This window comes from Patiria miniata, unplaced genomic scaffold, assembly GCF_015706575.1.
Source record: "Patiria miniata isolate m_02_andy unplaced genomic scaffold, ASM1570657v1 HiC_scaffold_4, whole genome shotgun sequence".
Taxonomy (NCBI): Eukaryota; Metazoa; Echinodermata; class Asteroidea; order Valvatida; family Asterinidae; genus Patiria; species Patiria miniata.
The window spans coordinates 7,531,301-7,592,248 of record NW_024037071.1 but is presented as its reverse complement, the minus strand read 5'-3'; the positions used below and the strand labels follow the sequence as shown (position 1 = coordinate 7,592,248).

The following is a 60,948-nucleotide window of genomic DNA, read 5'->3' as shown; positions in this document are numbered from 1 at the left end:
ATAGTACACAAATATTGAGTGGCTCAGAGTGAAATGGGAGATTTATTATCGCAAGGTAAAATCTGGACTTTTCCATTCCACGAGGCAAAGCCGAGTGAACTGGAAAAGTCCAGATTTGATTCATCTAGATGATAGTATACAAATATTGAGTGGCTCAGAGTGAAATGGGAGATTTATTATCGCAAGGTAAACCTGGACTTTTCCATTCCACGAGGCGAAGCCGAGTGAACTGGAAAAGTCCAGATTTGATTCATCTAGATGATAGTATACAAATATTGAGTGGCTCAGAGTGAAATGGGAGATTTATTATAGCAAGGTAAAATCTAGACTTTTCCATTTCACGAGGCGAAGCCGAGTGAACTGGAAAAGTCCAGATTTTACCGAGCGATAATATTCTTCCCATTTCACAATTAAAAGCCACTCAATATTTGTTTTATATAACTAACATATAGATCCTTGTCATTGACATATTTGAACTTTTATTTCAATACAAAATTGGTGAAAAATGTACTTCTCTCTTTCAAACCATCCCCTCACGGAAATGTTTGAACCCAACTCTCTAGCGCTGGCTCTTTAGAACAATACACGCTATGCGCAATGCTGAACGTGCACACCAGCGTGCATTTGCACACAAATACTGCGTCATGGAACAAGAATGATCTTAACTGTTGAATAGTATTTCCCATTCCCCATGGGCGAATGGGACTTTTTGAGCCTCGGTGTGCACGGGAGCAATAACGATTGCCACGTGATGTGAGTTCCACCAATCAAATGGCAAGGATCTGTATGTGAGTTACATAATGACCTCTACCACCATGGTACCTTGACCGCGCTTGTCAGGGGCTGTCTGTATTTATAAGGGGAATCAAATTCAAATCCAAACTTTAACCAAGACCATGATTGGACCAGTCAAAGGACTTGTGATAAACTCAACAGACCTAAGACAAAATCATGTCACCGGGTTACCGGGTATGTGTGCGCTTTCCTGTGGGAGCCAGGTGGGGACACCAGCCAATCAGCCCCACCTGGCTGTTCATTATGTCTTAGGTCAATTAAACCTCTGCAGGCTAGGCTACTTTAAAACTTGACTAAGTATCGGTATATAAGGGTAATGAAAGTGCTGAATGTGCATTCTGTAAACTAGAGTCTCTATGTCTGTAAATTATATCTAGACTGGAAATATATGTTAAATTTATTAGTTCTTGTACTCCTGAACTTTGCCAAAACCTTGTCATTGTGTTTGCCAGTTTATGTTTACTATTTAATATTGATGATGAGAACAATTGAATACAGTGAACCAAAGACATTATCGGTAAGTGTGTGTGCTTGGCTTATTCACCCATTCGTTCTGCACATTATTCACTGTAGAGTTTATACATACCAGCCATATCAGAGGGCAATGCCTTTGTTTTGCTGGGATATGGACGAGCGAACCTTGTGTTAATTCGTTCTTACTAATTAAAATCACCAAAGATGCTCTCTACACATAAGGTCTGGTGCATTGTATACGCTGCCATAATGTGCACTGAACAATATGTGATACTCTCCTGTTCTGTATCAATTTGTGTGATACAATGTATATGATTCACAAAAAGTGCCTTCATTAACACTGCATTCATCAAAAAAGTATTATTAACCCTAACTCTCTAGGGGGTGTGCAAAATTATATCGAAATTGGAGGATTCAGGACTGTTAAGGTTAAAGATGTACTGTCCATGCATTTTGTTTTGTTTTGGTTTAACTTTTTTAGTGTCACCTAAAAAAAAACAGATTTTCTTTTTCCAAATTGGTACTTTTTCTGCAATATACCGGTACCAGTAGGTTGGTTGTACCAACACCCTTTACAATTTACAATGTAGGGAATTGGGAATGAATCCATTCACAGGTGGAACTACCATATGGTGTGCAAAAGCAACCCAGAATTAAAGCATTTTAAAGGGAATGTACATCATTGGCTTTTGCTGTAATTTTCAGAAATGAACTCTTTGAGGGGTTAGTATAATAGATCAAACATTGTTACACTGACATGTTTGAAGTTTTGTGTTCGAAAATGCTGGAAAAACCAAGAAAAACAAAAATGTTCAAGTAGTCTGGTTCCTTGACTCCACTAAAGATAAAATGGATCAATTTATAGATGCCGGAAAATTGTAAGATTAGGGAACCAGTCTAGCTGGCCTGCACCCGTTCATGAACATGTAACCAATAGCAAACAAACTTTGGACTGAAAAAAGTGTAAAGTTGGAGCAGTAGTTGAAAAATAGTTAGCTTTTCCAACGGTGGTCGGCCGACCACCGTTGGAAATGTATACAAAAATACAATTTTCTTGAAAATGACTTCACACCAGGTGCCATAATTTTACAGGATGCTTTAGACTGTCATTTACCAATATCCTAGTAAGGTATTTTGTAAAAACTGGGTAGTTTGATTTTTCGATGTTTGCAAATGTTGTATATTCCCTTTAAGAGGGGTGCAGATGCCCAAAATAAAACCAGGAAGTTATAACTTTGTTAAGAAAAAAATAATACCATGGACAGTGCATTTTTAACATTGTGTATTGAAAATTAATCCAAACTCATTTTGAGTCTGGCCATTTTTATTTTTATAGTCTTTCCATTCATGTACCGTACTGATTTACTTTGAGACACCAAAGATGTAATCTTATATTGACATGTATGTAAAGGTATTGTTGACTGCACTTAAGTATTATTTAAAATCACATTCCATTTAAGGTGCCAATTAGTTATATACAATTTATTAGCTTCTTGTAAAAAGTGGTCTCCGGTAAATTCTCTGTGACCTGCTTAGTCAAACCGAGGAATAATCCAAGTTGAACTTAAGTCTGAAACTGTTTCAGTCATTGTTTCACAACGTTGTGTGTGTTCAGCAGGATGCTCTTAAAAATGACCATTTTTAAGAATGAAAGTACTAAATAGTCACGTGCCACATTAATTTTAATGTCTACTTAATTTCTTATTTTGCCAAATATAAAAGTGAAATCAGCTTCATGCATCAGTGCCTGATCAGTATGCTTAAATAATATGATTTTCAACTCGCGCCTGTTTTATAATAGACCAGGTCACATTGTTGTTAAAGTTACTTCTTTTCTTTCATGTGCAGGGATCACTGCTTGATCTGTGTTGATTTTGAAATAAAACCTTATTTGTGGAAATGTACAGTATGCTCAACCTGTTGTTTTTCAGGTAGAAGTGATGAGCCCTGCCCATGAAATATTCTAGTTTATATTTGACATTCAGATCCTTGTCATTTGATTGGTGGAACTCACATCACGTGACATTCATTATTGCTCCCATTCATGCCGGGGCTCAAAAAGTCCCATTCGCCCATGGATAATGGGATTTACTTTCTGGTTCGTTAGTGTGACGACATCGCAATTCAACCATGCGTACTTCACACGGTGAAGCATGGCACAAATGGAACTGGAAGTTAACGCAATTCGAGCATTTATCCAATGGGCGCTAGAAATCATTGTCGCATGCACGTGTATAAAGTTTTTACTGACAAACTGGATGCATCTATTAGGATCATCCTTGTTCATGGTGAGGTACCGTATGTGTGTGTAAATGCATGCTGGTGTGCGCGTTGAGCATTGCACACATTGCGTATTGTTCCCAAAAGCCAGTAGACACAGAGTTGGGTTCAAACATTTCGTGAAGGGGTGGTTTGGAAGAGAGAGATACATTTCCCCCCAATTACCAGTATATATTGAAATAGAAGTTCATTTTAACTGTAAATCAAATGACAAGGATCTGTCAGTTATAAAACAAATAGGCCTATTGAGTGGCTTTAAAATTAAATTAAAATTGGAGGAATATTAACGCTCGGTAAAATCTGGACTCTTCCATTTTACTTGGGTTCGCCTTGTGAAATAAAAAAGTCCAGATTTTACCTTGCATTTAATTAATATTCCTCCCAATCTACTCTGAGCCACTCAATATTTGTGTAGCAGCACCACTGGTTATACCACTGGTTGGCAAAGTCCCCCTTGCGTCAAATTTCAATTAAGCTGGTTTTCACTGACAATTGGGTTTTCTCTGTCTTCTTACCCATTTTTAAAAAAAAAAGCTTTGGTCCAATAAATTATGTTAAACAATTTTACTCCTCAAAATGAGTGTTGACATTGAAGTGGAATCAGAAAGTTAATAGTGTGTTTTATACAACACCTGAATAAATCCCGGTCATCTGATTGGTGGATCGTTGATCACATGTCTAGAATTATTCGTACCAATGCACGGCGCGCGCGTGGCGCGCAGCGCACAGTGCAATGGAAGTACTATTGCACTGTGATTAGAAGTACCATTGCACTGTCACTGCACATGTTGCCGAAGATGGCGCTGTGGTGTTTAAATTGGCAATAAAAGTTCTGGACTTCTTGAACTGTTTAAGTTCTAAACTTATGGAAAAGTTTTAAATTGAGATAAATTGAATATGATAGTTCTCAACCTGTTGAACAGTTTGCATAAATTAAATATGATAACTCTGAACTTGTCAAACTTGTAAACAATTTTTAACTTGAATAAATTGGCTATTAAAAGTCAACCAATCAGATGACGAGGATTTATTCAGGTGTTATATAAAACAAATAACGAATGTTTCACGTTCGTGCAATAGAAAGAATAATTTCACGAGGTGACAGATGAAATGTTCCATTCCACGAGGCGAAGCCTCGTGGAATGGAACATTTCATCTGTCACCTCATGAAATTATTCTTACCATTGTACTCACAAACATTCATTATTTGTATAACATTTCAATTTGTGGTCGGCAGTCGGGACTTAATAAATTGACAACTCCTTCGTATTTGTGCAAACTTTGCCCAAGGACCACATGCTTTACTTTTCCCTAGCGTTTTATCATTTAAAAAAATGTAATGTTGAGAAACATAACTTTGAATGATTTTGCATGTTTAATCAGTCGATTTCAAAGCAATGTTTCAAAACAGTGTTTGCGACAAGATAATTATAGAAAACAGAAGTGTAAAACACCAGTAAAAATCCCTACTTTGGAAAAAAAAAAGAAGTTTGAAAACAAAAAAGGTAAGAATCTATAAATTGCAATTTAATCTGTAAAAGCAATTTAAATTTGCATGCTGATATGCTAAGTTACTTATTTAAAAAGTTCTAATCTGATTATAAAATTGTAGCCGACAGTAGTTATTTGATACAATTAGAATTGTAGAGATGTATGGTGCTAGGTAAAACAGAAAATCTGAACCAGTTTGTGCGAGTGGGGAGTGCACTAAATCTTTAGTTAAAAGGAGTTTAGTTTGGTCCTGAGTTACAGTTTGCAGTTTTGGGGGATAGTTTGTTAATTTCAACAATTTTATTCACCTGTTTAACTTCCAGACTAATTATTTGTCTTGCAGTTTTTGTGATCCGTTCAATTTTCTTCTGCTGATTTACAATTAAATTATTGAACCATACAATGCAACTAAAACAAATGATTGACTGAACAACACTCTGGTAAAAATAGATGCCAAATTGAATCGTGGACATTAAATGAACTAATAACTCCCTGAGAAAGTGGAGCCTCTGTTTGGCATTGGCACACATTCTCTGGGTGTTTTTTTTTCTTTTTAAACATTTTCCCGCGTGTCCATTTCTTATACTAACAGGTCCAGCATTGTGTTGTTTTTTTACGAAAGTCAAAAATAAGTTCTTTTGTTTTGGACACGTTAAGCACAAAAGAATTGTCATCGCACCATTGAAAAAATAGTTATATTTCAGTCCTGTAATCAGACTCATCGTTACGAAGGATCCAGCCAGCTGAGGTATCATCAGAGTAATTCACAACAGAACAAGTTCTCGTGTTGCGACGATAGTCACTGGCGTAGCGGCACAACACAACCTTATGGCACTCCGCTACTCGTGTAGATCAGGTCGGGGAGTGAACTGCCAATGATGGTCTCCCTTAGAGGTATGCATGTTTGTGCCGTCATTAGTACCTCTAGGGGCGACCATTATTACAATAATGGTACCCCCTAGAGGTATGCATGTTTGTGTCATCAATGTTACAACAATGGTGGCCCATATTTACACTTGGCAGTCTGCTGATATTTAAATAGACTCGTGTAAATCCTCACTTTTCCTTCTTGTCACCTGACAGGTCAACTGAAGTTTGTAGCTAAATCTCAAATGGACGTTTATCAACTATGCATTCACCGCATATGACCACGATGGTTCACTGCCTACAACACAGCTGCAACAGCAAGAACATGTGGGCTGTCAGTTCAGGGAGCTTGATGTTGCCCTTAAAGGTGAGGATGTGATCATTAGAAATTTGACTTCATCGTCTGGTCTGGCATCTTATTCCCGCACCCCCCCCCCCCCCCCCACGATGATTATAACACAGTCTATCCGACACTGCAATAGATCAAAAACCAAACTTTTGAAAGGGGTGGGGGGTGGTCAAGAAAGATAGTGGTGAAACAGGGTTTGTTAAGAGTGCTGACTGACCGGAAATTGCTAATTTGATAAGCAGGGGGGGGAGGGGTACGTCTGGACCTTAGTTGACGCCACAGAGGGAGCAGGCATGTTCCCAAGAGCCAGTAGCTACAGAGTTGGGTTCAAACATTTCGTATAGGGGTTGTTGAAAGAGAGAGATACATTTCCCACCAATTTTGTATTGAAATAAAAGTTCATATAAAATCAAAAGGATCTGTCAGTTTTAAACAAATATTGAGTGACTTTAAGTTCCCCTTGCATCAAATCGCAATTAAGCTGGTCTTCACTGAGAATTGGCTTTTCTGTGTCTACTTAGCATTGGCACAAACTTGGCTAGGGAAAACAGTGTCCACTTTTCAGGGTGAAACTCAGAAATAGCACGGACATATTTTTATTTGGCTAGGTTCACTAGTTTTCCATATTTAAAACTTGCAACCAGATTATTGCTGTTACTGTTTTGACTGGAAATTCAGCTTTTGAGGCAAGCTGTTTGATGGTATGTGCACTGACAAGGTATAGAGCCAAATTACCAATGCCAAACTGAAACATTTTCAGAATCACCACATATAGAAATATTCATCTTTTGTAACTAGCACAGTTACCATGAGATATGGGGACATCTTGTTTTGAAGGGAAGTGTTTGTCTTTCTTTTCCCATTTCAGATTGACGATGAGGCTGATCAGGTTGTCGACGTGGAATTTGACAAACTGGAGATGAAACTTGGAGAGGAGCCAACTTGATCTTGAAGACTGATGAGGATTTGTGGAGAACACATTTAAAACTGGACTTCCCTCTTTTGGGCAGAACGTTTTCAAATCAATCACAAGTCAAATCACAAGTCAAGTCATGAATAACAGAGGAGGAACAACGTTTGTTTGATTTAATTTGACTTGAGATTGAGACTGGATGACTTGTGATTGGCTTGTGATGACGTGTGGTGACAGATTAACTCAAGGTACAAGCTTAATGGCACTAAACTGTACAATGACACCACCAAAGATCAGGCCTGTGCCAATGAGAACAAAGAAAGCTCTTTTACAATGTAAAATGCAACATAGTCGTGAGTTAAATGTGTCATTTGAGCCTTATTTGTTTGGCCATAAGAGGTCATTTGAATGCAAACTTGCAAATTCACACATTCATTATTGAAACAATTGCCAATGAAACATCAACTGCGCCAATCAAATGTCATTACTCATGGTCAAATGTCATGGGTAATCATAGACTGGTTCCTCCATTGTCCTTCGGACTTCAAATGTAGGGACAGGTAGCTAGCAATGAATCCCGAATACATTAGGATGTTTTCCACCTAATGTATGCAAATTCTATGCAGGACTGGTCTCTCTGATTCCCGCCCCTGAATACAAAATCACAATGATAATTGGAGCGTGGAACCAGCCTATTGCGAAATGGAAACATCACTTACGTGCAATTTGTGTGGTGATGAGCTTCAACTTTCACTGAATTCGAAAGAATCTCTGGCAACTAAGAGAGGGGCACTATTTTTCAGTATTTGAAACCTATCATGCCTATGCAGTTGAAATGCTTGAAAGTTGGCTACGTGGAGACACTGGCAATTTTTGCCTACACGTTATAGAGCGAGTTTTTTGATTATAGCCATGTGTTGAAATGTCATCCACGCTCAAGGCTGCCAACAAGGCTAATTTAAATGGGCACAATTCCGGTCCCCATATATTTAGTGGGCCGGGGACCAGTCTAGAATAATCAAACTCCAAATCGTGTTTGTTTCTTTCTTTCTTTGGTTTTGGGGTTTTTTTCTGATACCGATTTTTGGTTTGTGTCCTGCTGATGGGGTGTTGTTGCCTGTAAGAACTTCAACTTGATGTTTCATTTCGTTTAGTAGTTAAAATGTAGTTAAGACTTTTCTGTGAGCTCACACAATTTGCTTATATAATGAAATGTCATTTGTGTCAATTCTAATGTGCATAAAGAAAGACTTAACGCACTTAAGTGTTGAATCATTTTTATGTTACTGTAGAGTTTTAAGGTAAACATTTTATGGGAAATTTATCTCGAAGAGGTCTCAGGCAGGATTTTGACTGTCGATAGAGGATTTTACTTGAACTTAAATGTTGTAAGCATGCTTTCATCAAATAAGGACACTCTGTAGCACAGTTATTTAGACTTATTTTGTCTCTAAATATTCAAATAATTGATAAAAAAGAGTGAAGTCTCGAAAGGTCTGGGCTACAACACCTTGCTACTTTCAGTGATCACCTCGCTAAATTGTTTCCCAATATAACCACCTCGCTGTGAAGATTTGCAATAAAGGAACTACAGTACTAATCTAAACAAATTTCATTTTGGGTAATTTATGAGCGTTTTGCTTTGATCTCTACATATCAAGAACTCACAATTTGGATGTGTAGTTGGAATCATCGCGCATTTTTGTGAGCGCTGCATTCTTTTCAGTTTGCAGACTGCGTAATTTTCGTTTCAATCATCAATTTGAATTTGCACCACCTCGCTCAGTTTATTAGCCAGGGGAAACACTGCTACAAAGATGGTTTTCTGGTTTGAATTTAAATGCCTACTTTTGGTAGCATTGAGCTGTATACTCCCAAAATAACACAAAATGATCCAAAACATGCTTTAACTGATGAGAAATGAGCAGGGTAATTAAAGAAACCTTAGAATATAAGATGTGTACATTTTAGACTCAAAAGTTTACACGTTTGGATGTTCACACATTTGGGTAAACTTTTTGTAGGACCCAAAATGTGTGGATAATATCTATTCATCTATAAATGTGGGGTCCAATTTTTCTTGTCTGTGTTGCATCTGACATGTACGATTTTGTAAATTCTTGACGTACTCCTTAATGCCTTTTCCTCTAGCAAACTACCTACCCAACCGATGAGAATGTGATTTTTAATGGTAGTTCAGTGGCAAATTGTATTGTATTGTATTGTATTGTTTTATTTTCCATTTGTCGCAAATTAATATAATGCTAACATGCAACAGTTTATTTACTACAACAATAACTAAACTTAATAGAATGCTAATACATGTACAACACTTTGATCAATTAAACATAAATGGTGACACATGAGGGAACCAGGAAAAAGCCTAAGCTTATACAGAGCCTGGTCCCGTTTGTGAATAACTTATGAAATAAAAAATAATTAAAGCTATAAATTAAATCAGTGATGTCAATTAATTACTTGGCATAATAGTAGAAAAACTGAAGGAACTTGAAATATAGGCCTACTGATTTACAATATAACATTTCATTATGACGGAATGTGACATGCAAATGTGAATTATGGATGCACGTCTGATATAATACCAGAAATAAATCTTAATTGAAAAATTAAGACTGAACAGCTTTGTGCGCAGTAGGAATTAATCATTCATTATTCACAATGTAAAAGTATTTTCAAGTGAACTACAGGGGAGTTTTAAGTCTTTTCTAAAATGTATCTTTCTTATTTGGTGTACTGATACCAATGCAACCATATCTGGATAACTCAGATAATTACATTGTATTTCATTACTTATTTCCATGAATAAATACCTTTTAACGAAATAAACAGTTAAACTTAAAATGCTTGAATTTTGTGATTTTCTTTCAGTGATATATTTCCAGATTTTTTGTGTTTATGTTGAGGGGCCCTATTTTAGTATATGCCTGCGATATGCTACCCTGTCTCTTCAATGCGTTTATTCATCTTCATTGCATTATGAATGACGTCCCATTTTTACCTGACGGAGGAAATTTCTTGCGTCCAGAATTACAAAGATGCTTGGTTGTTTTTGAAGCCGCATGATCAAGTCTCTACCAATCAGAAGCTATCAACTCTCCAAGGTATTTATTTAATAATTCAATTGATAAATAATATTTTAACTATTAAATAATTCAATTATGTAATACTTAGGGGCACGTTCTGCAGTAACAGTTGTGAGCCTTCAAACAATAAATACCAGTAACTAAAAGATGCATAACTGTCTATTAACCAAAAACGTTGTGAATGATTGATTTTATGTCTCAATTGTCACTTGAGAGTAATACATTATTATATGAAAACCCGATATTCCAATTAAATATTGCCCAAAATGGGCAAAAACCCCGATATTCCAATATGGGCGTGTATTCTAATAAGGGCGTGTATTCCAATATGGGCAAACAGCTCAATATTGCCCAAAATGGGCCAAAACTGGGATATTCCAATATGGGCGTGTATTCCAATATGGGCAAACAGCTAAATATTGCCCAAAATGGGCCAAAACCCCAATATTCCAATATGGGCAAACAGCTCAATATTGCCCAAAATGGGCCAAAACTGGGATATTCCAATATGGGCGTGTATTCCAATATGGGCAAACAGCTCAATATTGCCCAAAATGGGCCAAAACTGGGATATTCTAATATGGGCGTGTATTCCAATATGGGCCAACAGCTAAATATTGCCCAAAATGGGCCAAAACCCTGTTATTCCAATATGGGCGTGTATTCCAATATGGGCAAAGAGCTCAATATTGCCCAAATGGGCCAAAACCACAATATTCCAATATGGGCATGTATTCCAATATGGGCAAACAGCTGAATATTGCCTAAAATGGGCCAAAACTGGGATATTCCAATATGGGTGTGTATTCCAATATGGACAAACAGCTCAATATTGCCCAAAATAGGCCAAAACTGGGATATTTTTATATGGGCGTGTATTCCAATATGGGCAAACAGCTGAATATTGCCTAAAATGGGCCGAAACTGGGATATTCCAATATGGACGTGTATTCCAATATAGGCAAACAGCTCTATTGCCCAAAATGGGCCAAAACCCCGATATTCCAATATGGGCGTGTATCCCATGGGACGTCGTTGCTAGGTAAAAGGGCGCCCTCTTTGGTAGTGCACAGAGCTCATACAATGGAAATTATGAAAACACTTTAAGTTCTTTTAAAAATAAACATTATTAAAAATTTAATAAATCACGCATAACAAAATATTAACAATTTAATCAATCATGCACAACAAAATAAGAAACTTATCAATAAATTTGACTTGAGATTCACGGAAATCAAATGATTGATATTTTGCCAATTGCAGATGCCAGGGCTATATATATACAGTGAAATCTCGATATTAGTCAAACCTCAAGGGAACAGGTATTTTGACTTGAGGTGAGTTTTGAGTTTTGTTATACTACTCACAAAGACCCACTCGAATACGAAGACCCACTCGAAAACGAGTCTCCCTTTTCGAGTGGGTCTTCGTTTTCGAGTGGGTCTTTGTTTTTGAGTGGGTCTTTGGTCTTCGGTCTTCGTTTTAGGGGTCTTTGTTTTCAATACTACCGTACTGAACTGAACATTCAGCTAAAGCACCACCTTGGCTCCTAGGTTTTTATGTACAAAGCATATACGAACATTGTTGTTGAAAAGAGTCAATGGATTAACAAAAAAAACAACTTCTTTTCAACACATTCTACAAAGCTTGCAAGTGCCAAATTTTCTTTCGATGCAAGATGATGAGGAAAATTATTTCAGTACACAGAGAGGCTATAAAACAACCTGACTGCAATACTGTAAGCCTATAGCTCTACTGTAAACTGATAAACTGAAACTCTGATAGGACAAGACCGAGACCAAGACCACAAAAAGGTCTTGAGATAGTCTTGAGACTGAGACAAGGTTGAGACAAGGGGTTTGATTGGCTGACCTGATGACGACCATGAGTCCAGTTCACTGATTGGTGCTTCACTTGTAGATGGAAAGGTAACCTCAGCTGTATCAAACAAATCGTGATGTACACAAATAAATTTTAATTCAGGTGCAAAAAGAGGTTATTCATTTGTGTTCCACAACAAGTTTATCTATACGTTATTTCTTTCGAGCTGTTCATTGATGATGTATGAATACACATCACCCAACAGAATACTCGATCGTAATGATGTTCAGACTTCAAAGCTCAAACCCATCAAAGAACATGCTCTTTTTAAGACATACTTCATTAGTGTATCCATTTGACTACTTTTTAAGAAAACAAATCATTATTCTGGGTCATGATTTTCTTGTTGACTCACCATTCAAAGTCCCTGTTTTGATTAATGAAAACCATACCTGAAAAAAAGTAATGACCAATATATCAAAATAAAAATGCTAGCCTATATGACTGTTAAGACAAATAAGGCAAAAATAAATTGTCTCCCTTCTCTTGCGAGATCAAATTTCCAATATGGGGAGGGGGGAATTTCCAGAACTAACTGACCTTGTGGTTGTAAGAATCAGCGACATACAGGTGCTATATGAGTGGGTTCCAGGCTAGGCCCAGTGGATGCTGTAGCTTAGCGTCGCGTCCTGCGCCATCAACATCACCAAATGCAAACAGATTCTAGAGGGCAATGAAAGAAGTTAAATTTAATGCATATTTAAAAATCGTATTCATAACTAAGACAGTTTACCCATTTCTATTGGTCGAGAGCCTGTCACGTGACCAGTTTTAAACAAATGATAAAGACCGGCTGGCTGGTCTTGAACACTTTTACAGTGTCGCATGAAATTTTGACTCAAATGAAATCAGGTGCCTTTTACCATTATTGGTTGAACATTCACAATCCTCATGTAGGCATGCGCATTAACACTACCACTGGGTCAGTATTTCATAGTCCTAAATTCATTCTACATCAGCACAGCTGCATTCTGGGCCACATCACGCAGTACACGACACGTGCGCAAATCTCTATATATGGAGTTGTTTACAACTACTCGCGAGAGGGCATAACATAGATAGAGGGGTGTTTAAAAAAACATCAAGTAGAAGTAAAATAATGATAGTTGAAGAAAATCGTTGGAAATTTATAATTTTGAGTTGTTTTGACTTTTGGACCAAAAAGGATTAGGGAGCAGGTCCATTTTGGAGGAAACGGGGCAGCGAGAACAGAGGTGGAGGTACAGTCCCATCTCCAGCATTACATTAACATTGGAGGACTTAAGTCAAAAGTGGCAAATTCTGAAAGTGAGTATTGTTTTTGTATGGTGTTTAAATCTCACCCTCTTTGACAAAACTGATGAAAATTACTCCATAAAATTTGTCATGCCTCCGTTACTTGATCTAAAATTTTGGTTAGATTCCATTGGGAAACAACAGAGTTATTAAGGCCAAAACAAAAATAAGATAGTTCTCCTTCCGATTTCCCTACCTTCACCATTCTGACAGCCCTATCCTACTTTTTTTTAATTGGAAAAATGAGAAAAAAACACCCAAACCCATCAATTTCTAACGTTTACCCTTGATTACACGCAAACACCTTCATATGATTGTACCAGTACCAAAAAAATGGCAAAAAAAAGAAGAAATTACCTCCCTACCCTATTTTCAAATGCCATGTACATGTAATAGGAAGCAGAACAATTTTTTTTGGCCCAACGATCACAAATAGGACATCTTTTTTTGACATGATTATCTTCAAATAAAGCACCAGTGCTCATTCAAGCGGATGCAATAAAGCTGTCCGTGGTCAAACAGGTTTTGCATACAAAACTTTTAAACTACCATGTCTCAGAGACAAACTATGCATTTGAAATCATTTTTTCTTAACTGATGCTAAAAGATCACTAATTTCAGCCCATTTCATTAAGTCTTTTAAATATGCTCAATAAGTAGTGTGAAAATTGTCGTCAAAGGTGGGTTTCCTTCTTTTTGCACCACCCTGTGGAATGTGTCCTGGATGTTGTTTTCAGGCGCAGTTCAAAATGATATCCAACATTTGAATTGAAATTAAGATCCCAGAATATTGTTTTCTCAGAATAAACAGGATAATGACCCTTCTTTAGATTTTGAGCACTTTTATTGCTAAATCGTTTTTAAAATGCACAAATGACAAATGATCTACTCCAACTTTAAGAAAAATAACAACTAGCCTTCAATATGTGTCGCCACTGATGCTGTCGCTTTCAGTCTCTGCCTGCAGCATCTACGGAGACACAACATCTCCTCCACAAGTCTTTCTTGTCGTTTGACCGCACATCCCAAATTTCCCTAGGTTCCATCTCTCCTTTCCATTCATCCCAATCATCTCCATCTCTTAACTCTACATCCTGTGCACTCCCATCATCCCCTCTGTTAAACTTCCTCAACTGACTCCACCCTTGTTCGAAAACCTGTGCCCCCAAAAACATGGCCAAAAAAATAATCAAATTCATCTCCAAATTGAACAATATCAGTCTGCAGTCCATTAAAGTAAGTATGTTGCCCTGAAACAACGTCTTGGGAAAATGATAAGGATTGGAAAAGACATGATAAGAATTTAGATGTTTCTCTTTTTATTTATAACAAAAGGTGAAAATTCTACATGATCCAACTGAAGTTATCAAACTTCCTCCAGAAGAGACATTGGACATCTCTGTAGCTCTTCCTGTATCGTCTTTTGCAACAGAGAACAGCGCAACGAGCACACAAGAAAACGTAAGCGCAGTAACCGAAGACAGCACGGCGAGTAGCATGTTAACACATGGCATGGACACCACGGCGAGTAGCACGTTAACACAGCACACCACGGCGAGTAGCATGTTAACACAAGACACCACAGCAGTTACTCAAAGCGTTGAAATGTTACCGGTATGTCACCCTCGTCCAGTGTTGTAGGTAAGTATAATTTACCGGCAAGAAAATATTGTGCACAAAACTCAAAAAGTTCAAAATTAACTTAATTTTCCTGGACAGGGTTCATCTCCATATTCCCTGACCACATGTTACAAAATTCTGTAATGTTTATTTTTGAAAAGCTGGTATGGGCATGGGCATTGTGATGGGGGTGGGAAAAAAGGTACATTCCTGATCGTTATTAATCGCATTCTGTTCCCAATAGTTAATTTGATTATTCTCAATACCAACTTATGCTATGCTAACTTCATGGATACAATTTCCCAACATTTCTGTTACTTTTCAGACTTTTTCGTGAACAGAAAACGAGTGGTAAATGCAAGGTCACCAGCAAGGACGTCAACAACGATCATGTGCCAGCCTACAGCCGGTCACTCGTGGGGCATGGATTGCTCATAATGAGTTTCAGAGATGCAGAAAGGGAAACTGATGGTCCCCAGATGTTGAGGCTATGGAAAATGTCCATTCCACATCACCTCACGCTGGCATACCGACTTCTAGCAGGTTTGTAAATAAGTTAATTTCAATTGTAATTCAGAAATACACTAGTGGTAACATCATTCTTATCGTCATCATCACCGTCACTAAGGATAAACTAATCAAATGTTACTTGAATTAATACATATGTAGGCTACATTAATGTCACTTAGTTGTTGCTATCATTACATAATCTGCCTTGCATTTATAATCACCTTTAAATAATTCACCTTCATGACATTATTTTTGGCAGGTGTAAACGAATGGCTGCCGGCAAGATTGATCCACAATATGACTTGGAACCGCACTGCGAATATTGCGGGAGGGGCAGGAAAAAACTTGCCCCTTGACCTCGTCAATGAATTTGCAAACAACAAATTCAAAGGTAATACTCTTCTTTTTTATCCTCCAATACCTGTGTGCTTGCATGATTTTGTTTAAGAATGCATGGAAAGACCAAAAACAAAGCATCATTAATTCTCTTGTGTGCATTTGCTGTGAAAAGTTGTATTCTTCATTATCTTATTCAGTTGTGCCTATTTTTGTTATTCTAACTTGTTGCCTTTGTTATAGACACACTGAAACGCACCAGGGGTAACTACTCAGAACAACACATCAAGGGAGCGAGTTGTAAACAGGAAGCCTGGGATCGTCCCTTCGACGAATGTTCAACTCATGAACAGGTATGTTGCCAAATCAAAGTCCGCTAGAGCCTCCTACCTGAGAGACATCCTCAAGCTTGTTGATGGATTGAAAGATGACAGCATCTTTGACTTCAAACCAGAGAGGGCTAATGGTTCGTATCCAGACTTCGAACGCTGACTCCAGGTGAAAAACCCAAACAAGCTTGGAGATAAGCTCCAAAACTGCAGCCATGAACTTAACTTGGAGAGAGACATAACCTAAGAGGACATGGCTCACTAAAGTAGCAACCCCACACTGTATGTTGTTGCTGGTCTGGAAGGTCCGAACAACGACCAGACCCTTGTACAACACATTTTCCAAGATGGAACTTCTCGATGCAGGATACTTTCGAGAAATCGCAAAGATGTTTGATCATTGCCAGTGAGTCCTATAACAGGAAGCCTGGGATCGTCCCTTCGATGGCACTGAGCAACTCATGGACAAATATATTGCCAACTCCAAGTCGGCTAGAGCCTACTACCAGCTCGTCAAGCTTGTTGATGGATTGAAACCAGAGAGGGCACACAGTTCCTATCCGGACTTCGACCACCCAAAAGTCCAAACAAGCTCAGAGATAAGCTCAAAAACTGCAGCCATCAACGAGACTTGGAGAGAGACCTCATACATGTTAGCTAAGAGGACATGCCATCACCGAAGCAGCAACAACACACTGTATGTCGTTGCTGGTCTGGAAAGTCTATACACCCTTTTAGAACACATTTTCCAAGATGAACTTCCTGATGCAGTGATACTTTCGAGTAATTACAAAGATGTTTGATCGCGTCATCAGCATGCTTGCAACTGGATGGTGTCAGCATTATGTAGGATTCTGCCTTATTGCCGTCTCTCCTGGCTCTCCCAATTTCTTGCCACAATGCAGACAATGAAGATGGTGCACCCCATACTACAACCACTCATATGTCTGGAATGTCTATTCCCATGCCGAAGGCTGAAGTGCGCATGAGGCGTCAGATAATTGAATCTGACCTCGAAAATTCATCCAGGATTCGTTCCCAGTCACAAGCTGGTAGTTGAGAGTGAAAAAACCTCCACCATGAGTTGTGTTCTGTCCTTCTTTCCCACAGTGAATGCTCCCTCGTGCAGGACATCACGGACACTGGCATATGCTTCAGCAAGCGCATTGAAAGTGCTACAGTAAAACAAAGAGAATGGTTCTGGTATAAGTCTCTAAATCTGATATACAAATTTATAAAGTCGGTTGCGTATATATCCAGATTTCAGAGGAAAAGGATAATTTCTAAAAAAATACATAAAAAATATCATCAAGTTCCTTTTATGGCCCATTCGAATAATTCAAGAAGTGTGGGTTTTATTTCTTTAGTGGTGACACTTGCAGTACATGTAGCTAAAGAAATCAGTCCAAAATCAAGCTGTATCAATGTACAACCCACGTGCATGTACATATATTTTCGGGGGGGGGGTCTTTTTTTGGGGGGGGGGGGGTACATTCACAACCCTGCAACCCATGGGTACAGTTGCCTTAAACTGGAATATAGTTTGCATTTTGCAATAAGAGTACGTGGAAGCTTTCCATGACGTCAATCGTGTCCCCAACTGAGAGTTTATTTGATCATCTGCACTGGCACAAAGTCAGCATAGTTGTACTGATTATGTTCCAGTTTCCGTACTTATTTATTCAACTTCGGTGACTGAAGGCCGGTTGATATTTCACGCGAATGCGAAAGGAATCTGACGTCATGAAACATTTGCAGGGAATATTTGCACGAGTTGAAATTTGTATTACTTTTGCAAAGGCGCATGCAGCGCAAATATTTTGCAGTGATGTCATCAATTCAATTTACAATCGATTCATGTGAAGTATGAACCGGCCATTAAGTCGCTTGTATTTCGCAAATTTTTTGGAAGCTGTTGAAGAGCGCCACCACTTCCGTTAGTGAAACTCATCAAATCACCCCTCTATAGAATAATTTTGTAACGGTCGAGAACTGGGGTCAACCTTAATTTTTTGGTCAGTTTGCTTTGTCCTCATTCGAATTCTGGATACCTGCCATTTCCATGAGACGTACTAACCCATGCATATACACCAAACACTTTGGGGTCGATCCTTTCCTCTGTCGTAGCAAGTCCCAGTAAGTTGTCAGCTCTGCTGTCAAGATCACGCCGCTTTTTGCCTTAACATCGAGGTGAATGTTAGGTCTAAACAGGAGAAACACATGACTTAATCAAATTAATATGTTGTCCATCTTGCAATTATGATTATTGTACGGTAGGATCGATTTTGCTTTTGTTGATCATAAAAATCACAAAGTAAAGAAAAGCCAGCTGAAAATGTTTACAAGTACTTTTGGGGGGATTAACACCTGTTTAGATAATATTAACATTGTAAGAATATTTGCTTTCCCATAAACAGGCTGCAAATACGGAATTTGTTGTGGTCATTGTATTCACAAATACGCTATTTTAATTGCGATATTACATTTGTGTAGCACAAGCAGGGTATGTACATTCAAAACCGTTTTAAATGCAAAACTTTATTCTTAAAGCTACAGTCCATCATTTGCGCCACCACCTGCAGTAATGAAACAATGAAGTTCTATTCACCGTGCAGTATAACTTCTATTTTTGTGGCGCGGCCACGCCGTGCGTTGGGATGAACAATTCAATTACATGTGATCAACGATCCACTATTTAGATGACGGCTTTGCCTCGTGAAATGGAAAAGTCCAGATTTGAACTTGGGATAATATTCCTCCCTTTTCACTCTGAGCCACTCAATATTTGTATAACACTGCACTGATTATCGGCCAACTTTGGCTGCCGTTTCAGTACCGCAGCCGTGATGCGAGTTACAACCTCACAAAAGTACAGCAAGTAGTGCATCAAACAGTCGTCGAGTGTGCGCTTCGGCGCCAGTTGGCAAAGTTTGACTGGTGCGCACGCTGTGCATGGTAATCAACCAAGCATTCGTCATTCCTTTATACACAAATTTGGTTTGTACACAAAACCAGTGTGCACTCTGGCGTGAAATCCTTTTTAGGCTGAATCTTCATCGTGGATCGTTATTTTCTTCAAGGACCTGTGCAGTGATTATGTACCATGGAGGAAGAAAATAGATTTTCTTCCTCCATGGCTTGACATAAAATGACGCGGTTGGGTTACACCCGTGAACATGGCTATTTACATAGACACGCTCCAGGGTTGCGTAAAAACACTCAACGCACAAGATTGTACAGGTACCCGGATGGTTCCTACCATTTCGGGCGTGCATGACCCATACTCATAGTATCATGAGTACCGTGCGTGGCCTCAGAAAATCAAAACTTTTGCTCGTACGTTTGTGTCAAGGTCGTTTTTTTCCCCTCTTATTTTTTGGCAATGCAAGATTCTATCTTGCGTAAATTTACAGAAAGCACAATCACGACACTGTAATTGCAAAATAAAATTGGCTTCAGCATGTGCGCTGCAGTGCAGTGCAGTCAGTGCTAGGTGACTTCGCTGGATGCATGATGCAGAATAAACAAGCATGACAATGATATTATTAGGCCTACATCAGACAAAAAAGTCGCATTTGCAACCAAAGTACTGCTGTTGAACATTATGAAAACTAAGCTTGTTAGAGCATAGCTAAAAGAAGTTTGCTTGAGGTTGCACAAGTCATTTTGGAACGTTAAGATACTTTAAGAACTTAACAGTCCTAAACCACACAAACCCCAAAATGTAAACAAATGAGAGTGAGACTGAGACTCATCACACGTGCACAGATGGATGCTTGTTATGAATACGACTGAGCGAAATTTTGCCTACCTTCGGGAAAATCCTGCATGATTTTACGTTCTTTTGGTTCACATTGTTTCTCCAAGTATTCCAGCACAATTTCACGTTTTTCTTCGTCTGTTTTGGCAGCCCTCGGGGCCATATCGAGAATGTTTATCTACCAATGTTGAGTGCGGTTCCAACATTGTTCTCCATATAATGGGGTCGGGCACCAACTATTAACAACATCCAGCGCGCAGCTATTTGGGATGAATCATTTTTGCTTGGGGGTAAACATGTAACACCTCTCTTTTTTTCCTACAAAATCTTTTGAAGTTTTGAAACTAATTTAAGCTTAAATATAAATGTATTGATTACCAAAAAAAGTGATTTTCACTTCTGTATTTCTCTTCGATAGCACGAACGAAATGTTTATAAATTCAATACGTCTTCAAAATGCTGTACAGTACCTGTAGTAAAAATGAATCACTCTTCGGAAATCCGGACTAGTGAGCCCTCAATCGTCCAGAAAAGATTAAGCCAATCATCGATCATCAACGTGTTATGTTTTGTTTGTCAAGACCAAAGATCTTTGGTCAAGATGTTATGCCGAAGCAACGTACAGCAACAGCCCCTCGAGTTGTCTGGAAAATATCGAACAATTTTAATGTTAAAAGAAATACACTTTTCAATCAAATTAACCAAAAAGGGACGTCAAATTGCTCTCATACTGGTATATTTAAGAAGGGTAGAAAGTAGCACAAAAGTGTTCCTAGGAAAAATTCATCTCATAAACCCTTCAAGAAAGTTAAAAGTTCGGTTGGGGGTGTCATTCTGCGTTCCGGAGGTCGTTAAAGTTGCGAACAGTAGGCATACACACAGCTCTTTTTCTCCCTTTTACAAATTCTTGGGGAGGAGACGGGGGGGGGGGCACTAATCTGCAAAGTATATCATTCAAAATTTCTGTTTAATAGACCCAAAAAGTATGATCTTCATACCACCTTGCGTAGTGTCCTGTAGGCCCTCGTGCACTCATTACTTATTTACTACCGATTTTAACAGTCAAAAATGAAACTGCCGAAGTGAACTTGAAGAGCAGATTAAGGATGTGAAGGAAAGACGTATCTCGACACAGGGGCAGCTTGTTGTCAACGTAACCATATATTAATACAATATTGTGTAGCATGTGCAAGATTTTTATGGTTTAAAAATTGACATGTTTATTTTATTTGTAGTTTTGTGTTTGATTATGATATTTATTCCATTACAAATCTGCTATGATGTTTATGTCCATGCTTTTATCGTTTGGCTGTTTTGTCAACAGATCTTGGTAAAGTCCAGCATGTACACAATGTCCACTTTTAAGAGAAATTTGGACAAAATAACTTATACAAGAAACGAGACCGAATCGGCTTTTTTTTTAAGTCGCATTTGAAATCATTTCATATATTTTAAGAAATAACTGATGTTGGTTTCTTCATACGTCAGAGAAACTTACGGGTCTTGAGAACACGGATGAGTAGATGGGTCAGCACGGGACAGATTGGTTAATACCTGATGAAGTCCCAATCCGACCCGGCTGTCTGACCTCACTTCCTAAGTTGGGAATATTTTTACAGCTGTTTACATTTCTGGTTTAGAAAAAAAAGTTATACAGGGTGTCAAAAAGAAAGTGACCCGAATTTTTGATTGTTTTTCTTAAAATGCAATCAAATTCGAAACACTAATGAAGTATATCTTAAAAGAGCATGTCCTCTCGATCGAAGTATATCTTAAAAGAGCATGTTCTCTCAAACAAGAATTACTGAAATTGATCTATTCCCTCAGAAGTAATGCACATTTTAAAATATCAGAAGTAATGCACGTTTTAAAAGAACCAATTTTATCCGTCCATGGACACCACTTGAGGCTATTAAGCTAAGTAAGATTTACAGATCACACACAAGCATTCAAATACAAATGAGATTTTTGTCATTTAAATCAGTATTTTTACTGTCGATTTTGTGCGTTGAATATGAGGAACAAGTCATCTATTTTTTCTGAGATATTAAAGTCGATTTTGGTATGTTTTCCTTTGCAAGTTCTCCTCCACTCATCGAAGTTGGAAAAGTCCATGTTTCGTTGTATTTAATGGGTATTTATCATTTCGTAGAACGGTAAATGATCAGTGGTGGACAACCCCACCCCCATTGACACCCCTGCGGACGCCCAAGTTGTCAAATGTGCATTAAATTAATAGCAATATGACTTCGCACCGCGTCTTCTTTCCCCCCCCCCCCTTCTTTTTCTCCCTTTTTCTTTTTTGGTTGTTGCTTTTCGGGGGGAGGAGGGCAAGCGCCAAGCCCCCCCCCCCCCGGCCTATCCTGGCGACGCCCATGCTCTCAGTACGAACCAGTTTTTGAAATTTGACGCGTGGGGAACTTTGCCAACCAGTGATATATGCGCGAAATGTAAACGCTTCATGGGAAGGGCTCATTAATGTGAATTAAACTGCTTAAATGTTTTATGAACTGATGCAAAGAATGTAGGGAGCGATACCACAAATGGAGACATTTTTAAAAAAATGACAACAAATAATCATTGTCTCTTTTCGAAGCATATGCATGTTTTTAATTTATTCAGACACCTGCATGTAATTTTCCAGGAAAACAACCAAAAAACGCCCTACAGACAGAAAAATCTTCAAACACCATTATGGTAACTGTAATAATACGTTGTAAGATTTCCAAAATTTCATAATTTTATCGCACTACGCTGATAATAATATTAATTTGATTATTGAACCCCAAGCAACAAGGACATCACATTTTTTTTTCATACTGTGTGCTTTCCTATGGGACCCTGGTGAGGATGAGAACCACTATAAAATTCACATAAGAAAGCGCACATATAAACAACGTGGGACGTCATTTTGTCTACTGTCAATTGCAAATTAAATAGAGTGGCTCAACAAAATACTTTCGACGTTTCTTGAGAATTATCAAGTTTCTTTTGCAGTTAATTGTTCTTTTTATTATTAGTTGATTATCAGTTTTTATCGATCAATGCACACAACACTGTATTGCACAAAACTTGTAAATGCGGCAAACATTTCACTACAAAATTCTACAATATCCCACAAACCTTGACATTTCTTTAAAATGTTGTCATTTTTGGTAAGAATAAAAGTACCCCTGACCCTGACCAAAAAAAAAACACTTGACAGACTGGATGTCAAAATTCTGCAATGGTTGAAACAGGAGAAGATAACATTGGATAACTGTTTCTAACTTTGTCACATTAAAGCTAATGTTAAACTGATTTTGCATCATAAAACAACCTGTAATTCCCAATTTTATCACTACTAAATGAAGTTCCCTGCTTCCTAAAAATGGATGGATATACAACTTTCTGCATACCTCCTCACCATTTGTACTGTTTCTAAAAAAAAAAAAAAAAAGGAAAACATTCCCGATATCCCTCTTTCTTATCAAGATAAAAAATAACCTTCCCTAGGTGAAGTTTCTAGCAAAATTGAATAAAAACACTTCTGGACTTGAACAGGTAGCTCTGCACATTTTTAATTAGTTATCTTACACTTAACAGGATTACTAGGGAAGATATTTTGTGTAGGGTTGTGATACTTCATGCATTTAATCTACTTCTATACAGCAGATTTACATCCATATTTTTTTTCCAATTTTCCAGAGCACTTTTGCTGACACCTTTTACTAACATTTCCAAGGTCCTGTATTTTAATGTCTCTATCTACATGCCAGGGGTGTAGTGGAGTCATAGAGCTATATTAAATTACTAGAGCGCTAACTCGTCATTCTGTGCACGGAGACGCTTTGAAGCCTTCCTGGGCGCAGACATTTTGAATTCATGTGCGTGTTTGTAGAACATATTGAAATTAGATAGATTGAATTTTGAAAGTGTACTCTACATGCAACGCGCAAGTAGAACATACGCAAACAACTTAAAAGCGTCACTGACGGTTAAAAAAAACCGTGACGGCAAAAAGCATCTGCAACAAATACGCGCACGCGTTGCGTTGTTTGAGTACAGCAAAATGACATGCTCATTTGCTGATCGTGCATTTCGGTTTTGGGCGTATTGGCTTCGATAACGCATCGATATGGAATACAAACGCAGATATGCAAATAGCCGTACAAAAGCCGTACAAAACAAAGGCTTGTGCACAAACATGGATGCGCCCAGCAGGCATTACTTTGTACACGAAGTTAGCGCTCTAGTAATTTAATATAGCTCTATGAGTGGAGTCATCACAAGTCTTCCAGTCCAAATTCAAATCACTTAGCTGTCCAAATAAGCTTTGACAAAGGCATTCTTTTGTTATTGATCCTCCGTTGTTTCTTGTGATTGGACATGTGATTGGACTTGTGATTGGACTCTTGAATTACTTGTGACTGAACTTGTAATTGACTTGACAACATCACTGCTACATGCCTTATTACTGGTATACTTGAAAGTGAAACGAATTAGACATAATGAAATGCTTAAAGCTATAGTCCATCATTTGCAGCCATCCGAAAAGTAACTGGCGTAATTATTGTTGAAAAACAAACTTGGTTGTAAGATAGTTAAGGGGACTAAACTCCCTGTGAAATTATTCTTTCTGGGAAGTTGTCATTTTGAAGTTATCAACGAAAGAAGGCCTTTCCAACAGTGCGTCTTAAGACGCACCGTAGCAAAATTTAAATTAGTAGTTCGTTTTGTTATTCGGCGAAGCGCGCGCAAGCATTGGCACGACGCACATGCGCGCGCGGTTGCTATAATTCGTCGGATCAGTGCGCGACGTCGCGTATAGCTGCAATTCAAAACAATTCAAAACATGATTCAGTAACTTTTGATTTGAAATTGAGATCCTAGAATGCTGTTTTTCTCGGAATATACAGCTGAAGCTTAGCTGAAACTTCATCAGGTTAGTTGTTCAGTATCCTTCATTAGATTTTTAACACTTTTGTTGCTTCAAACGAACAAAATGCACAAATTACAAATGATGGACTATATCTTTAATGTGAAATATGCTTGCAAATTCACAACACAAATACGGTCCATTACGTCACAAATTCACGTTCGGGTTGCTAACTGGTCGCAGAAGCATAATTTTTACCCATGCAAACAATTTGTCAACAATGATGGATAACACAAGAAGCAAAGACGATAACAATGTATAAAGCTTGATTATATAGAGCAGCTATATCTAATTATGGCTACATCTGAATTGTTTTTTTGGGGGGGCTAGGCTACGGTAATTGCAACTGCAAACTACTGCAAATATTTGTAGCCGTGAACAAAAAGGGTGTTTTTCTAAACTTTGGGTTTTGTCGCGGTTTAATTGGCTTCAGGAGATTTTTGGCCCAGACTGTCTGTAGACTCTAGCTTAAAATCAGTCTATGCCTGCCTCAGGAACATTAAAATGCTGTATGAGGCAACAATGTACAGTACAGTTTTTTCATATGGTTTGCTTCTGAAACTAGGGATGAAGCCAAAGACACAGACAGAGCCGGGTTTCGAAAAATCCCCACAATCAGACTGGTGCCAGTAATGCAAAGGCCCACTCGCTGGAGATCTCCATTATTACCACAGGATACCAAACTAATATGGCTGCATTACAGAATTCTATTATTCTAATAAATAGGCTTGTGATACTCCAAACAGCTCCAGGATTTCAGGCCATGAGTTGGGAGTGAACCCTACGCAGCTGGGACTGCTGTAGGCTGACCGAGTAGCTGCAAGCCTGCTGGTCACCGATGAGGGGAATAGACAGCTTGCCAATGCGCGGGGCACCAATCTTCTCAGTCTGTGCCTGTGGAGAATGAAAAATGCAACAGTGGATTATGTAGACTGGATACCACACCTCTGGCCAATTATACGGACCTCCTAAACACTGCGTGATATTTGTGCAAAGGAAATTTTCTGGGTCTCAGCAACTTACCTTGGAGAAGTCGGTTGATGGGAAGACTGAGAAATCGGTCTTTGCCTGGGCCCCTGGTCGCTGGCTGGACAGCAGTGCTCGGATCTCACTCTGAAGCTGATCATCGACAAACAGGAAAGCGAGTTACCAGTTAAATAAGAGATATAAGCTGATTTTCTCCCCTACCAGTAAGAGTAAACCTTCCCCTTTTCTCAATACATATGCCCAAGTCCTCATAGTCTCAGATCTGTTAATGGATAGGATCGACTAATTTTCATTTGGGTACCAAAAGGGCTTGTTTAACTCGTTAGGCAATGTAGTCCCCAAAACCACCCAGCCTATTACTCACTGTAGCGCCCCAAACCGCCCTGCCTATAACTCACTCTAATGCCCGAAACCGCTCGAGCACTCTTTAGTTTCATTGAATCTTCAGTGAATAAATACAATGTATTACAATGTAATACAAGTGCTAATGGGTTAAGAAACTTTTTAAAAATCTCTATTTCGAAAATTTAGAATGAATCACTTACAGGAAGATGATTGTTCAAACCACTAAGAAATACTCTAAACACTGGCATGGGGCAAAACATCTTATCAATGTCAAGATGAGAGCCAAGTTTCTCAAAGGAATTAGAAAAAAAACACTTAGCAGAATCACATGAAGTTTTTCGTTGGCTGCTTTTGCTAGTCAAACATTTGTGCACTTCGCAGTTTTATGAAAATATGCTTCCGGCCATGGCACAGCAGCAGCCTCTGTGACCTCTGACCTAGAATGCACTGGTTCCCTGATTTCTTACCTGTGCTATACTGGTGTTCAGCTGCTGGACGCCGGCCACCTTGTCCACCAGTTGGTGGAGGGGCGTGGCCTTGTCAATGGCCGGGACCACGCCCGGCTTACGATGAGTAATGTCCACCACTTTGGGGCTGGCACTCAGACGATGCAATTCCTGCACAGATTATTCAGATTAAAAAAAATTATCAGAAAGACTTCATCACAAGAACCGATTTTAAAAGAATGCAAATAATACATTTTTTATGTGAAAATTGCACCCCTTTCAGACGAGTGTTCCTGAGGCACTTAAATTATTTTAATTATTAGGATTAAGTTTTGAACAATTGGGAACAACTAACATGAAAGATCAGCTGTTGTGATCATTCAAAACGATTTCACCGACTACTACACTGTAAAATTACTACAAAGACTTCGCCAGTACTGCAATGGGCGTTTGCTGCCTTTTTTTACACAAAGGTAAAAATTGACAATCTATAGATTTTAAAGGACCAGAAATTTTGATACCAGGTTCAACAGTGCCAAAAGAAAGAAAAAGGTAATGAAAATGATTTTCTTCAGTACAACTTTTGGAGAATCAATAAAATGTCTCTGTACATTTCTTTTTATCATACCATCCTTACTTGTAATTCCTTAGACATCTGTGCTTGTAATTAGCCGAAACTTTCCGAAAATCTACCAGTGTACAGGAAAGCCAATATATCATTATTTGTACATGTAAAAATGAGTACGCAACATTGAAGCACAGACATCTGGGTCAAAAATCAAGCCACTGCTCTGTGTAAAGGGCGCCCTCGATAGGGCTCAGCGCCAATACTTGTATTCCCAAGGCACCACAGCAAACTTACATGGAGCAAGTTCCTTGTTCTCCTGGCAAGAATGGTCACGTCCTTCTGCGGCTCTGCGATAGTGGCTGCGGGGACATCAGGGGTGCCCTCTGCTGGCGGGGCTTCACTAGTCTCTGCGGCAGGCACCAAGGCCACAAAGCCCGTGGGGCTGGCAAGCCCTGTCGGCTTCTTGGGCACGTGCAGAGGGGTTAAGGTGTCCATGATCCGCTGGGTAATGAAAAATGAAATAAGGAATACAAATACGTATTATCACTATACCTCATATATATTCATGAGCGAGAGACAAATTCTCACTGGTCCATTCACCATCACGTGTCACCTGCTAGTTTTGCTGTTTATATTACCAAGCATGCATGCGAGGATTCACGCATAGGGTAAATACGCATGCGCTGTTGACTATCACAGGAGTTACCTGTGTGATAGTCTACCGAGTATACTAAGCAACCGTACGACGAAGGCGGGAACATCATCCTAGCTACATCAAAAGATGTGTAACTCAACAAAATTTTGGAGAATATGTATGAGGTATAGTAGATGTTTTTTTCCCTCAGCTTCACCTTGGGAACTAGTCTATCAACTTCCAATACCTTGGGCAGCTAATACTGACTATCCACCCTCAAACCATGTTATATTTGTGTACTGTACTGTCATTACAGTGAGAAATTGCATTGATTGAGGACTGTTCACATGACTTCTTTCATCACCTCTTGTACCCCAAGTACATCAACTTGATCATTCTCAATGTTCTAAAATTTGTTGTAGCTAGAACAGATCCCCGCACACAAGGATGGGTAATGTACCCCAGGGTGCGTGCATGTCCCTGAAATACGTGCACACACAGTCCATTTTCCACCTAAATATCCATTGTAAGAATAATTCTAATCACAAATATTTTTAATTTGAAATTGTAAGTCATCTCACCTTCAAATCAGCAGACTTGAGGCGCGTGTTTTCCCCTTTCACTTTGCATAAGGCATGCTTCAAAGACTCAATCTACAACCAAAAAAGAGAGAAAATGTTGCTAAAACTTATACAAATAATACATATAATGTAAATACAGTATAATTTAAAGGTCCTTATAAAAAGCAGCAAATTAATCTGAAATCTCAAGATCAACCCCGTTGCGCTTATTGACTCCTTGCCAAATTATATAGCATCCTCTTGGGTTCATATGCTGAAAGAAAATGGTGTGCTTGGCTTTCAATGTATTGGTTATAGCTGGGAAACAGTCAGAATTTTTGGAGTTATAGTCTGTAGACTGGATGCCTGATTTGAACAGAATGGGTCATTCTATAAATTTAGGGTCCAAAGGGTGACATTCTTCTGTGTCCCTGTTACATCTGAACTTTGTAATTTTCCATTCAAGTTTTTTTTTTTCAATAACTCCAAACTAATTTTTATTTGTTGTTTGTTCGAGTGCTTCACATTAGCTTTCTTGGAGGAAAAATACATTAAGGAGTGCATCCAGAATTACAAAATCAAAGATGTCAGAAGAACTAACTGGGACAGAAAAAAAAGTGGACCCCAACTGATAGAATGTCCCAAAAGCGTATGGGACAGGCAACACCCTTACTTTGTAGTGGTTGCAACGCTCTGAATTTATATAGTGGTGATTCTACATAGTCCAATTGGCAACATTTCAAAGGTAAATATGCACACTGAAGAAGTGAATATTTGTGTGCCTTTATCAGTTGATAACATGTCAGGTCCAGCCCCCCCCCCCAACCCACTCCCTTTCAAATTAACAACGAGTGGCCAGTCAGCCCCCTTCTTTAAATGATAAATCCTGGGTGCGCCGCTGCCTTTTGGCCCTCTAAAAATTCGGTTCTGGATTTGCCGTTGCCCATGACATACCTGTTGGACCAGCATGGGTGAGTCCTTGATGACGACCTGACCGCCCATGGGCACACCGCCCCCTGTGGGACTGGTTGGTGACGTTCCTCCTATGGAGACAAAATGGGGGGGGGGGGGGAAGACACGTGTCACGGCATGTCACAGCTTGTTAAGAATACGTAATTACATTCAAGTTGCTCAACCCATGCCCAGCTTGTGAATGTGGAGCCGGAGCAGCAGATTGCTGACCACACATCTTCGAGTGCCCCCTCTATCGCCCACCAAACAAGTACTATGGTCTGATCGATGTTGATGGAGATGCAGATGCAAGCATCCAGAGATCTAACTACTCTCTTGGTTTTTGGATTCAAACGCAAGAAGAACCCATTCTTATCAACATATTCAATTTTTTTCTCCTAATGAATTTTCAATTGATATATTTTGTTTAAATGGGGAAAAAGAAAAAAAATCTATATTGGATGCTTTCAACCCTGGGTTGTTTCTTTGCCCATAACACACAAAACAATATGCCTGAATTATTGTCAGCCCTAAACTAAACGTACGCAGATTTTTTTTCTCTCGATGTCTCATTCACAAGTAATACACCTTTGCATTGCTAGAAAAATCTATTTTTGGGGATGAAACTCAAACATAGCACAGGGAGAGCAACTTTCACTTGAGTGGAATTTATTATATATTTTCTCTTGTAGCCACTTGTTTATTAACAGGTCTTAACATTATTAAATGGCGCGTGTGACCATTGTCAATGGGCCGGAAATAAGCCACTAGAGCAACTCGGAAGAGTGTAGTCGTTTTTATGAATGAGAAATGTATCAAAGCGCAGAATGGTGTGTAACAAATGTATAACAAAGGTACAAAGACGTTGGCTGCACACTATCTACGGCTGTGTAAATGCATGTGTGGCGTGTTTTGTCTACCAAAGTACCAATGTGTATAATGCTTTCATTGGCCCAAAATGTGTCCACATATTGTGAATCTTAACAGCGAAGAAAACAAACATAAATTAATCTATTTGTTGATAAAGAGTTGGGAGAAAACTGGGGGACAATCTGGGGATGGGGGGGGGGGGGGGGGGGGGGGGCAAGGGAAAAACTAGGGAGGATCCCCCACCAGCACTACCACTGGATTTGTGGTGAAAACTGTTTCCACTCATGCAACAATTCATTAAGTTAGGTAACAAAAATTAGCTTTTGCCCTTCACCGACGTTATAAACCTATAAAACGTTATAAAACAGTGTATTACCTCCTGAGTGAAAGTTGGAAGAAAATCACTCGGGTGGGACTCGAACCCACGACCTCCTGTTTTCTAGTGCAGATGTCTTACCACTCGACCAACAGGAAAGAGAGAGTCAGGCGGGTCTCTTGGAACCATTCTCGGTGTATCTAACACACAGAGCTCTAACTATGAACCTGAAATGCGTTTGTTCGGGACAAATGTCTGACACATGAGCAATGGCGATCACATGTCAGACATTTGGTCACCGTTTCAGACAAATCCCCTACCTGCGTTTCAGACATTTCGATGGTCTGAAACATAAGCTTCAGACATTCTGTTCACCTCGAAACATCTGAAACATAAGCCTATCAAGAAAATGGCCGTGTCAAGTTCAGACATTTCCAGGCGACTGACTTGCCATTTCCTTGATAGGGTTACGTTTCAAACATTCAAAGTATCTCAAAAGTAAGAAAGGATTAAAACAAAATGTCTGAAACAGTGACCAAATGTCTGCAATGTGTGCCATTGTTCACTTTTCAGACATTTTGTCCGGACTAAAAGCGTTTCAGACATTCCTGGCTCATAGTGGGTGATTAGTAATCACTAAACGCCATCTACGCTTCATGCACAAAGCCAACAGGCCTACAACGCAGAAAACGTTAAGTGCATTCATAGAAAGCATCAGCACCACCTACCCTGATTGCCTCCGGCCGCTCCTGCCACCACTGCTGCGATGCCCGAGGGCGCTGTTTTGCTGGTCAGGCTCTCAAACAGCGCTTTCTTGGAGACCTGGGTCAGTCGTTGCTTCAGTTCCTGTTTTTCCCGTTCCAGGGCATCGATGTCCGACTGCATGTGATCCAGGGTGTCTTCAAATTCCCTGCAATGACAGTCAACACAAATGATTCAATACACAGAGAAACTCCCATCAAGAGCCACTGCTATTATAAGATGGAATTTTGCATCGGGATAATGTAAATCAAATTAGGTTTTTGCCCTTCACCAACGTTTTAACACTGTATACTCAGTGTGTTACCTCCCGAGTGAAAGTTGGAAAAAATTCCATCTTATAATAGTTTATGCGTACCCGCTGCTATGTACATCAGATTCAAACCAGCCAACCGATCCCGTTAGCTCGGTGGTCGAGTGGTAAGACATGATCTGCACTAGAAAGCAGGAGGTCGTGGGTTCGAGTCCCACCCGAGTGATTTTTTCCAACTTTCAGGTAACACACTGAGTATACAGTGTTTAAACGTCGGTGAAGGGCAAAAACCTAATTTGAAGAGCCATTGCTAAAAGGTAGAGTATATCATTTGTAACTTGTGCTTTTTCTTTCATTTGAAGCAACAAAAATGCTCAAAGACAAAAGACTGATGCTTAACCACTAACCTGATGGATGAAGTTTTAGCTCAGTGAATGGTGTTTATTTCGAGAAAACAATATTCTAGGATCTCGATTTCAATTCAAAAGCTGCCGAGTCGTGTTTTGAATTGCGCCCAAAATCAGCGTCCGGGACACGTTCGCATACAGCCAATTGCAGCTACGCTATGTCACGCATTGAACCGATGAATTATAGCAACCATGTACGCGTACACGTGCGTCCTGTCAATGCTTGTGCGCACCTTTACGGATTCGCCAAAATTATACACGAACTACTAAGGCCAAAAAAAAAAAGTCTTCGGTTTCTGGTATGCGCGCGCGTTGCCGTAGCCATGCGCGTCGGCAAAATGAAAAAGTTTTTTTTTCAATGAAAGATGATGTCTCAAAACCGCCAAACTCACTGGTTTGACTGGAATCCTGCTGCTGCACAATTTTAACGTGTTTTTAGATTGGGTTATGGTCGAGAATAAGCTTTATGTGGCCTCTCTGGACTACAATATATTTGCACTAAGTTTAGTCGGGCACCATTTGCAGTCATCAGCCGACATTTGAAGCCAAAAAATCAGGAAAAAAAAAAAAAAAAAGCCGCGTCGACGCACCACTTTTTGGGCAAGCTCCATACCAGAAACCGGAGACTGTTTTTTTTTGGCTTAATGGAAGTTTCCAAAAATGCATCTTTAGACGCATCTTCATCTTTGGGAATGACGTTCTTTTATTGCAATCTTCAAAATGACAGCATGCCAGAAGGAATAATTTCACAGGGAGTTTAGTGCCATTACTGTCTTTAAACCACGCATGCTTTTTAAAAATAATTTAGTCAGTTACTTTTTGGATAGCTGCAAATGATAAACTCTATCTTTAACTACTGGATCATATAATTATGTGAGGCGTTCTGGCAAAATAAGAAAGAACTGGACAGAGGTCGAAACGACTGTTTGTGGGTATTATGAAAGAGAATAAAATTCTCCTTAAAATACTGTGTGTTGCACTTCAATCAGACATTTCGTTGACAAGTTATGGCTGTTTAAAGTTCGCATTTATCGAAACGTCAAAAAAATAACTAAGAAAAGGCCTTTAAACTTTTAAAATAAAGGGAATGTACAACATTTGCTTTTGCTGCAATTTTCAGAAATATTGGATTTGGAGGATTAGTATGTTATAGCAAATATTGTTAAAATGACTTGTTTCACGATTTGGGCTTGTAGATGCTGGAAAAACCAAGAAAACCAATCAAGTTCTTGTAGTCTGGTTCCCTGACCCCACTTAAGATGAAACAGAGCAATTTATAAACCTTGCGGAATTGTAAGGTCAGAAAATCAGTCTAGCAGGCTTGAACCCCTTCACAGGTGTGTAATCAATTGCAAATAAAACGCGGAATAACTAATTATGAAAAATTAGGAGCACTTTTTGAAAAAAGCCAGTTTTCTCCAACGCTGGTCGGCCGACCAGCGTTGGAAAAATCCCATTTTTCTTGAAAATGACAGCACACCAGGAGCCACGATTTTACAGAATGTTTTAGACTGTCATTCCCTAACAATCCAGTAAGGTATTTCGGGATAATTCGATCATTTCGTTTTGTGATGTTTGCAAATGATGTATCTTCCCTTTAAACTGTTTTGTAGTCTTGAGAATGAAAAACGGTTAATGTGTTTCCTTAAAAACCTTTATTCCACGATTTTGAGACAATTTCTTTACATCATGTGTAGTAGACATATCAAAGATTACAAATATCAGTAGATCTGAAAATCAAAAAAAAAAGACTTGTTTTGTATTTTTCTCCACTACAACCTCTGCCCAGTTCCATCTCATTTTGCCAGAATACCTCACATAATTGCTCAGCAGAAACAGCATACCGGTTAAAACATCATACAATGTATATTGCTCTTGACTGGTTCTCGTCATTTTGTTTTAGCTCAGCAAATAAATTGGCTAAGCAATAGTTCTGGATTAGCAAGTCACAGGATACAAGTATCGGCAATTTTTTTTCTTTTTGCTCAGCAGAAACAGCATACCGGTTAAAAACATCATGTAATGTATATTGCTCTTGACTGGCTCTCGTCTGATTTTTAGCTCAGCACAGAAACTGGCTAAGCAATAGTTTTGGATCAGCAGGTCACAGGATACAAGTATCGGCTAATTTTTGTCTGACCTCTCTTTCTTCTTGAGCGCCTCCTGTTGCTGGGCGAGTTCCCTCTCCACTTTGCGGACTTTGTCGTCCCCGTCTCGGCTGGCGTTCTCCAGTTTCTTCTCCACCAGGCCCAGACGGACTGCGTTGGCACTCACCTCCTCTTGCTGATGAAGAGGGAAACATATTTAATATTTAGACCCACAGATCCCCTTTTTTTTGTTTCATTAGTTTGGCAACTACTACAGCTTCGCTATAAGACCACAATGGGCCCCACAAACAAATTTTTATAGTGATTATCGGGAACAAAAAATCTGTACAGGGTGAGTCGAAAAGAAAGTGACCGAATTTGAAAAATATTTGTTTTTAAATATGTGGCTCGCTCCATTTCATAAAAATAACATTGTGATAAAGTACATGTTACTGACTAGTAACTGTGAACATTTCACGTCATTTCCACACTCTATTCCCAAGTTACGTCTATTTTAATAAAAAATCACAAAATTCAGCTGTCCACCACTGATCGTTTACTGTTCTAAGAACTGATGAATACCCATTAAATACAATGCAACATTCTGTCCTCTGGCAATTTCCCAAATCCATGAATGAACGAAAATTGTAAAAGGAATACAGATAAAAATCGCAAACAATACCGGTATTTCAGGGGAAAAAAAAGTTGACTTTGTTCCTCGTATTCAAAACAAAAATTTGTCAGTGAAAATAATGTTCCAGTCTTGACTCAAATTATTAAAATCACATTTGTATTTTAATGCCTGTGTGTAATCTGTATTTCTCATTCAGCTCAATAGCTTCCAATGGCATTCCATGGACAGCTGTAAAAATAGATTCTTTTAGTAAAATGTGCATAACTTCTGATAGTATTGATCAATTTCAGTAATTCTTATTTTCACATGAGTGGAAGAACATGCTCTTTTAAGACATACCGGTACTTCATTACTTTATCAAATTTGATTTCTTTTTAAGAAAAAAAAAATCATTAATCCAGGTCACTTTCTTTTTGATTCACTTTCATAGTTATACAAAAACTTCTGAAGCCAAAGAGTATGTTTGTCATGTCCAAATGTATGGTATGGTGGTTTTCTTTATAGAGATTTCTTAACCATTTAGTACCTATACAATATTGTTTTACATGTGAATGGCAGACCAGTAAAAATCTTTTCATTATTTTATTTTGGATTTTTTTGGGAAAACAATGTCCAGAAATTGCTTTAAAAATTTTAAAAACTATTACAAATTCCTGATTTTGTTTAGGTACAGCATATAAAACCTGTTTCACAATGTCATTACAAAGTCCAACCGAACTGAATTGTCCTCAAGATTAAACTTATGTTAGAATTGACTACATGAAAGACTTTGACTGTTGCAGCCATTTTTGTTAAGTATTAATTTGACATAAACGGTGTCAGGTGATACTCACCTTGAGTTTGAGCTGTCGTTTCAGGTCTTTGAGTTCGCTGTCTTTCAGCTCCAGTTTGTGGCCCAGGCCCTCCGAGTCACAGATCTCAGACTTGACCTTGGCAGCACGCCGAGCTATTGGAGGCTGAATCTGCCAACAACAACAACAACAAAATCAAAACATATATATTATTTACGGACAAAAACAAACAGTAGCCAACCTAGTACAAAATCCACCAAGAGGGTGGGTGGGGGGAGGGGAGTTGTTTTGAGTGTGGTAAGCAAAACTCTATGCTTACCAACTCCTTGAAATCAGATTTTCATCACCTGTGACAAGCATCACAGACCTTTAAAAAAATTAATGCACAACATTGCCAACATGTGTGACCTTTTTGTGCATAGCCTAGAAATCATTGGTAACATCTGCGTTGTTCGAGTAAGTGACACGTGTCCCATGCAGCACGTGCATATTCATCTTTTCGTGATTTGGTCCGATAGCAAAGTTCAATCAAATCATGTCATTCACAGATGATAGTCAAGTAAGAGTTACACAAAACAGAGTAAAAAAAAAAAATTCAATTAAAAAAAATTTAATTAAAAAAAATTTGATTTCCCCCCCCCCCCCCCCCCGTTACCAAATCTACAAGAATCAGTTTCTCCCACAATAACAATCGTGAAACATTAAAGTACAATTCAACAACAACAACAACAACAAAATTTACGAAAAAAATCCGTATTTTTCGAGGGACAGATCTGGGCCAGATTTTTGCATTACAAATTCAGGCAATATGCCTTTGAAGAGCCGAAGATGAACACAACTGCACCTGTCTGGGTTTGACGACTCGGTAAATCAAAAACAACTGGGAGAGATGGAGAGCGTGGGCTTAAGATCTGCGGCTTACTTAGTAATGCCAGCGCCGACTCGAAAGGTATCAAAGTAAAGCGAAAAGAGACAGAAAATCCCTATAATTGATATCAGGCCTCGTGAATTATTCAAGTGAAAAGCTGCAGGCCAGTGCTGGTAAGTAGGCCGTGACTGGGGCATGGGGGTTGATGCACGCGGTGTCATCACACACGGGGGGGAGAAACGTGAGGTCAGTGGCACCAGGGCTCCTCACATTTGCAGATTGAAGACATGTTTTTATAGGAGAGAAGATCTTAGTGGATTGTGGCGCCCTTTACATCATGTTTTGCGTCAGGTCATCGGGATTCTTGTAGACTCTGGGACACACATGTATGGCATCAATATGCAATTTTAAAACAAGCTTTAACGCTGGATTCATGTCCTGGGCCGAATTGCATAGCGCTGCTTAACAGTAAGCAGAAAAGATGTGCTAACCATAGCAGAAATGTTCGCTACTTAAGCACGATTTCATGTGCTAATGGTTGAGCACACATTGAGATTTTGATTGTTTCGTCACAGATTTAAGCAACTTTTTCCTCTGAGGTAAGCGTGCTTTTTGCTATGCTTACTGCTTATGGTCTTCGTGAATAGACGGAGGCTCTGTTAGCAGAAAATTGTGTGCTTAGCAGCGCCACGGAATTGGGTCTTCACACCCAATCCGAGCATCATCACTGTTCAAAACAACCTGCCACAATGCTGCTTTATCAATAATGCATATCTTTGATGAAAACGATCAGTATTTGTTTCTGTGAAAATAGGGGTAGGCGTTACAGGATAATTTTTTGGTGACCTCAAATTTTGCAGTGTCTCAGATTTTTGGCATGCTGCATGTGCTGAACATGTAGACATAAAAAATAATAATTTGGTCAAATTTCATTACTAGATGCCAAAAATAAGGGTTTTAGCTCCTTTTTTTAGCCCCTTTTTAGAAATTTTCCCACTTTGGCCAGCATTAATTTTCCCTATGCATAAGTAACACAAGGGTAAACTACATACTATGGCGATGGATCGTTCACAGTGCCCCCTGTCTGTTGAATAGGCTACCGGCAGCAATCCGATCTGCTGATACCTTTGAAATTTAAACCTACTTGAAGACCCATCTTTTTAAGCATAACTCTTGTGTCGCTTAATTAAGTTTTAATTCTGTTTGTTTATGACTGTTTTTATCTGAATTTCTTAACAACCTGTGGATTTTTAATTGTACAGCACTTTGTTAAATGTCTTTGTGACATGGAAAGCGTTGTTTAAATAATTCATATTATTATTATTACTTTTATTACTCTGTTTTTTTCTTCATAAGTGAAGTAGACATCTCGTTTTGAGCTTCCAGGATGGGTAAAAACACTCATTTTAAGAGGTTTTCTGTTCTTTTCTTGATTCTACTTTTCCCCACTTTGGTCAGCATTAATGTTCACTGTGCCACATCAGTCCAATATCAAACTGAATTCAGGTGTCCTCATCATCTCTAGAAAGCGAATGTCGTTTTGACTATTTATATTGGTTGTCAGATGAGATGGAATCCCTTGTTCTTTGACCAGCCTACCCAGAGGCCCCCAGCCGACCCTTACATACCTTATCCATGGGGACGTTGGAGTCATACTCCCCTTCCTGTACAGCTTGGCTGATCTTGCTCATGATGACCATGGCCTTCACTAACGACTCCCTGGAAGTCACACATCAAAAGAAAAATGTTTCCAGAACTAAGGCAGGATGGTCAAGTTGTTCTATATTTCCTAATAGGGGTCGTTCTATAAAACTCTCCTGCTGTCTGAACAGTCACAGACAGCCAAAAATTCTTCCTCTTTCTCTGCCATGCCTTTTACACAGGCTAGTCACCAACAGTCAGATCATACTTCAAGCAAGCACGGTGACTAGTCAAATTCAGTCAACAGAAAACAAATGCACATTAAACCCTCCTGCTGTCTGAACAGTCACAGACAGTCAAAAAAATCAATCGTCTCTCCCCTGCCATGCAATATTTCAAGCAAGCACTGTGACTAGTCAAATTCAGTCAACAGACAAAAAAATGCATATTTAACCCTCCTGCTGTCTGAACAGTCACAGGCAGTCGAAAAATCAATCCTCTCTTCCCTGCCATGCCATATTTCAAGCAAGCACTGTGACTAGTCAAATTCAGTCAACAGACAAAAAATGCATATTTAACCCTCCTGCTGTCCGAACAGTAAAAAAATCAATCCTCTCTTCCCTGCCATGCCATATTTCAGGCAAGCACTGTGACTAGTCAAATTCAGTCAACAGACAAAAGCAGACAAGTGGTAGGTACAGCTGGCCTATCAATCACGCCAAAGCATAGCTGTGTCAAGTTACATAAACCATGGAGGTAATTCTCCTCCATGCATTAACAGTCACAGTCAGTCAATCCTGCTTTTCAGTGCATTGTAGACTGGGAGCTCTTTAACTGTTAAAAACAGTCACTTGACTGATTTTGGCTGCAAGGACAACTTTGCACAGAATGTATAATATCATAGGAGGGTTAAACATACATTTCTGGGGTCTATTTTGGACGCTTCCCATCCTCTGAAAATATGCTTATATTTTGGGTTGCTTTATATACGACCCAGGTTCGGATCCATCTTCTTACACCTTGTGAATAATGTTGTCGTCCCAACAAAAATAGGTCTTCTCAGGCATAAGGGGTCATTTGACAAGGTGCTTTTGCACAAAGTTGCAACCTTGGAAACTAGAGATGAGAGAATATTAGTTATGATTGAAAGCATGAATGAATACTGTGTTGAGGCTTTACAAAGTGATGTAGTCCAGTCCATCGCAAGCCTTCACAAGTCCATCACAAGTAAATCACAAGCCTTCACAAGTACATCACAAGCCTTCACAAGTCCTATGTTACAATTAAGTCACAAGCTTTTCAAATGAACTGAGACAAAGGCATTTCCTTTTCACTGTTCATCCTCTGTTACTTGTGACTGGGATTGTGAAAGGACTTGTGATTTATTTGTGACTGTGCTTGTGATAAGCTTGTGATGGACTTGTGACAGGCTTCAGATGGACTTGCGATGGACTCGACTTCATCACTGGCTGTACCTGAAACTCTGGTAGGGTCCCTTGTCCTGCTTGTCGTAGGCCAAGTCGGATGCTCTCTCCGCAATCTCCTCCAACCTAGCAACGGGGATGCCTTCCGCATCTAAGATGCAAACAACAACGAAAGATGTTATCATTAAATGAACACAAAGAGATACTGACTAGGTTCACGTGTAAATTCAAAGGCATCATTTACATTACATGCCGTTTGTAGGTTTCCAATAATATCACCACTCAAAATTCAATGAAGAATGTTCAAAACTTAACTTCTTGAAGTTTTAGCTCAATGGATATTAGATTTTTTTTCGAGAAAACAGTGAAAAACATCCTTTTGAACATGAACATCGATTCCTCTATAGAACTCTCTAATTCAAAATATCAGTCAATTGACAGGTTGTTGAAAATTGCATACGTTTTTTGCTTTCTTCTTATGGGCTCCGTGTGCCAACAAAAGAGGGCGTCCTTTTACCTAGCAACGAGGTCCCATGGGCGGGACACATGTACATTTCGTTGGTTGACGCACGCCCACCGTTCCTTGTGTGTGACGCACGTACACCAGGGGATTTGTACTATGTACACGCAGTGGCCGCCACGCTTCGCGGCAAAATATTGCAGTCAGGCAAGATGGCGTGAAAGTGGTGAAAAAAAACGCCCTCTCTTGTTTGCGCAAGGAGCCCATACACTGTATACTAGATGGCCCAACAACACGCTCGAAGGATACAGTCAGTGCAGCAGGCTGATATTACTAGTTTTGATAAAAAAATTTAACAATATTAATTGCAATTAATAATGCAGGATTAGGTAAGTAATTACTAGTTCAGAATACTTGTTGCATAAAATACTAAAAGTGCTGCTAACATTTTATGGCATTGTTAATCCAGGAATTAGAAGAAAAACGGAATAAATTTGTGAGGTGGCTAAGAGACACAAACCAGAGGTACCGGTAAAGCAAATAAAAGCTACTAATACTATGTATAGAGTAGTGTTAGTTTTGGAAATGATTTCATCAAAGAATTTTAATGTGCATAAAAACTCCTACAGTTTTTTGAAACTGTTATAAAATAACAAGAGAAAAAACAGCGACAATCTGTGAAGTATTGCTTTCCGAAATGAGTGTGAAAATTAACAATACGAACAGTTACGATTATGAAACATTTGGAGAACGAATTCTGGTAGTAGCAATTTAAAAAAAAAAATACTGAGCATGTCACCTGTGATGTCATACCATGAGGCAACTGATCATGACCAGTAACTGACAGGAAACCTACTCATTAACTCTCCTGCTATCTACACAGGCTTTTACACAGGCTAGTCACCAACAGTCAGATCATATTTCAAGCAAGCACTGTGACTAGTCAAATTCAGTCAACAGACAAAAGAAGGCAAGTGGTAGGCACAGCTTGCTCATCAATCACCTAAAGTTAAAGCTTAGCTGTATCAAGTTATACCGGTATTTAAGAGTTACAGCCAGTCAATCCTGCTTTATGTACGCTGGGGGCTCTTAACTGTTGAAAACAGTCACTTGACTGATTTTGACTGAAAGGACCACTTGGCACCGAATGAACGTTTGCATAGGAGGGTCGAAAGTATGTTTTGTATGTAATTTTGCCCAGATTAAAACCCTCCCTCTCTCAGTGACAAAATGGAGAGAGATACCATTGACTGGCTGCGACTGTTTATTTAACCTGATACAGCTGTGCTATGACTGTAGGTGATAGATAAGACAGCTATGCGACCAATTTCCTGCTTTTTGTCTGTTGACTGAATTTGACTAGTCAGAGTGCTTGCCCATAATATCATCTGACTGTTTGTGACTAGCCCGTGTAAAAGGCATGGCAGGGGAAGTGGATGGAGTTTTTTTTTACTGTCTGTGACTGTTTAAACAGTAGGAGGGTTAACTCCCCGGGGGTTCTGGCAGTTGGTGACCAGCTTGTACGTATACTATGAGAGAGGAGTATTGATAGATTTGTTGACAGTTTGTGACATCTATCAGTAGGGTTAAACAGTTTATGTCAACACTTTTAAAGATGTAGTCCATCATTTGTAATTTGTGCATTTTGTTCGTTTGAAGCAACAAAAGTGTTCAAAATCTAATGAAGGATGCTGAACAACTAACTTGATGAAGTTTCAGCTAAGCTTCAGCTGTATATTCCGAAAAAAAACAGCATTTTAGGATCTCAATTTCAAATCAAAAGTTGCTGAATCATGTTTTGAATTGTTTTGAATTGTAGTTATACGCGATGTCGCGCACTGATCCGACGAATTATAGCAACCGCGCGGCGGCGCGCACACGTGTGCGTCGTGCCAATGCTTGCGCGCACTGCGCCAAATAACAAAACGAACTACTAATTTAAATTTTCCTACGGTGCGTCTTAAGACGCACCGTTGGAAAGGCCTTCTTTCGTTGATTACTTCAAAATGACAGCTTGCCAGAAAGAATAATTTCACAGGGAGTTTATATAGTCCCCTTACTATCTTTCAACCAAGTATGTTTTTTAACAATAATACGCCAGTTACTTTTCGGATGGCTGCAAATGATGGACTATAGCTTTAAAGCACTCATATTTCAAGAGATGCACATGCAGTTCATACAATTAAAGAGAACAGTTTAAAAAAAGCTAGCATCACATGGTCACAACATCCAATAAAAAGGTACACTTGTTATCTCAAAACCTCTCTGATTAAGTGTGTCCCTTGAGGAGCTAGGAGAGTGTCACATGACGTTTGCTAATTTGACTACTTTAATATATTCCCAAAGAGGCTGATGCAATTATGCACATGGGTTTTTTGCATTTTTCATTTTTTTTTTATTGACGAGACCATTACAGGGTCCACTGGTTACAGAATATGCAAATGGATTTTCTATTAATTATTCATTTCAAAATATATGTAGTGTCTTTGGGTTTATTGCTAGAAAGACAAATACTGATGCTATAGGAAAGCGAAACTAGCCTCCCTCGGTGATCCCATGCAGTGTCCTATTTTCGGTCAAGAAACAGAATGCTCCACAGATCACATGAGGCTAGTTTTACTTTACCACTCAAAAACAGTCAATATTTGTATATTATTAGTATTATAAGCAGTCAATATCTGTATATTGTTAGCATTATCGGCAGTCAATATTTGTATATTATTAGCATTATCAGCAGTCAATAGTTGTAGATTATTAGAGGAGTATCCATAAGTTGTGAGCAGCTATTTTTGAAGTGCACTGGTTCGCGTGACAACAGAAGACGACCAATAACTAGAAAAGGGCACAATTCTAATGAATTGTTCAGAATAAAACAGGTTGCCTAGCCTTCTGTTCATTAAAATTTATCCATTTCACGCATGGTGGCCTTTAAAAAGGTCCACTTATGCACTCAAAATGGTTAAATATGGCCAGCATTACTTTTATTGCTTCGCTTTGCTGTACAGGTTATTTCATAAATTGGCATGCACTTTGATGAAGGCCATGAACAGGTACACAAATGTGTAATTTTTTTTTCAATTTACAAACATACTGGAGATAAAAAAAACAAGCATGGAGCATGTTACATGGCTCTTTGTAATATCAACACAATTGCTGGCAGCGCGTCTCTCGTGCTCATAACCACAAGCTTTGAATCGACGTCAACTCCCATTTTCATTCATCAGACCGAAACAGGAAGCAACAACAAAAAAACAGAAAACAAGAAACTCCCGCCAATTTTTTTTTTTTCATCGACTGGGTCCTGGTATAAACTGTCTGATAAGCTTGACATTTGTGCGAACGCGCAGCCCTTTTTCTCGTTTCGGAATTGGCACTCATGACAAAAGGCCCAACATCATAATCTACGCGTAATGCATACTCCATCCGACAACTAGTGCAACCACACTAATCATGGGAACGACGGACACGCCCCACTAGTTCGCAGGGAAAAAAAAGTGAGCCACGAACAATAACCAAAAAAAATTCTCAAAGACAGGATGATCTATTTTTTTCTTTCATATTTCAGCATGGCTAATTTCGTTTCCAAATGACCGCCGTTAAAAAGTACAAAACCAGGTGTATGTCCCTGAAAAGTTCAGACGACCTGAGAGATGCACTTTTTCTTGCCCTTGTCATCCACGCAGTGATGTGGTTTGGGTAGGTATCTGTTGCACTTTCGAGATATAGAACAATAATCCCGGAGATTCCCCGACACTAGTGGTGTCAATCAAACGCGGTCAAGTGGCCAACTGCAGCGATGACGCAAAAGTTCAGTGCCCTTTTTTTTTTAATGAGGATGACGTAATGAATGAATTACTTCCTGAACTGGTGAAGTGCAACTGGCGGGGGTCTATAACCCGACACTATATTACAGAGGATGATACGATATTAAAAAAATACAAATTCTCAAACTACAAAAACCACAACCAAAAAATAAACAGGATTCGAATCAAGTTACACTCTTATGTTCTCTATGGGAAAGATCAGCCAATGCCAACAAATAATGTTACACACAAGTTGTTTTTTTTAACTAGGCAGTGCAATTAGTTTTTAAAAAATAATACTATATTAAACATTCTTATGTTTCATTGACATGTTCCATTTCACAGTGAGCACATACATCTCCAATGCACCTCTACCCAAAAAAATGTTTTTTTCTCCAAAGAGACCGAGAATTTGTCTTGAAAGCATTCCTCGTGGATCAGCCTACGCCTTGTAAAATATTGACCATGGCAGCAAAAAAAAATAATAAAATTTTTTTTCCTTGAAAGGCAGGAGAGGAAAATATTCTAATTGAATGAAGAACATGTCGTTAGATTGATGCGAGCTCATTAGAGTAATGACCAGGAGGGAGACCGGGGCTAGACACAGTGGCTCCATAGGGTTAGAAATGATTAACTACGACGGCAAAAAAACCCTAAAAAGCCTGTCACTAAATGAGCCATTACGAAGACAGTGGTAAAAAATTGACGACAATCAAACAGTAAAAAACCACACCTTTGCGACTTAACAGTGATGGACAAATTCTAGATCACTGTGCTTATTTTACGAGGGGAAAGGGAGTCCTTTTGTTTTGGAGCAGTATGTTCCGTCCACCCCTACTTCGTTAATGGAATGAGCAAGAACAAACTTTTCCATTCAATGTGCTATAGTGGCTGCTGAACAATACTGTGGCACAGCCTATTACACTTGGAGGGGGGACTACGTTCAGACAATTCCCACGACGCAACTCATTACAGATGCAACACGTTCCACTGACTGACTGCGAAAAATATCACACAGAGAAGATAAATGTGTTTAAAACACTATAGTGATGGATTTAGACCGGGAACAGTTAAATCATGAATCACCCTCGTTTCAGAGTGGCACGGCCCGCTTTGTCCTCTCACTCTCAGGTCAGTCAACCAGGATGCACTGTGGATTCGGGCCACTGACATTACTCGCCCGGGGTGGTCCGCGGGTTTTGTCTAGCTACCAGAAGGCAACCCTCAAGCACAAATGCAGACGGAAATGTCAACGTCAACCCTGTCGAAAAAAAAAAATTAAGACCCCCCCCCCCCCTTACAAAAGATTGGTTCTATCCGCCATGAATTGATAATGCCTGTTGATGGATACTACAACTGGTGTACATTCAATGCCCCTGGCTTCAACACAATCATGGGATTGACACTGTAAATTGTGAGCCGAGGGGGAATCCCCACGGAGAGAGAGAAAAATGAACAAACATCTTTTCCAATATCGGTGAATTTTTGTGTAAAATTTTTTGCGCAGTATAAAAGTAATCACGCAGTGCAGCGATGTAAACATGCATCCAATATCTAAGGCAGTTGTTGTCATTCAAAAGTGGCTGTCATTTTTGTTGCTCCCAGCCTTACACGGGGTTGGTCATGATAGACTTCGCACCCCTACATGTCACAGTTATGCCTGAGCTGACACTGCCAAAGAAGCGTCTCAAAGAACGCTTCAAACTCCTCCATTTCCATCAAAATCTGATAAATAGCCCCAAGTTTTGAAGAAAAGAAAATGAAAACCAATTAAAAGACAGTGGCAAAAGCTAAATAACAGTGATAACTATTCATCATTTTTGAAAGAAAAAAGAACAATTTGAAAGGGTAATATTCAAAAGAAAAAAATAACTGTAATTGCATTTAAGCCTTAATCCATCACAATCTCACAACTACTTTTTGTATTATTTTATCAGGACTAAGGACTGTCCAATCCTGCTACCATTACTTCACATGGCAACTATGATGTCTCACTTTTGGTTAAGTACAAAAAAAAAACCTCTTTGTTTTCTTACAATCTGTGGGATTTTGTTGGATTAGGGACGCTTCCTACAAAAAATACACTGTAATGCAAGAGATAAAGCATGTGCTTACGCATCAACGTTTACTTCAGGCACGTAACAGGGTAGTTACCAACAAATGATGAAATTCCAAGCTTTTACAAGACTTTATACAGTGGGTTTTTTTTTTAATGGCATTATTGTGAAGTGAAAAACAAAGAAATCAGCTGATCCGAGGAAAAGTTGCATACCTGTAACTTGCTTGCTAGAAATCTTTCCTAGATCATACTAAGTCTTGCTTCTGTGCCCGGGAACTAATGGCATGTACGTTTTTTTAAGATGCATTGTGGCAGTTACAGAAGCTGTTCTTCCTTCCATCCAAAAAAACTCTCTACAACCTTCTGTTGGATTTTGAAGGATCGGGGATGGTTATGGTTAAAGTTGCAAGACTATGCGTTCCCCTAGTCTGAGTATCATCCGTTGTTCAGCGGAGCCCGCTCGGTAACAGCATGTGATGTGAACAACGCAGATTTTATGCGACCCGCGCGCCAACCGATCGGGAATCGACTTTAGAAATTGTGACGTCATTTCGAGCAGAAATGTGGACTAAGCTGTTGATTGGTCATTTTGGCTGCTATGTTTTTGTAATTCAACAACGGGTTACCGAAGACCCGATAGAAGGCCCCAGCTGAATGGTTAGAATCTGGAGGTAAAGACGCAGTCTTGTTTTACATAATCAATCGCCGAACCTGACCATATATCATAGGCGCCATATCATACTCCATAGACTAGCGTTCTCTTCATCAAACTCAATTAATTTTTTTTTAGGTGCTCTTTCTAATTTTTCAACTTGTATGTTTTATTCCAATGAAACTCATCCTTTAGAACTGGAAAAGAAGTTTTTGTTTTGGGCACAGACAGATCCGCTTTGCAAGCAGACTGGCTCCTGGTCTGTACATTATTGATACTCATTGTGGGGCGGGAACCAGCCTACCCCACGAGACTGAAAGTATTGTCTTGGCAGCCAATAATTATAATGCTGGAAAGGTAACAGACTCGCTGTGGAGGAGGTGTGGCAATCCCCCCTCCCCCCACAGCAGCATTACACTGAGGAGTTCCTGTGAACACAGCTTCTTCCCCTTTACCTTTACTTACAACGTTGGCCTTTCCTACACATTTCTCCTTGGGGAAATTATTGGCAGAATTCTCCGTTCATTTTGTGAAAACATTATTAACACCGCCCAATCTAGCCCCAGTTCAAAGTTGATATTTGCCTAATACTGTCACGTCAAAAACCACCTCATGCAATTTCAGTATCAAATCAACAAAAGCAAACACAAGCTCGAAAAACCGAACCCTATAGTGAAGCATTTATCTTCATGGGAACTGTGACAAATATCATACACCATATGACTATGTAAATATCGGTGGTGAATTGCGCACGATGACCCGTTAAATATTTATGATGTCTAATACAAAACGGCATTGCCCTTTTTTGTTTTCCACGAAAGTACATGGACCCATAACTACAAGTAGTTGATTAGGTTTCAAGTTTGATGGCTACCGAGGGTCGTTGGTGCATTTTGTGATAGCAATATGGACTATACAATTTGACAATGTATGATTATTCACGACAGTGTGGGGAACTAAATTTAGTCTCTACTATGATGTATTAGCAAACATGTCTAACTCGCAATTTGAGCCTCTTAATTGAGTCACATTTCAGTAACAATTCAGGATGTGACTTTGCGTTTAATTTTGTAAACATTTAGCACATATTTTACGAACCCTTTAAATGTTAAATACTTAGCCATCCACACAGGCTAATGCATGCTCATTATGTTTGCAGACAGGTGTGATTGACAAGATACATCAACAATGGCAGTCATTGAAAAAGTAAAAACTTAATTACGTGCGTCCCGAACGTAATGTAAATTAAGGTACTGTAAATTAAATAGGTTTGAAAACACCTTTGATTATTTGTGCTAAAAGATGCAGGTTTAACTCAAAGGAAGACTGCTTGAACAGTGCACGTAGGTCCCTTGTTTGTAATTTGGGTTGTTTAAACATTTATGGAAAAATTGTAAACGGATTTATAATTAACTTATTTATTTCCCTTAAAGCCATTTCTCCCTGTGGAAACTTACTTAAGTACGAATTTTCGGGCGTCTCCCGCCCCTCGTCAGGTGTGATTCGTACTTAAGTAAGTTTCCACAGGGAGAAATGGCTTTAAGGGAAATAAATAAGTTAGGGAATCCCTGTACAAGGTCAAGAACATCATAAAGTGTATCGGATTTATAATTGTATTCATTTGAACGTTAAAACGTGTAAACGCCACATCCTTAGTAACTTTCAATCCTCAAAAACACTAAGAAAACAGATAGGAGCACAAACTCAGGCCAAGCTTTTGATAAATACTGTGATTACACTTAAGTACAAGCCTTAAATCTGGTATTTAGTAAAGCTGATCCGGGACTAGTCTAAAGTCAGACTGCTCAAAATTCTGTTCAATTGAATCAGAATGGCTATTCACTGTATCTTAGGTTTTTTTATGCATCTGGTCTACACAATGGTCCTGGTTTAGCCCCTTCATTGGTATTACAGGGGTAATCCTTAGCCCAGGTTGGACTCTGTTGCGTACACGCAACGGAGTCCAGGGTATGAATCTCTCCTGCCATAGCGAAAAAAATTATAACACATTTTTTGCATATTTTTACCTGACGGAGGGAGATGAAATTTCACTTACATATTCCTTGTGTCCAGAATTGTGCATGCGTTTAGAAAAGGCAAGTATGTCCGCGGGCGGCATGTTTATCGAAAATAAACCGCAATCCCACGCTTTTGTTGAAAACATTTTCAGTACGAACTCCCTGACGTGTGAAGACGTACACGCGTGTGTGCATGCACACCTAGCACGCTGCCGCCACGGCAGCAAGCGGCAGCAAACGGCATGCACGTGTACGTCTTCAAGCGGGGAGTTTGTACTGAAAATGTTTTCAACGAAAGCGTAGAACTTGCGGTTTATTTTTGGAAAACATGCCGCCCACGGACATATTTGCCTTTTCTAAACCCAGCGCATGCACAATTCTGGACACAAGGAATATGTAAGCAAAATTTCTGCTTCCTCCGTCAGGTAAAAATATGAAAAAAATGTGTTATAATTTGTTTCGCTATGGTACAATTTATACCCTGGACGTCAGTCGTAATGCAATGAAGACGTCGTCCACCCTGGGCTAGGGTAATCCTATACAATAGCACTGTCTGTTACTCTTCATCAGCTAACAACCAGTCGAAGTCACAAGTAACAGTCAGTCAGTCAGTCAGTCAGTGGGATACGTTCAAAGAAGGGGTGTGCATAGGAACCGGGTACCAGGTACCCGAGTACCCGACTGCTGATGTCAGGAACCGGTTCCAGATTATGGGATCGGGTACCCATAACCATCTTTTCAAAATTACTTAGTTACTTCTCATAGACAATGAAAAAGAACAGTTTTGAATGACAATTGTCAGAATTTTCAACAACAAAAACAGGCTACATTGAAAATCAAAACAGTGCATAATAACGCGCAACAGATAATGCTCGCAAAAGTTGCAGTTTGCACCGTAAACCTATAGGCCTAAAGCCCTTAAGACAACATCTAGGATTTGAATTTTGGGGTTTTGGTTTCTTTTACGGGTACCAATGATTTCAAATAGGGTACCCGGTTCCCGTACTATGGGTAAATGCATCACCACTAGTACAAAGAGACCTCTTGGAACGGCAAAAATATGCAGTTGTAATCAAGTCCTTTTTCGAGTGCAACAAATTCATGTACACTGGATACTAAAATGTAACAAACCCAGTGTAACAAAATGGATAGTGTGGTCTGAGTACTGGGGCTTTTCATTATGGGTAGGAGTCTCCAGTATTTGGAACAAACAGGTATTGAAAATGTCAAAGTATGCGCATAGGGAGTTGAGTGGGAGGCTGGCCATATCACTGCATGCCGGTGGCAAGGTGTGCACATCCACACACCCACATTGCTACTCATTTAAACTGCAGTCCAGACACAGACTTCTGGCTCAGGCTTGAATCCTAAAAAAATAACACCTTAAAGCCTAGGTAATTATTGGGAAACTTCAAAAAAAAAAAAAACTACCAAATTAGTGAATAATTGTCTCAAGCATCCTGTGAAATCATGGCACCTGGTCATTGGTGTGCTGTCATTTTCAAGAAAATTTGAATTTTTGTATCAATCTCCAACAATGGTCGGTCAACCATCGTTGGAAAAAACTTACTTTTTGAAAATACTGCCCCCAATTTACTAAAGTTAGTTAGTTCACATTTTGTTTGCAATCATTTACACATCCTTGAACGGGTGCAAGCCAGCTACTCTAGTTGCCTGACCTGACAATTCCCTGATGTCTAAAAATTGCTCTGTTTCATCTAAAGTAAGGTCAGGGAACCAGACTACCAGAACAACATTGTTTTCTTAGTTTTTCCAGTATCTATGAACACAAAACTTTAAACAGGTCAGTGTAACAGTATTTGCTACAAAATACTAACCCCTAAATCCATCCATTTCTGAAAATTACAGCAAAAGCAAATATTGTATTACATGTATTACGGGACTTTTAACAATTCAGGGCCCAATTTCACGAATCTGCTAGCAGAAATTATGGCTAAGCAAGTTAAAGGTCTAAGCACATTTCTTAAGAATTTTGCTCGTAATCTGTTAAAATATAACGTTTGCTCTTAAAAAAATCCTGTACTCAGCAGCTCCATGTGATTTTTCCCTTCACATACATGTACAAAGTGTACTAATATTGTTAACCGTTATTACTGTCTAATACTTCAAAAAAATTAATGAAATTTAGATTAAAAATTCTTCATTGCAAGTTAAATATGCACCGATATCATTTTGATCTTTTTGGAGGAGATTACTACCATTACAGAAATAGTGTGATGACCCTACCTTCATGTTTGCAATAATGACCATGATGACTAAAGAAAATCTTGCCTTGTGGTTAAAACCGTGAATGGAACTGGCGTCCATTAATAGCGGGGAATAAATTGGCATCAAGGTCATCATCATTGGCTGGTGGGGATTGAATTATCATGCCTTCTGCTCATTTCAACAAATTAGTTTTATCAAATTTTATCAAAAACTCTCAACAAGGTTGAACAGAAACATTTCACTTCGCCTAATCTTTCCAAAAAGTTCTGCCAGTCTGCCGAGATGAGGTTTGTTTTCCTTTTTTAAAGGCACGCAGAAACTTTTGTAATTACCTGGAAAAGGGACCTCCCGATTTAATGAAAACCTCATTGCTCAAAGTGAAGATAGGGAAGGTACCCTGTGAAATGATTCCGCCTGAAATGGTATCATTCGGAAGGACACAAATGTGATGCGATCAAGCCAAATGAGTTGTTTGTCGGGAACTTTCATTTGGAGATTCAGGCCAAAATAGGGCCACTTCATCGCATCACTTCATCACATCTCTTGGTGTTCCGACTTCCATAATTTTTGAACTAAAGATGGTACCAGCATGCGGTTTTCACAGCAGTAATGCTGGGATTGTGCTCTTTTCAAATCTGTAAAAAAAATTGACCAGGGTCGACAAACGACTCATTTAGCTTGATCGCATCACAAACAATTAAAGATGGTTTTAAAAAGTGTGCTCTTGGGCACACATTTTTTTCATCCGTTTGCAACAGAAGGAAACGAGATACGGGACCCGTTTTTCTGTTTTTCCAAATGTATAGTATCCACTGAGCTGAAACTTCCACAAATTAGTTGCCGTGCATTGTACTTAAGATTCTGAGCAATTTTGTTGCTTCAATCAAACAAAAAATGTACATAAAGCAAATGTCTTAGGTAACTTTAAAAAAGATATTTTCTCACTTGTTTTTTGGAAGGCAAACATTTAACATTTAACATTTAATATTTGTTTTACTTTTTTGAACTTTTTTGACTTTTTTTAACCTTGACCTCAATTATTTTCCCTGCCCTTGTTTCTTGTTAATCTGCCTTTGAAAATGTTCCTGAGATATACAAATCATGATAGATATATTATTGATGCGAACTAATATTTAAAGGGAAATGGACAGCATAGTAACAGAGGGCATGTTTATCAGTAATTGCTCAGAAAGAGTATGTAAGAAATTGGACAACCCCTTTAAAACCCCCTATGTGTGTGTACATCTTGCAGGGAATGTAAGAATTGGACAACCCGTTTAAAACCCCCTATGTGTGTGTACATCTTGCAGGCGAATTTCAATGTGCAAGTACATCAACAAAAGATGGCTGATTTTGACAGCATTTCAAAAACTCTGACTTGATTTGAGATTATCGTCATTGGGAATTCACAAGACAAGGCTGGTCGTTGATCACATCATTGAATTATTCGTCACAACCCACGGCCCAGTCATTGTATTCAATGATAAATTCTATTCAGCGGTATATTCTATTCCATTCTATTCAACGGTAAATAGAAGTTCCTATTGCACGGTCACACTCTATTGGTGGCTCTGGTAATGAACGATTCACATTTGTAGAATGGATTCATGGAAAGAATTATTTTACTCAGTGACGGATGGAATGTTCCATTCCACTCAGCTTCGCCTCATGGATTCTATAGGTCTATCACCTCATGAAATATTTATTACCATGCACTCACTAACATTCATTATTTGCATACTAAAAGATGCGGGTCGCAAAACAATGTGGCAATTATTTGAAGAGTTGATAAGCACGATCTGTACACCACTGTCTCCACACACACACAAAAATCATTAGAGAGCCATTGGAAACAAAGATTGTGAGCAGCAACAACAATATCAAATGTTGGGAATAATACCATGAAGATTTTCTTAACTTTGGTAAACATTTATAAGCAATGGGATAAATTGCATGCACGGAAGGGGAGGGGGCATTGCGTTCGCATCCCCCACTCAAAAAATATTGTGGGGGGGGGGGGGGGACATGTCCTTCCCCCCCCCCCCAATCATCGCCCATTAAGACTGAGTGGAAGAAGGGTTTCCTACAATTGTGGGCCTTCATCACCAGGGATTTTGGGCAGACAATACCCTCAAAATCTGGCTCTGAGTTTGACTTGCAGCAGAGTGTTGGTCTGAGCAAATAGGATGTCATTCTGGAGTTCTAAGATTTTGGGGGGAGTGATTTTTTTTTAAAGAATTTCGAGAAAAACCAACAGCTGGCAATGCATTTTGAAATTGTATTAATGAAAGAATTGACCTCGGAGATGAATTCAAATTCTCACTCAAACACTGTGACCCAAACAGAAATAGTCCGACATTATCGAAGCCATTCAACCACATGTTGCTTTATGCCTATGACGCTAAGAAGTGAATAGCGCAAGTCTCGGTACTGAACGCACGTTTTGATCAGACGTCGGGCAAAGTCAACCCTGTCAAATCCAATTTCCCCTTTTCCAGTGCACGTCACAAGTTATCTCCTCAAATCGCGACAATTTAAGAGCTTCGCGACTCAAAACTTCACAACCCCCAGAATTAACTCCACAATTCCATTTTGCTTCGGCGGTTCTGTGCTAATCCCCGCAACCCTCCATTGTGCCGGTGACATCATTAAAACTCATCAGACAAAAAAAAAAGGGAGGCCTGAAAGTGCAACCGAGCAGACACTAAGCCATCAAATGATAACTCTATTTCTAGTAGCCCTAGCACTTTTTTTTACTAAGTATCCCCGCCGATCGGTCAATCATCAGTCACCCTCCTCAGGTGAACCTCGGCCTGCACTATCGGCGGGTTCAAAGAACTCCGGAAATAACATTGACACTATTCAACAGCGTGTGGGTTTCTTTTTTATCACCCCGGATGCGCTTCACTACCAGTATTAACAAGATATGCCTGTTCTACACGTAGCCCATGTTAAGACACGTATAATACAGAATCACACGGTGCATGTACATGTACTTGTTAACTGCAGAAATTGAGACCGTGTGTGCACTCATCACGTAAGCCACAGGTTGGCAACAGCACAGTCCATTTTCTTTTTCACAAGGGGTGTTACTGTAATGGGAGGGATACTGGGGACTGGAGTGGCTGTCTGATTGCTTGGTTGGCCTCCCCCTGTGTATTTCACAATGGTACAAACCACATCCTGTGAACCAATCACCATGAAGTCACAACATGAGCTAATGACCGAACAAAAGTGACTGAGGGCAAAGTGATACTGACTCCAAAGTGATACTGACTCCATTTGCTTAGCTGCAACCTTGGTAAAGTGCAATTCTGACTTTGCCAGCCTTGGAATGATTAGATGATCAAAAATAATTACATGTTAGCACCAAAACTTCATGTTGAGCCCAATCGGTCGGTCATATGTAGGAAGTTTAATGGAAACTCATGTGCGTGTGCTCTAAGCACTACAAAAAAATAGATTGTGGTCCTTGTGTTCTTTTATTCAAGTGCCTAATTTGTATCTCATTATTACGAATATCTCAAGCAGAATTATTTTTACTCCTCTACCAGCAACTCTCAAATAAATAAAATGCAAATACTGTATGAACCTTTCAAGTTAGGGCAGACCATTAGTCATTTGTGCATTTTTTTCATTTGAAGCAACAAATGTCCTCAAAATCTAACTAAGACAGGTGCTTAACAACTAACCTGATAAAACTACGGTATTCATAACCTCATGACGTTTTAGCTCAGTGAATGATGTATATTCGCAGAAAACACTTTTCTAGGATCTTGATTTCAATTCCAAAGTGGATAACTACACGTACGAACGGTAATTTCCAAAAATGTGTCACTTGACACATCTTTGGAAATGGCCGCCTTTCATGGTTTTCTTCAAAATGACACCTTGCCAGAAGGATTAATTTCACAGGGATTGCCGTTACTATCTTTAACCCTAAAAGGGCCGGGTTATTTTGACCATCTCTCAGCGGATTCCGCCCCCCCCCTAAGATCTCAACCATCGAGTGACGAAAAAAAATTGAAAATCGGTACATGCATAGAACAACTCATCATGAACATACCCAAGAAATGTTATGACTATAGGTCAAAGGTTTTTGGAATTATGGCTAATTAATCATTTATATGTACGAATGGTAACAAAATGAAAATTTGTATGTTTTTGGTATCTCAAGATGCGCAAGGCTCGAGGCTAAAAAGTCATAACAGCCCGGGTAGCGAAAAAAATAAAATTCAAGGCTATCGCGAAAAAAATTGAGGGGGGGGGGGCAATAGTTTCATCAATTCCTTTTTGGATAGCTGCAAATGATCTACCAGTACTCTACCTTTAATTTATCCATTTTCATAATCCTGCACAGTCCATACGGTAGTTATCATTAATGGAATGGAAATATTGTAAATTATTCAAAGCATTATTTTTTTTTACGGTAGTTATCATTAATGGAATGGAAATATTGTAAATCATTCAAAGCATTCTCTTTTTTTTAAATATATAATTTTCAAATACAAAAAAAAAAAAAGAACAAGGTTTTTCTTGCTTCACTGAAAGAGAATAATGTAGCTCAATTTACTTTATACAATGAGGTAAAATTTGATATGCTGAATGCTGCAATTTATAATTGATACATGAATATCCATCTTTTTAGTTAAGCTAAAATGAAGACAAGACAAATGTTTATACAAAGCCGTCAAAAAGTTCACTTCTAAGCAGTAACTTCTTTTGGGTTTTTTTTATTCTCAAAGTCTGTTTTACTTTCCAGCTATTCAACTTGTTATAAGGTTGGGGTTGCTACCGGTATGTGTTCAAGTGGTAATTGCTAAGGATATGACATCCCCTATTTATGTAATGGAGCCATCCAGAATGAACTGTCAAAAGGAGGTCAGTCCATTCAAGGTGGGGGTGCTGCGGTAGCGTGGGTTGTTATGTGGCATGACAATTGTGCCTGTAAGGTTCAAGTCTGCAAGAAAACAGACCACAGCATGCGGTCTGGTCTGAAAAGGGTAAGGTCCTTACAGACAAGGACCGGGGAGAAAGGAACGGTGGACTATAGGCAGATGACTGCTCAGTCCTTTCCCCGATCAGCCTGCTGGTTCACTAGCTGGCAAGGTAGCCCTCTTGACCGACGGCAAACCAGGGAGCCAGCCAGCCAGCCAGACAAACAGCCAGCTGACCAACTAACCACCCAACCAGCCAGTCAGCTAACCAGCCAGTCAACCAACCAACTAACCAGCCATGGAGTCAATTGGTGGGGGACCTTGGGGGGGGGGGAACACACTTTTTAATGTGTAGGGGGGGGGTATCATATCGTTTGTCACCCCACACACACACACACACATTCATGTTTACGTTACACACCAAGTGTAGACATTCCCTTGATTTCGTGTAGTTAAGAAAAGCCAGTGAAAAAAATCGTTTTTCTCAAACTGTGAAAACTCTTTCAACCCATTTTTTTTTCTATGATTCCCTTTAGTGTTTCTCTTCATTTTGCCAAAGATAAACCTATAACTACAAAAATGCCTCTACACCTGTTTTCCAGAAATGGGGAAACACTGTGTGGACTTGCCCAAGTCCACACAACGTCGCCTCTACCTGGTATATGTGGACCTCTTTTGTTTAGAAGTCCACACAGTGAATGTAATGCCTACCCACCCACACACACACTTTTTTCGTCCTCAAATAAAACTGTAGCCTATATTTTTTTCTATAGCTCAGAATAGCTGGTTCAATGACTCCAAACTCGAAAGAGATGTTTAAATTATGACCTTTTGCTCAAAAACAATTTGATTCAAATGGTCAGAAACTGCCTCAGATCGCACCACAGAACATCTAGAATCCAAAAGTTTTTCGGAACCTTTTAGCAGGACCTGAACCCCATGCCGTAAGGGCTTCGTGCTTTGCGCTCACTTTAGTTATGATCAAGGTATGACGCCCTTGCAACCAGCTAGCCAGCCAGTCAGCTAAGGCCAAAAAAAAGAGTACTTCTGCTTCCGGTTACCTGACCGACCCTATTTTCAGGCTGCGACCCTAAAAAATTTATCAGCAATTCAAAAAATAAAAAAAAATTGATTGATTGATTGAATATATAAAAATAAAATCTTGTTGTCTTTTCTGTCTTCACAAAATACCTCTCAACAACCCTTTTGCATAAAAAATGCTTGTATTTATTTGTTTTTATTTATTTTTTTCGCTTAGCGTTAATTCGCTTAGTGTTATAACTACTTCACAATTCGATGTCACGGTGACTATAAACACATGCTTAAACCTAGCTCAATGCAGCGATGACTGGTTCCCGCCGCGCCGCGCAGGGGCCAATCTAGAAGACATGATGAAAATGCGGTAACCAGTCTGTGCATGGCTATGCGATCATTCGGCCAGCCAGTCAGCCAACCCCCCCCCCCCCCCCCCCCCCCCGAGCCTGGCAGATCACAAATGTTACGTGCATAAAGGACAACAATACAGGAAATTTGTGGTTTTGCTCGGGAAAGTAGAAATTTTGATACCGGAACTTGAGGTACAAGGTCAGAAAAACCATTTTGCCCACATCCTAACCCTTTAAGTGGTAACAAATTTCTTTCAAAAGAAAATTCTAAAAAGAAAGCACATGCGAACAAAAAAGACAAAATATACATGTGCAGTACACACAAAACAAACACAACAAAACCTTGGCCTATGAAAAATCATGCAGGACCGACACGAACAGACTCATTATGATGTGGAATTATGCAACGACCTTGAATAATGAGACAATTTAACAAAATTGCAAAAGTACTTTCTTCTCTAGGTCACTAACCGAAGGCAGAAGAAAAAAAAACGATCTACTGGCTGACTGATTCACTTGCTCATAGTTCTCTCCCAAATGTTGACCAGTTTGCCACGTCATGCATGGAACAGAAGTTCCGGGATGAAATCCAAAACTGTTTGCACAGAATGATACTACCCCACACGAACAAAATTAGATCAGAGAATATTTTGTTTCATCTAATAACTCAACCAGATATACCTATTTTTGTTTCGAAAAAAAAAAATGTCAAAAATAAAATTGCTTTTTGGGTGCGGTGTTGTATGGTCACGTGACAGTGAACATACATGCTTGTGAAAATTTGAAATATTTGGGATGGTGACACTTTCTAGACCTACATGTAATGGGAAAATACTGACAGGAGAATATGACATACACATGTATATGTGTACGCTTGCAACATTCTATAACCCACAGAACATTCTGAATGTCGACGACCCCCCCCCCCCCCCCCCTTTAAAAGAAAAAAAAAGGAGATAACTTGGAGCAGCCCCAAGCATGTAACTCCACACTTCCTACTTAGCGGAGACACTAGACCTACATATCGTGGAAGTCCTCTCTAGTTACGGGCATTAATTGACACAGTTTCATACGCACTCTATCTCTTGGCCTCTATCTCTTGGCCTGAAAAACTCCCGGCAACCGCAGAGCTCGCTGCGTGCGCCCTCCGAGATATCCCTGCATGCAGTCTGCTTTTTCAGCCTAGCAACCGTTCCAGTTTAGGCCAACCAGAGTACAGATGAGTTAATCAGTCGGTTGGAAATTCGGGTCACTGTTTTATTTTCTGTTCTTTCTCCGGTTAATGACCCAGAGACAAAGTACTTATACTTTCATTTTTTTTAATTGGTTCATTGTTCGCATCGCTTTTTTTTTTCCTGATTACGATGGGTGATTCCATTATTCCTATACTTTATTGTCCACTTCACTTTGTGGTTGTTGTGATGGGTGATTCCATTATCAAAGGGGGGTGTGAAGTAAACAGGTTCAGCATAAAGCTACGATAATAGTTTGTTGTACGACAGTCGAATGTGAGAGGGAAATATAAATGAAGTCTGATGATTCCACTTTGAATCAAGTTGGTGAACTGAGTTGAATCAAGATGGTGAACTGTCAAAGCAAAACTACATCATTCCAATTGATGGACATTTCTAAGCTCTGGCAGGACCTTCTACATGTCACTTGGTGGTCGGTCGGTCGGACGGTCTGTCTGTCCTCGAAAATTAACCCGAAATATTTGACTAAAAATTGACCGAATGCCATGCTGTCGAATGCCAAAGCTGGAAAACCGGCTTTGTCTCGATCGATGCGCATGCACGTTAATTTTGCATATTTCCCCGGAAAATTTACCAAAAATGAAGCGTCATTTGTTTCCTATAAAATATTACCACCAAATTTTAATTTAAAGAAAAAAAAGTAAACAAAAGAAATGAAATGCTTAACAAAAAAATTTTGTAACATTTCGTAAAGTTGTTTTTAAAAATGTTGGAAATGGAGGCAAGATACCGGTACTGTGCAGTAATGTTATAGTCACGTGGTATTTAACGCGCTATTTTTATGGGAAACTTAGGGACTTATTTTGGTTAATTTTCAGCATGTGATTTTCGCGTGGGACAGCAGCCCGGACATGCAAGGCAGCAGGAGCTTATTGTGCACTTGCACTTGTCTATTTTTGAGACAATTTCATTCAGATGACAAGCAGGGGAATTTACAAAGCAAAGTATAAGATCTGTTAAGTAACATCAGGTTTATATACATGTACCACACACAATGTCATGAGATGGATACTGCTTTGTGACTGGTGCCTAAATCTGCAATTCTGGTGCGATACTAAGGCAGATACTAAAAAAAGCTAATAGGAATACTAGGAATACTAAACATTCAACTCCACTCACAGCACTCTACCAGCCATTCAAATCCGCCAGCTAACCACCGATAGACTGAAAATTGTTCCCCAAACAATGGGCTGACCCTGCTCTCACCCCCAAAAATCCCAAGGTGTCTCTCCGTCAACGCCATGCAGCCTACGAGCTACACACGCTAGACAGGAAACCAATTCTGGGCGCACAACACAAGCCCAACATCCAGCCTGGAGATGTACCACACAGAGAGGGCATTGTACGGGCCAAGAGAGACTCCAGAGTTCAATGAATGACAGATCGCTGTCCCGGCAGCGCAGTACATGACACACTAGCACAGCCCAGTAGCTAGGCCCAGCTACTGGGCCCTGCCGCGCCTGATCCCATCCCAATTCTGACTCCACCACGGGGGTTCCCTAGGACACAGCTTCCCTCGCTGCAAAACGCAGGCTCCTCAACCCACGGCTGACCTAGCTTTTGTGCCCTTACCCTGGAGGGGTTTTCTTGATTTTATTCACCAATTCAACGTCACACTCTCCGGTCAATTTCTATCATCCCGGTTTTTTTTTTCTCTCCAGTTTTTTGGATGTAGAGACAGACAGGAGTCTGATGCTCTGGCCAAATCACTCTGGGTGACTATCCTGCACAATCGGGTTTAATAAGTTGAACGATCTTCTTTGTACTTTGAATTCAAAGCAGTGTGGTTACCTGTCTACAAATGGTCCAAGAAAAGCATTACCTTTGTTTGATCATTTCTTTCCAGAATTTGTGTTATTCAGTGTTAAATTTTATTATTTCAGTATAATTTTGTCTCAATTCTTTCACTTTTCCAGGAAGAATGTAGGTATGCTTTTATTATTTTGATGATTTATTATATTGGGAAGGGAGCAGTAAACTTTTGTCAAATATACAACCACTAATGAAATATGCTGACAACTGTATGCAAGGTGCGTCTATTAAGCAAGAGCTAAGACAAACAAAAACCTTAGCAAGTTTTCTCAAAATTTCAAAATCATGATGACAAGGTCTGTGTGAGTCTCGACTTGGGCCCAGATTTGCATGATTTTTTGATATTTCTCTTTCACATAGTATTTTCACGCTAAAATCAAGGGGGGAGTCACGTTTTCAAACACATATTAAAAGTCACTAATGTAATAGAAGTTAATACGAATTCAACAACAGACAAAACTTCCTGCCGAAAGTGTAGCGAGTTCAATGATTGATAAAAAAGCATTTCTGTTCACTGCATGATTAACCAGAGAAGTCAACACACTCAGCCCTTCGCCGCAAGATAAATGAGTAACTCTCGACGAGCAACGCTGATGAAAACATGGGGACATGAAGAAGTGAAAACAAAAAGGCAGCCGGGGCGACCCAACAAACGAATGAATGCACATCGAAAACATTGCACAGGATATGCTATTTTTCCGGCCCCTATTGTTGATCTTGTAATAAATCATTCAGCAACTCCCCTTCACCCTACCTTCCCCACCCCCCCCCCCCTCAAAAAAAGACAAAATAAGCAAATCCTAACGTCATTTACTTTAATGATTGCAAAGCAGAAGTTCAGCGAACTTCCAAAACAAACTGGACGATTCCATTTCGTTCCAAAAAGCTATCATCACC

At 39.3% G+C, this 60,948-nt stretch overlaps 1 protein-coding gene and 3 long non-coding RNA genes across 4 annotated transcripts; 1 reads left to right on the top strand and 3 right to left on the bottom strand.

Moving 5' to 3' along the window:
* Positions 1-5,565: 5,565 nt before the first annotated feature.
* Positions 5,566-8,047, top strand: LOC119739605. Its single transcript, XR_005272601.1, has 3 exons — positions 5,566-5,934; positions 6,124-6,274; positions 7,125-8,047. It is a non-coding gene; the product is annotated as an uncharacterized LOC119739605 (long non-coding RNA).
* A 3,643-nt stretch (positions 8,048-11,690) lies between these two features.
* LOC119739584 lies at positions 11,691-12,860 on the bottom strand. The gene is made up of 2 exons (XR_005272598.1): positions 12,695-12,860; positions 11,691-12,211 (listed from the first exon to the last, which is right to left on the bottom strand). It is a non-coding gene; the product is annotated as an uncharacterized LOC119739584 (long non-coding RNA).
* Positions 12,861-15,037: 2,177 nt separating this feature from the next.
* Positions 15,038-20,474, bottom strand: LOC119739572. The gene is made up of 3 exons (XR_005272594.1): positions 20,036-20,474; positions 18,302-18,427; positions 15,038-17,399 (listed from the first exon to the last, which is right to left on the bottom strand). It is a non-coding gene; the product is annotated as an uncharacterized LOC119739572 (long non-coding RNA).
* A 4,529-nt stretch (positions 20,475-25,003) lies between these two features.
* On the bottom strand, positions 25,004-39,643 carry LOC119739777 (dynactin subunit 1-like). Its single transcript, XM_038214845.1, has 11 exons — positions 39,495-39,643; positions 38,007-38,097; positions 35,553-35,681; positions 34,139-34,281; positions 31,308-31,489; positions 29,397-29,485; positions 28,464-28,535; positions 27,543-27,749; positions 26,702-26,851; positions 25,926-26,021; positions 25,004-25,796 (listed from the first exon to the last, which is right to left on the bottom strand). The coding sequence occupies exons 1-11, from the start codon at positions 39,626-39,628 to the stop codon at positions 25,659-25,661; spliced, it is 1,431 nt and encodes a 476-aa protein (XP_038070773.1). The 5' UTR covers positions 39,629-39,643; the 3' UTR covers positions 25,004-25,658.
* Positions 39,644-60,948: the final 21,305 nt, after the last annotated feature.

Excerpts from the sequence above, each read along its gene's own strand:
- LOC119739777 (XM_038214845.1), bottom strand. The coding sequence starts at position 39,628 with ATGATAACATCTTTCGTTGTTGTTTGCATCTTAGATGCGGAAGGCATC. Across the intron at positions 38,098-39,494 it reads GGACCCTACCAGAGTTTCAG|GGAGTCGTTAGTGAAGGCCA; the intron begins GTACAGCCAGTG and ends TGTGACTTCCAG. Across the intron at positions 28,536-29,396 it reads CACCCATGCTGGTCCAACAG|ATTGAGTCTTTGAAGCATGC; the intron begins GTATGTCATGGG and ends TTTTGGTTGTAG.